This window comes from Chenopodium quinoa, unplaced genomic scaffold (assembly GCF_001683475.1).
Source record: "Chenopodium quinoa cultivar QQ74 unplaced genomic scaffold, ASM168347v1, whole genome shotgun sequence".
In the NCBI taxonomy this organism is placed as follows: domain Eukaryota; kingdom Viridiplantae; phylum Streptophyta; class Magnoliopsida; order Caryophyllales; family Amaranthaceae; genus Chenopodium; species Chenopodium quinoa.
Genome location: NW_018743892.1, coordinates 1 through 54161, shown reverse-complemented (window position 1 = coordinate 54161; position 54161 = coordinate 1). Strand labels below are relative to the sequence as shown.

Here is a 54161-nt window from a genome sequence, read left to right as displayed (position 1 = left end):
TCAACCCAAGTAATTTTTCAACCAAATACAACCCGAATATATAACATACATTTTTACTTAGTTGTGTCATTTACATTGTTAAATTTTTGTATGTGGTAATTTTGATATCCTCATGAATCGTTTGTATAATGCAAAAAAAATCGAGCATCTTAAGTTAAGTTTACAAGTAAAAACACAAGGATGTTTCTTGTAACATAACGCAAATAAACGACTAAACAATGTTAAGTGTCAACAATCCCCATATACAAAAGGCCATGCTCAATGTTAACAATTTAATCGAATTAAATTCACCAAAATGCCTCACTCTATCAGTCACACACACAAATTTACCAAACTGAATCACTAACACTCACACATCACTTTGCCACATTCACACAAGACTGAACTTGAAATCCATCCAACACTCACCTGTATATATACAAAGCAGCAACATAATTTGCTGCTTCCACACTTTTTTGGTAATAATATATGATCTAACTAAGAACTAATTAAGAATATGTCAAATTATCAATGCCATTCATATTGCACACGCTTCATTCCATACATAACTTTCAAGACATATATTACACCCAGTTGGCAGGCAGCGCGAAATCATGAAATCTGAAAGATTCTTCCCCTGCTGTATCTCTAGCCAATCCTATCTCAGTTCCACCACCATTAAGTCCAGCACCAGGGGAACCCGAGGATGTGAAGGAGGTTGGTTATGATCACCATCAGAATATCGAGGACTCTGAAGGCTGTTAGGCCAAACTGGCATAGCTAATGGAGCAGGACCACTTTGTGATCGTGCAGAATTAGAAGCAAACTGTGAGTCCTGCATCAAAACATGGAAAAGCAAGGGTGCTCGAGCATGGCGGTGTAAGGATAGCTTCTGGCTAAGGGAAACGGTATCAAAGCATTGGATAGCACTTGATGGAGAAACAATCCAAGGAAGGACTTTTTGGTTGTTTACTCGCGATATCACTAGAAGCTTAGAGTCTCTTGATGCTTCTTTATACAACTCACTCAGGCCTGATCTTGCAGAAGGGACATTTCCATCACCTTCTAGAATTGATGATATGTATATAAATCCCTACAAACATTGTCCCAAATATGTTAGCATTTAGCAACACACTACCAAAACTTTAGACAGAAACGAGTCAATAGCATGTTTATGTGTTTCTAACCTCTTCAGTGCGACTTACAGCAAAACCGAGCTTTACATCACCCTCTTCTATGTCAATCTCGATTGGATACTCTTGGATGGGAGAGTACCAGAGACGAATTGCTCTGACTACTCCAATGTCGACTCCGTGGTAGTCCTCAAATCCATACAGGCTTGCATTGGCAAGATTTGGCAAATCTGACAATGATGAAGTGCTCACTGTGGAAGAAGCTGTTTCACCAGAAATCTGTTGCAAACGAGAAACAGATGGATTAGTCATTACCTTACTGATTAGTCGCATTCATTAGTATCGAAAACCAACAAGTAGTATAGGAATAAGTACCAAGATCTTAAAACAATAAATTTGGATCACTCAAAACACCAGAAAAACATTTCAAATCTTCAATTTGAACAGCATTGCATCATGCCATATTTTACCAACTAATTGTACGTAGTACTCAAGTATGAGAACGCGAATGCCTTAAAATGACTAAAAACTCACAGAATCAAACAGAATAAAACAATTCCAATATGTCAGCTTGTTTTACTCAGACAATGTAAAAATAACATTAGACTAGCTAAACCACATAACATAACCGAGCAGTTGGCTATAATATAACATACTGAACTGCATATTCGAGTAAAAATGTACCTTCGTAAGTAATGATTCAGTCTGAATGTTTGTTAAGGTTATTGGGATCCCTGATGCCTGAGCCGCGTTAAACCATGCATTAGCTCTAGCAAGAGTATCCTCCACATCATTATAACGCCCACGTCCTGTTCTGAAGCCTTTGGCAAGAACAGGATGGAGAAAAAACTGCTTGAATTTGGGACTCGTAGCGTTGTCTGCATCTTCCGTTCCCATGGATAGGCTACATAACCATCCTCGATTTGAGTGCTGTTTAACGTGTGATGTAACCTGGAGTCCCTAGAAGCTGCGATTAGAGATCAAGATAACAAAATACCGAGGAGGAAGAAACGTGTATCAGATCATACGTACAGATGAATTGAATCTTGTTCGCATACTCAAATTAGGCCAAACATCTAAATTTGGTGTACTCGATAAAGGTCCTTTTCAATTTCATAGGAAGTACAATCGTACATAACTAACTACCTACTATATCAACATTAACGTTACCAATAATTATCAAGTGGACTTGATAAGAAGACACTCAAATTGAATGCAACATTTGACTTGTCAAAGTCGGTCTAATTTTGAACTTTTTGACCTCTATTGTGATAGAACACAGTAAGAGGAACATCTTCAAAAAATGTGATCTTGATGAAAATTTTCGGGGATATTTAACTAAGATTACATATAGTAAGACTTGCAAGTCATGCAAAGTCAAACGTTGCAATTAATTTGGAAAGGAGAAATGCAAACTCTTATGTTCCAAATACATACTCTGTACATCCTAAAAACTCACATAATTAATTTCATATAAATATATAATTCCTGTTTTATATTGTTCTGCTAATTGCCTAATTGTTATCAGTTATGAATATTGTCACTCTTACTCATCAAATTCATATATAATCAAACAAGTTGAGAATAATTAATAATTAAAATATGATCAATAATTCACAATTAAGCCTAAAATCTATGACTGACAAAAACTTTGAACATGAATTCAATTATTTAATCATAGCACCCAGCTAGACTTAAAAAACCAATTAACTACAAATCAAAATCAACCTTTCCTAAACATGTTTTCCAAGATCGTCCTTTGCAATAACTTTTCGAAAACGAGACAATCTTAAAGAGACGGAGAGAGTAAAATTATCTAGATAAAAAGAAGTCAACGCAACAAAAACAAAAATCCCTATATACATTACCTTGTAATTGTAAGCACTCAGTCTCAGAACGATCAATAAAAGCAACAGCATAATTAGGATCATCAATAGCTCTCAAAACATACTGTTGCTTCTTCTTCCTTCCTTCAGGAACAATACAACCAACCAACACAGCAGAGTCAAACTCACCGCGTCGAACTCGAACTCGAACCGCAGTTTCCTTGCTCTTAAAGCCCTTATGCAAATGTTTCTGAACACCAGAGTTACCATCCTTAAAGGGTGATCGTAGGATCAATTCACCAACTTGGATCTCTTCAACGATATCGCCGGTTTGGAGTAGTCCTCCACTCCATTCGTCGGCTCTTGAGGTACCTCTTATGCATTCGATTGCTAGTACTTTCGAGTTCGAGCCCGACCAACTACGTGATGTCGAAGTTGATGATGATATTGATGAGCTTGTTCGATCAAACAACATTTTTTTTTTTTGGGTTTGAGTTTTGAGGAGAGGATCAAAGGAGAGATAAGAGTGAATGAGTAAAAGAATGGAGGGGTTTTGTAAGAAGGAGTTGCGCGGGATTGACTTTTCAAAGTTTGGTTATTGTCATCAAGAAAGGAGTTGAAGTTTAGGTGACATCAATTAATAACATCATATTTTTCACCTTTTGTTTTTTTTTTAAGAAAATTTGTTGTAGATTCAAGGTTTTAATGCAACATTAATTACAAAATTAAGTCACATGAAGTATTCCCTCCGTCCCCGATTGATAGTTACTTTTACTATTTTTGGTAACTCAAAATGTTAGTCATATTTGCTTTTTTCAAATACCATTAATATTATTTTTTACCAAAATTCTTTAACATTTGCAAAAATATTTGTGCAAATTTAACTTTTCAATGTTAATTTTACTTTCCCATGTACTTTTTTACCTTCTCTATCTACTTTTTTGCATAACTAATGTAAATTTGCTTTTTCAATGTACTTTATTTAATTCTTCCTAATTCCCGTGATTTTTCTTCAAAAGTGACTATCAATCGGGGACGGAGAGAGTACAAAGTAAATTTAAATGGATAGATAGGTTATTAGGTTGTATGATCACTTGTATGAGCCAATTATATGCATGGTGTTTACCTTAATCATCCTTAATACGGAATAATAAAAAGTTGTAGTAGTAGATTTTTAGATTGTTGACTAGATTTCATTTTATAATAGAGTATTCATTGTAAATTACTCATACAAATTCATTTTTTTTCCCTATGTATATGAACTATTTTTAGTGTTTTAGGATCTCTCTATGCCTTTTGAAATTGCCATTAACCTAATATTTCACCTTTCTTATCGGTGAATGCCGTGAATCCTTTAAGTTCACATCATATCCGCAATTTCAAATCAATAAGTTTTATTGTAATCTTATTTAGAATATACGCATGTAACGCATCTATGCTAAATTAGCTTTGAAGGTGACATCAAAATTAGCAAATATTTTCTAGAAACTACAAAGTCTACAAGTCTATATTTTTGGAAAATGACTATTCTAACTCATATGGTAGGAATAAGATAATTCAACTACTAATTTAAAATACACAAGATGTGTATATCTAATTAAGCTTATTTGACTCAAACTTATTTTATTGAAAAGAACATGGTCTTAGATCCGTTTTCAAAATATTGCAGAAATTGTTAAAAGAACTTCACCTACAAGAAAGAGCAAACGATTGTTGAGTGTGAGAAAAGACAAAAAATATTATATATATATTATCTCTGATTTTTTAAGTTGTAACTTTGGAATATTTTATCTCTCAAATAATATCCCAAAGTTACAACTAAAAAAAAAAAATCTGGAGTAGAATATATTTTAAAATTGATAAATAAAGGGAGTGACAAGACAAAGACAAATTAAATACAAGTACAATGCAACTTACAAGTACTCCATATAAAATTCAAGAACATAAAAAAGGAAATGTGTTGAAAATTTCTATATAAACTTTTATAGTTATTGGACTTTTCTTGTCAAGTCATCTTCCATTAATATAACGAAGTTAGTTGACTAAAATATTTGTTGATGATTCCTTAGAGCTTGGAGGTCAAATACATTAGCCACCTCTTTAAACCTACACGAGTACATGACTATTCGAGGGTCAAGAAATGTCATGTTGGTACACACTTAGACTTGTATATAATTATACTTGGTGACGAGACTTCATTGTAAGCGTACCATAGTTGCAAGGAAATTTCACAAATGTTCATACATGGCATACGAATTACGTAAAATGATAAAGTATTACTCGGTATAAAAATAGGTGTATAGTGTATTGATTCTCGTATTATGTTTTTTTTAATTCTAAGTTTCACTTAAGATTCCAATTTATGTATTGAATATTGTAAAACACTAAACATTTGTTTGTAACTTTTTTTTTTTTTTTAAGATTATTATTCTATTTATCCCGGTTGGGTGATGAAGATGAACAGTATGTAGTAATATACTTCGTACATGCTAATAAGTACGCCAAAGAACAAGAATATATATATTTCTTAATAATAATATGACCTTAGTTACTCTTTTAAGTACATAATTGATAATTCTACAATAACTTGTCAAGTTATAAGAACACATTCTTCTGTGTTATAGCATAGAATTATCATTCCAAGTTACATATATATGTGCTATCACCTTGCACAGGTACCGTCGATTCTTCATCATCAGAATTTGATACTAATATTGGACATCATACCTACATAATTGGTTAAAATGAGTTAAATTTCTTATAGTGTATCAAAAAAAATTCAAACAAGTACCACCTAGTAGTCGGTAATGTTACTTGAAGCAAAGCTCGCTTATAGGGTTATATATCTTAAGGCCTCAACGTTAACCCGACAATGAGAATCGAACCCTTAACCTCCCAAGGGGGAGACCGAATCACCTCTCAAAACAGGCATGATGCTAAAAAATATATGGAGCTTTACAAAAGAAAAGATACTTACTACATCCATCGCTTCTGTGAGGCTACTGCATCTTTGGATCCACTATGAGTTCGTCTTCTGTTAGTTTTCGAACCTACACCAGCAGACACCTTGTTTGGCATTGGAGAAGCTACTGAATGATAAGTTTGATTCAACGATTTCTCCTTAAGGGGACTCACTGGTCTGGATTTCGGGACCTGAAGTGAAAGCATTGTAGAAGGCGATGGGGCTTTTGCAAGTGACAGTTTCTGGTTTATCTTTGACAGTTTCTCACTTGAAGAAGAGCTGTTTTGAAGAGGGGTGTTTGTGGAGGCCTTTACTACTACTCGAGTTTCAACAGTACAAGAGGTATTCTGCTTCTTCTCAGAGGTGCAGTCTGAATCAGAAGATAAAGGACTATCCATATCATAAAGCAGATTATCTGACATTGTAGGTAGCTGTTTCTTATCCAAGCTCGGCCCAGAGAATGACCGCCTTTTGGCTCTTGTTAAGTTCACCACCTGTAACAATGTAACGCTTTAGTATTGTTGAATGTTAATACTCCTTCCATTTGAGTTGTAGACTTAATATTGCTTGATTAAGGAAGTAGGAAATAAAAACTTATTGCAGGCAGAATTTGGCAACTTATTAGAGAAAAAAGAGTTGAAAACGATTGAAGTTGTTACAGCAAAGAGGTCTTACCTTCTGTTCCAGAACAATCAAGTCCTTTTTCAACTTAGTAATAATTGTGCATTTTCGACGAATAACCTCTTCAAGTTCTTCAATTCTCTGTCAAGAAAAGGAAAGTGTCTTTACTGAACCATCCTCGTTTCATAAATTAAAGAAAAACAGAACAAATAGTAAGGCATATCTTACTTTAGAAGTGACAACATCTTTTGAACGAATAAAGAAGAAAGCTCCTTTATAGCAGCATCCTTTTCTTCACATTCCCTCTTAAGATTATAAGTATCTTGCTCTATTGCTAAGTTATTCAGCTGAAAACCACACCCAACATCGACATTCAGTGTACGTTTTGCTCGAGGCAAAAATAAATAAACAAGTTATCCTTTGCTCAAAACAGATGCATATATATATAGCAAAAATATAGAAACTACGGTTAATTCATTACTTGTAAATCTGCCACTGAAGTGACACTTGAAGCCCAATCAGACAAATCTGACATACGACGTTCCTCCTGTTCTGCTTCATTAGAAATAGAGAGTCTATTTTTAAACATCTCGTCACAACTAGCAGCTTTCACAAGTGAATTTCCCTGGTACATTACAAGCATGTCAAATTCAGCTTCTAACATGTCTAAAGAACACAAATTTCTGTTTCCTTAACCTATCATTTTCTTTGTTTGTGTGTGTATATAGTGCATGAAGTGAATTACCACTAGGAAGTACTTTGTAACAAAACGGGCAAATAATAGAGTCTCACAGAAACATCATTCAACTCAGCTCGGCGTTGATCACAGAACCAGCAGTCTGTGCACATAGAGTCAGATTTGCTGGCCAAAGATGATCTTCTAGACGAAAATTCCATTATCTTGGATGCTGAAAGAATCAACTATTGCTTGAGGCTGATCTTTCATAGAATTCATTTGCTCACACAAATCATCAAGCTTTTGCTGCATGCTCATCAATATATCATCCTGCAAGAGAATTAAAAACACACTGATCAGTAAACTCCACATGAAATTTTCAGTAACACTCAAAAATCGAAAGAATGCACTCCCTATTCCCCTATTACTTCAATCACAGTCACATTTACTGATTCAAAATTTAAGAATGCAGCTAAAGAATTTGGCATGTCATAATAGTAAACCAAAAACTCGGGTATCACATAACACCATGCTTGATCATGTAATTCACAGACTCACAGTCACTGAATCAATTGTAAACCAAAAACTCAGGTATCACATAACACCATGCTTGATCATGTAATTCACAGACTCACAGTCACTAAATCAATTGTAAACTCAAAATTCGGGTATTAAGAGTATAAGTCAATCTCATTCGCGTAAATTGGCTCACAAACATGCTAAAAGAGATCACTTTTCACTTTCAATCTCATTTGGGTAAATTGGCTCACAATGTATAGTTTCTCCTATGACAAAAGAAGCCAACAAAGCGGGTCTACAAACAATTGTACTTGTTAAAGCTACCAACTTTTAAACATCAATATCATCATCATCATCTTTATCATCCAATTAATCACTTTTCACTTTCAATTAATTTAAAATTTACAAATTCCAAAACCCTTACATAATCTTTACAGAAGTCAATAATTATCCCTAAGACCCACCAAAATTTTTTAATTTTTTTTTTTAAAACCGAACTCAGAATTAAAAACCCCACATAAAAAACAATCATAAAATCATTACAAATTCAAAAAATCAAATGTGATTAAAAAGAAAAGGGAGAATTTTTACAAACCCTGAGTTGAACACATTTTCTGAGTTGAAAAATCTGGCGATTCTTCTCACATTTAGCAGCAGCAACAGCAACAACAGCAACAATAAGAACACGATGAATAGGGCTAAAGAGCTCCCACCCAACGGCTTCCTCTCGGCTTAAGCCGCCGCCAATGGCTTGAGCCGAGGTAGCTTCATCGGCTCCAACAAGCCGACCTTGAAGAGAAACCCAAGCCAAAGTCTTCTTCTTTGTTGAGCCGGCTCGAATTGGGCTACTCGGCTTGGAGAATTGGCTTGAGAGACGCCGATTGTTGAGTGTTGAAGAGGGTGTTGGAGAGAAAGACACCAAATGAGCCGGCTTGAAAGCCGCCTCTGTTTCGGCGGCGGCTTCCATGAATTGAAGCGAAAATGTGGTTGAATTGAATTTGAATGAAGGAATGAATTAATGTTGTTGTAATAATTGGAGGATAGGAAGAGATTTTGTAACGTTGAGTTATGGAAAGAAATTGAAAATGAGAAAGATGGCATATATTTTTGAAATGTTGATTTTTTTTTTTTGGATTTATTGGTTTGGGAGGGAAGGTTTGAAAATGTGGGCCGTGGTCCGTGGAGAAGTGGACGTTGCGGATTCATGTTGGAGGGTTAGGAACTTAGGCGGGTGAACGGTTAGACCGGATGAATGGGCGTCCAGACGAGTCTTAAAAAATCAGTCCATTTTTCGACAGGTTGTTATATACACCAGAATGGCAGAGTGTACCATACACCCATAGATATTTGTTTTCACTTTGATGATTATATTTCAATTTATCATCAAATGAAGAGCAAAAACTAAACTTAGTTTAGTTGGGTACTTTGGGTGTATGATATACTCGGATGTATACAACAAATTCTATCATTTCTCAATCTGGGCCAGGTCAGGCCTAGATTCGGCCGAAAAATTCTAGTCCAGATCCGGCTGAAAAATATGAAATCCCAAGCCCGTCCAAAAAAAAAAAAAAAAAGTCAAGCTTAGGCTGAAAAAAAAGCCGCCCAAAACCTGCCAAAATTAGAATCGGGTCAGATCAACTTTGATCTACTCTTTGAACGGGTTATCCGTGTTACCATTGTAGACTCGTAGTATAGTAGTTCGGATTGAACCGTTAATAACCCGTAATAAGTTATGACCGAACCGTTTACAACCCGTGAACCGTTTATAATCCGTAAGTCTGTAACCCGTTATGACCGTTAGAGTGGTATATTTTTATCAATAGTAAAACAAAAGGGTTTATTTTGAATTACAAAGTATTTATGTTGAAAATGTTTGAAATTTTTGATGTCATTGAAACTCTTATGTATAAAATATTATTGTACTCTAAACGAGTAATGGGCTTATGGAACACTATATTAGTGTATTAAAAAAAAATTAAAAATCTAAATTAAAAGCTCTAGATTTGTTATTATTATTTGATCCTTAAAATCATTATTACAAAAAAAGGGACATTAAAGTTAAACAAACTAATTACTACTCCGTATGATCTATTGGAATAACTAATTAAAGAATATTGAGATATACTAGACGATATACGTTAACGATACCCGTTTAAAACTGGCAAAACAGGTTGTTCAAACCGACTGATTAACAACCCTAATCGATTACAACCCGACCCCGATTAGGACTCGATATGTGTTGACCCAAAACCGCTTTAAATTGACAAACCCCGTTTTTAAACTGGACCGAATTTAACCCGAAACCGATTATGACCCGAACCAATTATAACCCGACCTGAAAAGAAACTGTAATAAAAAATAAACCAAAAACGAATCGACTCGAAATTGATTTAAGACTGACCTGAACTAACCATTAATAATTTCAACCCGTTAAAAACCGACCCGTTACAAACCGAAAATCGATAAACCAACCCAAAAACTTAACCGAAAACCCGATTGACACCATTCTTTAGAAATCAAGGTAAGATTTTAAAAGAAGTGAGTCAAGCCTTGTATGGAATTGCAACACAACATTTTTTTTATATGATGGATTACATTTTAATTTCGCTTTAACAAATCAAGTGACTAATTAATTGCAGTTTTTTTTTTTTGAAAGAATAATTAATTGCAGCTTTAGTTATATTGTTAATAAGTATCATACATATACTTTGTAAGATCACTAAGATGAACAATGTCAGATGCAAGCCTAACAAGACTGTGGTAGATGGGCCGCAATTTTGGGCTTGCCTAACAAGGTTGTGGTGGATGGGCCGCAAGATTCATGGGTTATTTGTGGAGCTACAAAGGCTATGCTTTTGAGATGAGACAATATGTGTTACGTAGCAGCAAAATTTTTTATTGACTTGAAGTCTTGAAGACTTGTGGCATAGTACTAAGTACGTAGCAGCCCACACTTTGACATATGTATTATTCTCATAATAATACAATTTATTTCACAGTAATTATAATTAGATTATTAGAGGGTGATTAAGTCGCGATTTGTCTCCTTTTTTCGATTATAGGGCATGAGCAGCATCTTAACAAGGTCCATAGTAACAGAAGCAAGCCATTTGCCATTGTAACCTCTCTTTCTTTCCATAGTAGGCATCCCAGACGTTCTTGCACTTGTAGGAGCAGTTATCCGTCCACCAAGCTTTGTATAACCATCCACAGGTTTTTTGCTTCCGCCATTTGGATTTCTAGAAAATAATACGACAACAAATAATATTTATAAGTTGAACAACGGTTGCACTAGATATCTACAACAACAAACAAGCTTATAATTTGGTTTTATTGTCGTGTTATAGGTTATGCCATATGTGTAACTTGTATAGCGGTTGTACCAGACCATGGCATATTATGTTATTTCATGTGTGTATATATATCATATCATATTTGTATTATGCTATTATACATTACTAGGATACACTTCATTTCTTGATTATTCACGGTATCCATTATTGATAAGCAAGGTTATAAACTTATAAACATTATGACATGCACTAATCACAAATTAAACTAAATTAATTAAGATAATAAAGCTAATGCTACAATACTAACAGTGATTAAGGGGGTGGATTAACTCACCAGTGCTCACTACAAGCATTGAAAATGAGAGAAAGTGCAAGGAGGCTAACGAAGTAAGTAGACTTAGCCATTTCTTCAGCCTTTGTTAGTTAATTAAGCTAGATATCGCGAAAAAATACACTTTATTTTGATTTGTGTTTTTTCGATTTTTGTGAGTTGTGATTTTTCGTCATAAATGAGATGGGTATTTATAGGATCATATTTACCATTTTTTCTTGATAAAAAAAGATCAATAATCTAATTACAAAGAGTTACAATAGAAGAAGTCAAATTACAGAAACATTCAACAATTAATTAAAGAGATAAACAAAGTTAATATTTTCTCTTTTTGATGAGTAATGCTATGTTGTCATGATCTCGGACTTTTGTTGGTTTTGAATTTTTCTCAAGGAAAACAATGATGCTAGATCTCAACTAATACATAACTACGTACATATATACTGGCATTGTGCACTAGCCATTAGGAGAATAGGAGATTTTTTGGTGCACAGGAGAATAGGAGAAAATTTGTGCTAATTATGTATTTCTGCCGAGTTTAGAGTCTAGAGTCTAGAGTTTGGGGATAAACTCACCCTAAAATTAAAAAAATATTCTTATAGTCGATTAGGCCCTAGTTCAACTCATTTTTTTTTTTAAATATGAATATATGATGCACAAACTTATTTTACTTTTAAAGAGTTTTTTTTTTTTTTTTTTTTTTTTTTTTTTTTTTTTTTTGAAGTAAACTTGTTTATGTAAGAAATTGTCTTAGGAAAAAAAAATAAATAAATTATTTTGAACTTTTCTTACCATATAGTAAATTAGACAGCAAGAACTTACATGAAGTTATTATAGAGTTGGAAACACCTTTACTATGAGAGTATGATTATACTCATTTTAAGGAAGTCAACTAATTTAAGGACATGTTTGGATTGAGAAAAATGTATATATTATCGGGGTAATAAGAGTAAAATAACTAAGCAAAAATGAAAGTGAATATAAGGCAAGAGGAAATAGTAATGGTGTGATTGTAAAGAGAATTATGTAGTGATGGTGTGGTATGAGGTGAAAAAAGAGGAGCTAAGGGTTTGTTCTCTTCCGTTTAATTTCAATTCAATTTAGTTTCGTTCAGTTCAGCTCTAATAAGTACAGTTTAGTTCAGTTCCTAATTTCATTCTCTCATAAACAATTTATTTCAACTATATCCAACTCTAATCAGTTCAGTCCAATTCAGGTCAGTTTAGTTTAGCTCAATTCAGTAAATCAAAACAAACCCTAATACCCTCATTTTGGGGTTAATAGTTATATTAGGGAAGGGTCCGGGTAATTATTATCCTCGTTATGAGGGTTCCATCTCTATCCTTTTTTCCTCATGGCACAACTATCTTATTTTATCTGTAAACACCTTGTCTCCTACAATAACACCTTTAACTACTCGTATTTTTCAAATTTGACTTTTATTACTCCCTTAATATATTACCCCAATCCGAACATGAGTGGTAAATTTTTGTACAATAAAGTTTTATTAAGTGTATAAAGTTTTCTTTGATGGTTGTTACTTGTTAACGCCTGAATAATCTCATGATCTACAACACAAAGTTTTCCTTCATACAATCATACTTATATAGTACTCAAAATATACGAAGTATATAAGGAGCTCCAAACACGCCATAAAATGGAGAACAAAGTTGATCAAAGAGAATTTTGGGCATCAAAAAATATAAAGAAAAGTTTGGAATCTTCTTTTTTCAGAGCGAACAATCACAATAGGACAAGCTGCAAAAACACTATACGAGGAAAACCAAGAGGAATAACATCTCCCTTGTCTTTTCACACTAAATGTCAAGCAATACTATCAATGCAATTTTTTAATTAAGAATTGCCACTATTTATTTTTCAGTATAAAATTACTTCTTCATATACTTTGTTGGATCCTATTATATGTCTTTGTTTTACATGTAAAAGAAATGTGGACGGCCAAATCTGAAGAAATTGAAAATGACAATTCATTTATATTCATATTTTTTGATGTGTTTTTGATCAAATATAAATAATAATACTAATAAAGTAATAATGCAGAAAAATAGCAGGATAAATCAATAGTTGAGGGAGTAAGGGCTTGTTCTTAGCTCATTGACTGAAATGAGCTGAACTTAACTGAACTAAAATGAATATTTTATAAGAGAAGGAAATTAGGAGTTGAACTTAACTGAACTAAAATGAATATTTTATAAGAGAAGGAAATTAGGAGTTGAACTGAACTGAACTTATTAGAGCTGAACTGAAAATAATCATATGAGAACATGCCCTAAATATGTGCTTTTAATTGTCATATTTCTCTTAAACGAGGATATGCATGGAGAAGAATACATGTACTCGGCATGACAAAGTGATGAAATTTCTCTTTGGTATTTGCTTAAGTTTAATTAATTACAAGGATCTCTACATTGGTATCATGTGATTATTCATTAAACTAAAGCATGATTAATTATGCCATGTATCTTCTCTAAACTCAACACCTAAATACCTAATATCTTGTTTGCATGTGGTATAGCCAAAGCGATAAATCCATCCAAAAGGGGAGTGGTTATGTCATGAGTGTTGAAATTTGAGAAGATTATGAAAGTTGTTAGTGATAATTGTTGTCATTGTCTCATACAAGTATCCTAAGTTATTTTTTTGACAAATTGACATACTACTAATTTCATAGACTTCTCGATCTTTTTTAATACTCGTATATGTTTATAGGTTAATAGTAATGTTATTGTTAATTCGGATGATATACTACAAGAGGGGGGGGTGAATTGTAGTATGTTCCTAGTGCCTACTTTTTCGCGGAATATAAAACTGATTGCTGTTAGGAACTTAGACAATGCAAAGCGGATTTTACGAGGAAACCATCCAGGGCCCAACTGGAAGTAAAACCTCGACCCTACCTTAGGGATTTCAAACACACTTCACTATAATAGGGCAAACACCAAGTTACAACCTATTAGACACGGACCTTTATTTCACAAGTTCCTCACTGGACTTGCTACTTGATAGGACCCTATCCTACCCAATCTAAGTACCACACTTAGATTCACTCGTACCACCAAAGTACTACACGTACTGCCAAAGTACAAACTACTTGTACCACCTAAGTACAAAACTACTCGTACTACCAAAGTACTACCCACTCGGCCTCACACTAGAAGCTCAATCGGCCTCACCTAGAAGCTCATACATTGCAATCTTACAAAATAATTATAACGAGAATCCTCACGAACTCTCACACCCCAATACATAAAACACTCAAAACCCTTTTTCCCAATTACAAGATCTCAAAGAATAACTCTAAATACATACCAATGAATAAAGAGATAAAACTAATATGCTGGACACTTCAAAATCTGTCTGGAACTTACTGGACGAACTGTAACCGGAACCTGACTGGAACTTCGACCTGGAGGTTTGACTTAGCTTCATGGTGAAGGATGAAACCATTAAGCACGACCACTAAGCTTCATCAGCCTCGACTTTGAATGAATACATATGAGCATATTTATAGTACACCCAAATTATTCTTTTCATAAAAGATAAGTTTTATTAAAAGATAGAAATAAAAGATATTTTCCAAAAATAAGTTTTCCAAAAATATATCTTTTGTTAAGAATATATTCTATCAATAATAATAAGATATATTTACCATAAAATCAGATTTTATCTAAATCTTATATTTTTCAAATATACTAATATATCTTTTAACAAAAGATATACTTACCATATCTTTTTACAAAAGATATAATTACCATATCTTTTAACAAAAGATATACTTGCCATAAAATTAGATTTTATTTAAAACTTATTTTACTGAAAATATTTTCCAAAAATAACTTATCTTTTTCCAAAAGGAATTTATTAGAAAATAAATATTTTTATTCTGTAAAACCAAATTCCTAAAAGATATGCACGTATTAGGTAAATATTTATATCATTAAATTCGACCTGCGACCTTTAACGACGTGCAGACCTAAGTTCTGATTAGGTTTCGGAACTCTAACAGTCTCTGAGTTCCTGACAAGTCAGTAACTCTAATCTCATTGACTATCATGAGTTCACCTTGGTTCTTTAGACTTGTTCCAGACTGACTTTTATGTCCAATATACTTACATGAATCCTAGAGCGATATACTTCGATTTCTTCGTCTTCATGTTGTTTATTTGAAACTCTTGTTCTTGAATCTTGTAGTATTGATGTATTCTAGATCTCGGGGCAAGTTCCTGTTAGGGAACTTAGATAGTTCTTGTTAGAGAACTAAGTTCCTGTTAGGGAACTCTTCATGTACCTGTTAGGGAACATGTAACTCTTCATGTACCTGTTAGGGAACATGCTCCGGCTTTCGTGGGAAAGCCTGCCAAAAGTTCCTTCTGAATCTTGTTAGAGAATACCTTCAGGTTCCTTCGTGGTTTGGTTCTCATGGGAGAACCTGCTTTAGGTTCATTCATTCTCTCTTGTTCCTCTTGAAGTCTTCTATGTTCCAACCCATTGACTTCACCTAAGTCAGTTCCTGTCTTCACATAAACACTTAAGAGAAACATTAGATTGAAGTTTTTTTTGTCATAAACAAACTTCAAGTGAGAGAACTAATTAAACTTAAAGCTTATGTAAATACTCTTACACATATACAACTCATGTATGCATAGTGTACTTACCTTATGAAGCTAACATATGCAAACACCTATTTACATAGTTACCTTCATGGTTCTTTAGCCATCATCATGTTTATCAACCATAACACTCATCATTGTTCTTGTTTCTCTATTGCTTATCATATATTGCTCAGGTTCCTTATATATATATATGTGACTACTCAGGTTCCTTGTATCCTATTCCAAGTATAACTTGTCCTTTCTATGCACAACTTAACAAACACATTAGATAGATAATCATCATTAGTTTACAATCAGCAAAACCTAATTACTCAACAGTTACGTAAAAAAAAAAAAATGGTAAGAAAAACATTTCATGATTTTAATTAGGCTATAATCTAGCTTTCACCGTATAGCTAAAAAGTCATTTATTTTAGAAAAATTAAATTTAGGGCCTATTCTCATAGACTAAACTCAACTGAATTGAACTGAACTAAATATTTTATAAGAGAAGGAAATTAGGAGCTGAACTGAACTGAAAATAAACGTCTGAGAACAGACTCTTAGTTCGTCAGTTTATTTAGGCGACGATGTTACTCGTTTCATCACTTGTGTTTTTTTTAATAATTAATCAACTTGAACATAGCTTGTGTTACTTCGTTTTGATTTGCTTCATTTTGATTGAAAAGTAAAAAGTGAATTAGTTTCACTACTAATTAAATAAAAATTCTAGTATGGTCACTCTCACTATGACCATGAATACAGTTAATTATGATTGGCTAATTTTTACTTTTCTTAAAATCTTGGTCAAACCTTATTTTTAGAATTTTCCATTTTTAATTCTTTTTCATTTTTCCAAAAAATAATTATTGATTTCCGAAATTCCTTTTTTAATTTTTGAAATTATTTACTTAAAATCAATTATTAATAAAAATAAGATTAAATTAAATAAATCAAAATAAAAAAATTATTCTTCGTAGTTCTTCATTGTTCTTCAAAGTTCTTCAAGTTTCTTCATTAATGGAAGAAATTAACAACAAATTCATGATCTATATCTCTTAAATTAACTCACGCTTCGGGCGGAAAATGAATACATGCCCCGATCTACGCACCATGTGCGATTTTTTTTTTGAAAATCGGAGTTCGTACACATTCGAATCTATGTGGGTTGTTTCTTAATCCTAGAATAATACATTTAAATTGAATAATTTCAATCAAGGGATGTGAAATTGGCGATTACATGTAGTTGAAAATTTTAAATATTCACTTTTTCGATAATCTGGGTTCATGAAACAAATCATGGAAGAAAACGTAAAATATCTTCTTCAAAACCTCGTTTGATCCAAAAAACGAAGATGCAATTTTAAATTTTGTTTTTGTATTAGGTTTTCACCAATATGCTAATAGGACATTACATCTAACAAGTAGGTTTACACTGTTTATTCGTCTACGACCATAAAGAGTGTTATAATCATATTGAATGCTATGATTATGACTTTTAATTTGTGATTATATTTATGTTATCATCAAATAAATTTCATTATATTATCAATAAAAATTGCATTAAACTATTAATAATTGTTTTGAATTACATTTAAGACTTTAACATTTTTTATTATCAAAAGAAGGTTATGACTTATAAGTCATTACAATATGAAATGATATATGTCAAACTTATGTCACGGAGTATTTATTTAGAAATGTGATTCAAATAGTTAAATAACAACGAACAACAACCTATGAATTATTCATTTAATCCAGCACACACTAGCGTCGTAAATTTTGTGAATTCAAAAAATAATACTACAATATTGTTTTTACAAAAATAGCTAATTAACAATTATATATGGTTAACTTAACAATATATTGAAGTCTATCTATATGCCTTTTTAATATTTGACAAAAGATTTTCATGTCAAACTTATGTTACAAATCCTCAAATATGTCAATTTAAAAAATCATGCCTTCAATAAAACGAGTTATTATGGTTAATTACTTATCATCATAAATTTTATTCTATATATTGATAATATCCTAATAAGTGGTAGAATAAAATATTTGGTGATCCTAAATTAGGTTCATATAAGAGGAATATTAAATAATATGATTCTATTCTACCACTTTTTAAGGATCGGATAGTATCAATATATGGAATACAATTCATGATAATAAAATTAACTATAATAACTCGATTTATTAAAGGCAAATATTTAAAATTGACATATTGTTAAATAGTTTTTTTTTTTTGAAAAACAATATTATAGTATTATTTTTTGAATTCGCAAGAATCACGACGCTAGTGTGTGCTAGATTAAATGAATAATTCATAGGTCTTTGTTGTTGATATTTAACTAGTTGAGTTACAATTCTAAATAAATAGTTCATGACATAAGCTTGACATATATCGTTTCATAATGTAATGACCTATAATGTGCACGGTCATAACATTTTGTTGATAATTAATATGTTAAAGTCTTCAATGTAATTTAAATCAGTTATTGATAGTTGAATTAAATTTGCATTGATAATCTAATGAATTTATTTGATGATAACATAAATATAATCATAAATTAAATGTCATAATCATAGCATTTAATATGATTATAATACTCTTTATGGTCGTAAACGAATAAACAGTAAAATTGTTTGTTATAGGTAATGTCCTATTAGCATATTGGTGAAAACCTAATATAAAAACAAGTGTTAAAATTTCATCTTCATTTTTTCGATCGAATAAGATTTGAAGAAAATATGTTACGGTTTCTTCTTGAATTTTCCTGACGAACCCACATTAGCGAAAAACTTAAAATTTTTAATTTCGATTACATAAGATCTCAACTTTTGCATCCTTTGATTGAGATTGTCCAATAAAAATCTATTATTCTAGGATTAAAAACAAACCCAAATTCGCTCTGCTAGAACCTCGATTTCGAAAAATTTAAAATTTTGCATATGTTGTGTAGATCAGATCATATTTTTTAATTTTTGTCGATGTGCGATTGTTTTTGCGAGACAAGATCATGAATTGGTGATAAATTTCATCCATGGATGAAGAACTTTAAAGAATGTTGAAGAATAACGAAGAACAATGAGTTTTTTTTTTTTGATTATTGTATTTTAATCTTATTTTCAGATTTTATAATAAAACTGATTTTAATAAAATAATTACAATTTTTTTTTTAAATAAAAAAATTATTTTTTGGAAAAAGAAAATGGTTTTAAAATATAAAAAAGAAGTTTGACCAAGCATTTATAAAAAAGAAAAAATCAACCAATAGGATTCAAGAATAGTAATGATCATAATAAAAGAGACCTTAGTAGAAACATCCCTAATTAAAAGTGATTTTTGCAGTTAACGTGGTCATTTTCTAAACAAGATTAGTTAAAAAAGAAAGAAAGGCCTTTTGCATGTGGAGGTTGACAAACAGATCTGAAGCTTTTTATGGGGTGGTTGATTCACAAACTTGATTAACATTTTTAATAATTAATAAATGAACTCTTTTTAATTAACAAAAGTAGCTATGTATTAGAGGCAACTAAACAACAAATTATATAAACAAACCTATTTAACCCTACACGTAATTCCATTAAACATTATATAAACATAACCACTATCTTATACACAAGTAACACAATTACACAACCATATTATATGTCCATATCTCACATGATCTGTTCTTTGGACAAATTACAAAGGGTCCATTTTTTTTATATATAAATATATAATATCTTCTTTTATTTTTTTATTTTTTTTTTGTATTTTTTAAGGATTGAATAATAGAAATTTTATTTCTCAATTGTACATTTATTCTCCGTATTATCGAAAGTACTTTGACAACTCGACCATGTCAGACCACACTAAGATCTTAGGATTAAGCAAATTACTGAGATATATATGAGAGATAAAATATATATTTATGTTAATTGTCCAACTTTGATTTGACATTAAACTACCGTACCAACTTCCTTCTATTTCATCCTAAAGTCTTCATAGAAAAATTAATTCAACTATTTCCAATGTCTTTTCATACTGTATTTGTTGTTAAAATTAACTACAGTAAAAAATAGACATTCTAGTAAATTACTGAATAAAAAAACCAAGTTGTTACCAATGATTTTATCGGCTAAAATATAAGCTAATTTATTTTATGATTTTATCAATAAATCAATCAAAAACTGTCCCCTACAAATCTACATTGTATCATAATGTTTGTGTACAATGGCAATTTGGAATTTCTGAGCTCCACCCGTGAATCATGTACTTCTTTGTTCTTTCTCAATGATCAACTATATGGCATATGCCTTTGATTTTGGACCTAGAGGGCTACCATCATGTCTACATCTTAGGTTGTACGAGTATTTCATAACCGCAACCTTTTTTCTTAAGTACATATAGATACATATCAAATACCTGTATAAGTATAAAATACTTGATCGTTCAATATGAACTACTTATACTCCATATCATTTAAGACTATGCATAGGTTCGAACTACAAAATAATAGTTTACACAAATTTTATGAATCCATGCATAGACTATCTACTCTGGTGCTCTGCACATTAGTGCATCAAGTACAAAACGAGAAATATTAGTTAATTGATTACTATAGACAATATCATTAAAAGATTAGAGGTTTTATAACTTAATAATTTACAATATGAGGTGGCATAATTATACAAATAAGCATGATAAAGTGTTACAATGAAGCAATCATAACAAAAGTAGTGCCATCTCCATGTTTTGTGGTCACACATTCTCAATAATAAATAATTATACTATACCCTTATACAGTATACACCATTACATATTTAGTTATTTACAGCCTCTTCAATAAAATAAAAATTAAAAAATAATAAGAATATTCAAAGTCTAATTACTTAAAAGAACCAAGGGCATTTTAGTAAAAATAAACCTTATCTTCCTCAAATGGAGTAAATTCCACTCTTCAACCTTCTTTCCTTCACATGCACACCCTTTTAAGTGAAACATATACTACAAAGTACAAACACACAATTTCACTCCTCAAAACCTCAAATACTTCTCTCACTTTCTCTCCATGTTTCTTCTTCACTAGCTTTATAATCTTTCCATCCCAAAAACCCACCAAAAAAAAACTTTAAATTTTTATCTTCCAATTCCAAATCCCAAAAAAAGTTCCTTACAAAAACAGGGGACTCTGTTTCAGATTCAGGGTACCCCTGTTTTTATGTCAATTTAATTGCTATTTATATGCAAGAATTAATTTTTTTTGGGATTATTCATAATTCATATGAATGGCAGAAGTAAAAACAGGAGTAAATAATAATGGTGATATTAGTAGGGAAGAAATACAAGCCGCCATTGCTAAAGCTGTAGAACTGAGAGCATTACATGCTGCTTTAATGCAGGGGAATAGTCCTTCTCATCTCAGATATCGTTCTTCTACTTCTCCTCATCATCTTCATCATCCTTCTCATTCTCGTCCTTCTTCTCAGTTTTCTGGTCATGATTACCCTGTTTTTACTCCTGTAAGTCTTCTTTTACTCCTCGGAAATTTACGCGTTTTGTTATCTTATTAATAGTCGTGTTGATAGTGTAATTTGAACTAGTTATGCGACAACTATTACTTGAGAGTGATGGTGAAGGTGAAGTAATTTTTTTTTGAGGGGTGAATTGATTGTTTGGTATAGCATCATTATCTTATTAAATTTTAGAATATACTCTTTACTTTTCTTGTTTAGATGAAAATTATTTGTGGTTCTTGTTTTGAGAGGGACTTCCTTGAATTTGTTTCTAGCAATAATTGTTTACCATGTCTTGGCAATTTTGTTATTTATTTAATTATTTTATTTTTATTACATTATATTTATATAAATGAATTTTTTAAAAAATAAAAAATCTATGTGCTACTACTACAAGTGATCTAGTATAATCAATTTGACTTTTTCCAATAATGGGGTTGCCTACTAATATGACTATGACAATTCTATTGATTATTTGTTGGCAATTGATTGCTTACATTCCCTTTCTTTTTCTAGCATTACGCTTTAAAAAAAATAAATAATAATAAATAAAAAATAATAATTTAAGGGGTTGGTGATTTTCATTATTTATGTCAACATTCTTTCCACAAGTACCAAATCCTAAATGAAATAAAATCAAACTTGTACATTTGAATTACTTAACATGAATTTTTATTTTTATTTTCAACTTCGATTTTAACCAATATTTGACTTTTTCATAATTAAAGCACTCGTGAATGCACTTCAACCAAATTTGTTTGACTAAAAGTAAGTATACATAGATTATTGATCAAAGCAAATCAATAATCCCAATAGTAATTACTACTCAATTGGTCGGTAAAAAGATTTTTCACTCCCCTAACCATAAAAAGACTTCACATATTGATTTACGTAATAATACGTGAATAGGTGCCCGTGGTACAAACTATTCTTCTTACGGAGTATGATGTACATCATGTAACACGTTAAATTTCACTTTTACGGCCATAAATTTATCATAAAATATATTACTCCTTACATTTTTACATTTGTCTTAGATAGTTTTACTTGGCTATAGGACTAGAAGAGTGAAAATTCTGGTGGACAGTTAGACAAGGTTAATGTGGCATATTAATTTAGAGTTAAGAGAGTTAAATTTATAAACCTTTCTATTAGTATTATAGTCATAGAAATTAGTGATGCTTAGAGTAAAATCCAAGTTATGCTTCACTTCCTTTTAATTCAAGGAAAAGATTATTTGATGCTGAATTATATACATTATACCATGTTGATTAGAATAAACATTAAGATGCTTATAATATTTATGATATCTTGACAGAGTTATGAAGATGAAAATTTACCAGGGTATGGTCATGTGCAAATAGCAAGCCAAACAATTATCGAAAATTGGGATGAAATTAGAGATAATCAAAACGCGCTCCCTCCTGGATTAGTAAACTTGGACAACAACAACAACAACCACATTTGCCCTGCAGATGATTGTAAATCGGTGGCTAGCTCGTGCACGAATAACCTTAACTTCCTGCAGAACTCACCAGGGACTGAAGTCCTGAAGTCGAGGAGAAGAAACAGTTTAGGAGACCTGAAATCAGTATCTTCCTGCAACAACTGTAAGCCTGCAACTATTAGCAGCATTGATTATAATGATAACAAGAGTAGCAAGTACTCTAACATGGTGGTGCCACTAACAGATTCTCATGCTACTATGACTGCTGCTCCACATAAGAAGTCGCGAGGTATGATCCTGTCTTGGCTGTTCAAGAGGAAGCAAAAGAACGAAAACAGTTCACCAGTACGGACAGATGATCAGTCTGAAGAAGTCTCCCAAGTTCTTAAGGATTTCGGAAGTGGTGCATCAATTGAAACTTTGAAAAAGGAGCTGATTGATGCAAACCAGAAGAAGGAAGCGGCTTTAATGGAAGTGTCAGAGATGAGATCTTCATTTGGAGAATTGAGAAAGAAGCTCGAGAACTTGGAGTCTTACTGTGAGGAGCTGAAGAAGGCTCTTAGACAGGCAGTGTCGAAAAGAGAGAAAACGAGTGATGGGAGGAGTAATGAGGACAGTGAGATGCCTGTGAGCGAGGAAGTTATGGTGGAAGGATTTTTACAGATTGTTTCAGAAGCAAGATTATCAGTAAAACAGTTCTGCAAGACTCTGATTGAGCAAATAGACGAGACTGATGAACAACTTACTGAGAATTTGAACGTGATCCTAAAACCATATAAACTATCAGTAAATTCAAGGTACTCAAAGGCGGTTTTCTATCATCTAGAGGCGATTATAAATCAAGCATTCTATCAGGATTTTGAGAACTGTGTGTTTCAGAAAAATGGCATGCCGAAACTGCTGGATCCTCAGCAGCAACGGCAAGCACAGTTTCAATCGTTTGCTTCTTTAAGAAACCTGAGTTGGAACGAGGTCTTAAAGAAAGGAACCAAGTATTACAGTGAAGAATTTAGTAAGTTCTGTGACCAGAAAATGAGCTGCATAATTATGACCCTGAATTGGACTAGACCTTGGTCTGAAACATTGCTGCAGTCATTTTTCGTAGCAGCAAAATGTATATGGTTGCTTCATTTGCTCGCGTTCTCCTTCTCTCCACCTTTAACTATCTTAAGGGTGGAAGAAAATAGATCGTTCGATCCTCACTATATGGAAGATATCGTAACTGATAAACAGAAGGGACACGGTCCAAGTCGAGTTAAGATAATGGTGATGCCAGGGTTTTATGTCCAAGATAAGATTCTTAGATGTAAGGTTCTTTGCAGGTATAAATCTGTAGTATAATGTTAGCATTTTTTTTTTTTGTTAATTTGGTTGTTCTAAATATTTTGGTTGAGTAATTTGATTGAGTAGACTAGAGGGTTTGATTGTAATGCAAGTAACAAGTAGCATACAGTGTTTAATTTGGTTAAATATTCTTCTGTAATTTTGTCAGATTATCTGACTTGTGATTTTAAAAGGCTTTCAGTAGTTGTAAAGTAAATGAAGATTGATTCTTTCTTGCATTCTAAGTTGTCCGTACTTTGGTTACACATCATAAAAATGATAAATTTCTCTTTTTTCATTTTCACTGTTATTTTGAAAACGAACTCAATCCATTATCCAAAATTAGAACGAATCACTAAATCAATACTCTCACCACCCCACAAAAATCGACATATATTTGCTGAAACTTCTCTAGCTTGTTACTTCGTAAGCGTATGTAACATGAATCATCGATTCTCTCTTTTCTGCCTTTACATTAGATTTGGGTGATTATGTTAAGTATATATAACTACTAAGGTATAAACACCAAATATGATAACAAGGAAGTTGTACAAACTTTAGTCTATTCAATATAGCACTCAAAGGTATGTATGTATGTAATCATGTTGACAACCTATCCTTATATCATGGCTTTTAATTTGCATTATTATTAACCTCTTTACTTTTTCATTCGTGGGTGTAGCACTATATAATTTGAATTGTTCATATTTTAGACATTATAGTGCTACTTTTATAATTACTCTTTTTCCTCTATAATAGAGATTTTGATGTTAACAGTTCAAATTGATTTTAATTTAAAGAATTACTGTTTTCAGCCCAGTCTACAGTTATATGGACTGGGCTAATGATGTCCTTAAGTAGTTAAGTGATTCAATATTCTGGGCCCAACAGGACAATCTTGATCCAATGAAATTAAGTGGTATGGTCTCTTGATAACTGGGCCTCCATTTCGATATCTCAAAGCAACTAATGACCCAAAATATATTTGAATATTCGATATCGCGTTTTATATACTACCTCCGTTATAGGTTATGTGCAACGATTTGACATAAAGCAGAGAGGAGAAATGTCTAATCGTTCCACATAACTTGTAACGGATGTATTATATCTCCACAACTCCCAATACTTTACCAGCTAAAATTAATGGAAATCGCAATGACAATATGATGAGGTACAGAACTACAGACTCAATATTTGAATTCCACGAAAAAAAAAAAAATTGATTTTCATGCTTCAGCTTTCTAACATATACAAGTATACTTAATACTTTTGTATGGCTTATTTTTGCTAGCCAATTATTCATTTACTTGAAACTAGAATAATAGTTTAGCACATTGACGTGGCTTAATAATTTACGAATTATAAATTAATGTTTGTTTTATCTAGATTTTCTCAAAATCGAGATAAAAAAAATTACTGATTGATAAGTTAATAACAAATCTAAGAAATATGAAATATAATACAAGTATATAATTCAAAGATTTCAAAGTTCAAACCCTCTTTATTCATGCAAGTTATACTTATATTACATATAGTAACTTATAGGCTTATTTCAATTCTACTAAGTACGTAGCAGCCCACACTTTGACATATGTATTATTCTCATAATAATACAATTTATTTCACAGTAATTATAATTAGATTATTAGAGGGTAATTAAGTCGCGATTTTTCTCCTTTTTATCGATTATAGGGCATGAGCAGTATCTTAACAAGGTCCATAGTAACAGAAGCAAGCCCATTTGCCATTGTACCACTCTTTCTTTCCATAGTAGGCATCCCAGACGTTCTTGCACTTGTAGGAGCAGTTATCTGTCCACCAAGCTTTGTATAACCATCCACAGGTTTTTGCTTCCGCCATTTGAATTTCTAGAAAATACGACAACAAATAATATTTATAAGTTGAATAACGGTTGCACTAGATATCTTGAACAACAAACACTAACAGGCTTATAATTTGGTTTTATTGTCGTGTTATAGGTTATGCCATATGTGTAACTTGTATAGCGGTTGTACCAGACCATGGCATATTATGTTATTTCCCGTGTGTATATATATATCATATCATATTTGTATTATGCTATTATACATTACTAGGATACACTTCATTTCTTGATCATTCAAAAGCAAGGTTATAAACATTATGACATGCATTAATAACAAAATAAACTAAATTAATTAAGATAATAAAGCTAATGCTAGAATACTAACAGTGATTAATGGGGTGGATTAACTCACCAGTGTTCACTACAAGCATGAAAATGAGAGAAAGTGCAAGGAGGCTAACGAAGTAAGTAGACTTAGCCATTTCTTCAGCCTTTGCTAGTTAGTTAAGCTAGATATCGCGAAAAATACACTTTACTTTGATTTGTGTTTTTTCGATTTTGTGAGTTGTGATTTTTCGTTGTAAATGAGATGGGTATTTATAGGATCATATTTACTATTTTTTCTTGATAAAAAAAGATCAATAATCTTACAAAGAGTTACAATAGAAGAAGTCAAATTACAGAAACATTCAACAATTAATTAAAGAGATAAACAAAGTTAATATTTTCTCTTTTTGATGAGTAATGCTATGTTGTCATGATCTCGGACTTTTGTTGGTTTTGAATTTTTCTCAAGGAAAACAATGATGCTAGATCTCAACTAATACATAACTACGTACATATATTTGACTTTTTTTTTTGCTGAAAACAATTTCAACCTACGTATAATATGCAAATGGGTTAGATCGTAAGGTTTGAAAGATAAAGTTAAGAAAAGTAGAGCCTTGACAAAATATTACACGAAGGCTCTAAGGCGCCGAATAAGTAGTTTAAGTCAAGAGCGCAAGATGTTTGAATATCTAATAGGTTAAGTAGTTCACGTGTCTTAATTACCATCCGTGGTATTGGTTATGAGATGGAACCTCATCAATGCGAGTACATATTTGAATAAAGGTTTGATATTAGTAATTTAGTATATGTTGTATAGGGGCTATGCGTTAGATCTTTAGAAAGGGGTATCCACACAATTCAAGTTATTACAAACATCCAAAAAATATGTATGTACCTTAGGGACGGTGTTAATGAGTGTAGCTAGTTGGTAAACTATAGCTTGGGTTAATATTTTTTCAAAACTATTTTATTCTACTTTGTATGTACCTTAATACGTACGGTTGCTTGTTGTATGGATATATTGGGTCATATTTACCGATTTTACTTGATCTAATTACTTGAATTGTATAACATGTGCTAGTGAATTCGTGATGTTTGTGCATACTAGTACAATCTACCTTGATCATTCTCGTTTTCAATCCCATTTAACATACATCATCAAGTAGAACATTTCAAGCAAAGATTGGTTGATGTGTCTACTTAGCGAGTTGCAACCAATCAAGTCTCTAGTGTAGGTTAATTTTATTCGAGTTGCAACCAATCAAGTCTTCTAGTGTAGATTAATTTTATTTACTACTTGTTTAAATGAATAATATTTATGCATGACTAGTTCTTCTGAGTTAATAAGTTCATATTGCAATTCAAAACTCACAAATACATGTCACTAAAACAACTAGTGAAGGTGAAAATTGGCCAAGTCTATATACTTCGTTAGCATTCTCACTATCTCCTTCATTTTCATCTACCCGTCCATAATAAAATAGTACTCATACAGTCCTACTTTTGATGGTAGTGTTATTTATATACTACGTATATATTTGAGGGAATGGTAGTGTTATTTTAATGTTGTATGATATTGTATTACTCTTCAACAATCAATTTCCGTCATTTCATTGAATAGACAAACCAAAATGTCCAACAATTAGATTTAGAAAATCCTTTTTTTGAAAGGAATTCTTAAGACAAGTTGTGTGTACAAGCTTGGCGTGATGCCCGCCATGTTGATAAGCCAGGGCCAACCCTAGGCATGACATGATTGAGTATTGTCATGCATAGTCATCTGTTATTTACGTTTACGAGTGTAAAATTATTTCTTATTATCTTAGAAAAAGTCAAATATCAAAATAATAAGACGAATATTTCCTAACCACTCTTAATTTTATGGTTCAACTTCCGTTGATATGTAGTTGAAGACAAGGGGCCATACTCGTTTAATATCCTGATGCATTATGTAATGACCCTAACGAGTACATTAAAGGTACAAATTATTGTCATACAAAATTAGGGTCATCTAATAATTGAATAAATTGTGACAAAACGACCAAGATAATTATTGTGTCGCATAAAAAATGAGGCTGAATTTTCACTATCCTAAACCATAAACAGTAACACAGATATTTCCTGATATTATCAAACCTTCATTCAATCGACCATTCTTCTTCCACATCTTTCTTAGACAAATACTTTAAGGGGCCATATAAATTGATGGTTCAAAATTTCTACTGGTAGTTTAGTAATCATTTTCTTGATGCATTATTATTATTATGTAAAGACTAACAAGTACATTTGAAGGTACATACATCATATACTACAAAACCAGGGCACACTGTCCTGATTACACAAAGTTTCGAAACGATACGTCCAAGAAAAAATTATTGTCTAGGATGAAATGAGGCTGAATTTCATCTTCCCAGTGTATGCAGAAGATATTTGTTGATATTATTGAACCTATATCCGCCCAAGGCTCTTCCACGTCTTCGTCCCTCAGATCATTCTTGTGGCAGTCTCAGCTTTCATCGCTTCTAGGGTCCCATGTAGATGTTACATGAGCATATTTGTGGGAATGGTGATATGATCACTATAATGCAAGCAAATTATCAATGATTGACTTGAAATAACGACCACTCGAACAAAAAAACGGATTCAGATGCTTAATCTGTGCGGATGGCCAGAGGCTGAAAATGACTCATCATATGCCATTCTCTCATGCACCCCTAACCTTTACAAAACCGCCTTCGTTTGAACGTATTGGTTAAGACATTGACGTCAAATGGAAGGTTTCTGTCATGAAATAGGTACAGTTTCTGAGACTAGACTCAAAATTTTACTGTAAATCTCTAATATCTTCTTATGAAAATAAGATATAATTTTACTAAACACAGAACATAAGAGCAGGACTGACTAATGAAGTTTATTTGACAAAATATCTAGGAGATGCTTGAAAGCATTCAATTACATTTCACAATGCACGAGTTCAGAGGTTCGGACTGACCAAACGCTTCAATCATTCATCATTTGAATGTCTATATACATCAAAATGGCATCGTAGCAAATGCGAGTGTCTATGTTATCACCCTAATTCTATCAATTTTTTGAAATAAAATTTCCGCGATCTAAGCAAATAGGATACTGCCAACTCAGGGTGAACCTTCAGGGTTGCTCCACCAAAAACTAACTGATAAGCTGGGTGTGAGAGATCGCACGTAGTGCCACCACTTAGGAGGAATGTATAGCATATCACCTTCATCTAAAATGCAGTCCATGAACTCCAAGTCCCTCACTTTCGGAAATGCATTGTCATCTATGTCATCTAAATCAATCTACAAACAAAATTTTTACCACCTCATCAGAGTGATCTCAGATGAAAGAATGTAGATGATAAGATACAAGTCTGAACAGGTATTAACAGCATTCAAACACCAGAAATTAGTGTGAAGTTGTAATGTTCTATATGCAATATACATTTCCATTTATCATACAGGAAACAAAATAGAACCTATTGAGAAAGGAACAAAGGCCTACCTGGCTGGAATTGCGTAGCATGGTTTCAGAATGCGGATAAAGTTCCTCGGACAGAGAGGCTGCATAGAGTCTTACATACTTCTTGCCAACAACCTGGTAGAGGAGAAGTCACAAGCCTTCAGAAGATAAGATCACGATAGAATTGATTGAGATAACAACTGACCATTGAACCAAATGGAATCTAAAGTTGACATAGGATGCAAAATAAAAAAATTAAAAAACAATCAGAATCATAATTTTGTCATGGTTTTATCATACCTGAGCAAGTAAATTATGGTGTGGATCATGGTGCAACGGAGTTACAGTTCCAGCAGGACCAAACCAAGCATTAATTGACCTCAGCTCGCCGCCACCAGCATAACAATAGTCCGGAACAAGAATGTCCTTCCTAAGCTCTTTTATCTGTCACTAGAACCAACAAGTAATTGCATGAACATAATGTATCAATAGCTAAACACACAAAAATCTTGCATGTTAGCTTACATGCCTGCTCAAACAAAGGATGCTGCGCTAGGTATGTAGGAGCTGCACAAGTGCTGCCAGATTGAATTCGTTCCAGAAATTGGGAAAACGTGATAAGCTCTTGCTTCCACTCGGAACATAGGTAGTTCTTTCCAACCTGAAAAAATTTAACTAAAAGCATTTATGTAGATAGCTTTTCCAAAGAACCCTAGAGTGGAGGATAGGAGATTCAGGTAAATTACAAATCAGCAGTGGTTGAAAAACAGGACATGGCGACAAATTTGTTGCAATGATATCATGTTCAGTGCAACAATCCTTTAGGTGCAGAAACCCACTATGGAAAGTGCTGATGCCTACAATATGTATACTACAATCACATACTTCCATGACTGGTAAGTTGGTAACTGATTGCTGATAGTGGAATGAAAAATGGGAAAGTTTAGAATATAGAGGCAAAATTAAAAACAACAGATCCATTGTCCAAGTTACTATATAATGATTTAGTGCTATGAAGGTGTAATGTAATTACCATGTAAAACAAGAAAAACATTACTCAACATTATTTTTGCCAAAAGTGATTTCAGTTCAGCAAAAATAAAAACGTCAGAGAAAAAAAAAAGCCTTTTTCAAGGTTCACAAATTTCAAACAAGCTTCTCCACTACCCCCCAACATTCCCAAGAATCAGAATCAAATACCCTTTTCAATGTTCCCAATTTTCATACAAGCGTATGCAAACTGTATGTAACCTCCTTTACATCTTTTCTTGTTTCACTTAGACATAACAAGTATCAGAGCACAACAAAGTGAACATAGTTCATCAAATCCTTTGCTAGCATAGCTGAATAGATTCAAAGGTCAAAGTCCTAATTATAAGAATAGTCCAACAAAATTGACGATGAAGCCAGAGGTATTGCCTAAAACAGGACGGGGCTAGGGGGAATGGTGATTATGTCTGCAAATTTACAGCATCATTTAGCCAAAGTCACAGCAAACAACGATTAAATGCCTGCTTTTGATTAACACACCATCTTAAAGCAAAAAAGTATATTTAAAATAAGAAACAGTCAAAAGAAATAATATTATCAAGAGGTATACTTGCCCATAAGTAGAGTTGAGAGGAAATAGTCATCAGCTAATCACCTCAACAGGTACTGTTCGGCCACCGGCCACTCTTTTCAAATATTCCATGTTGTTCCACCTAGCTCTAGCGGGCCAATGGGACATCGAGTCACTGATTATAACAGGCAAACCCATTAGAAAATAGTCACGAAGGAACCCTTCCAATGACAACCCAGAGCGTCTTGCAACAAGCTTCGAAGACAGTGAATTTGCAGGCAATGACCTGAGAACCTACCAGTCCAATTATAATCAACAATCAAGTTCAGTCATTTTTTAAGCAACACTCCACTAATTAACAAATTATAACAAGATCTAAAGTTACAAACATTTAATAACTTAGCAATACAAAGAAAATGCATCATAACTCCCACAATCTTGTTGAGTTTGATAATTTTCATAACCAAACAATACAACATCATCATGGAAACCTTAAACACACTTATGGACTGACCAAGATTTCATCTTTTAGTGATCATCTTATCATAAATAACCCACCAAATAAAAAATCCAACAAATGGCATCATAACTCTCACAGACTAGTTGAGTTTGACAATTTTCATGACCAATCAATACAAAAACATTATCAAAGACAAAATCCCAATGACAATTCATCTCTAGTTATCATCTGATCATAATAACCCACCAAATATAATATCCCAGAAAATGCATCATAACTTACACAGACTTGTTGAATTTGACAATTTTCATGACAAATCAATACAACAACATCATCAAATCCAAAATCCCAATGATGATTTCATCTCCAGTGATCATACAACAACAACATCAAATCACACATAAATTGATTTAACTACACAAATCAGCCCAATATATTATAAACAAAATTTCCCAAATTAATCCCAAAACCCTTTAAAAAAGCTGAAAAACATATCAATACAGCTCACTAAAACACATTGCTAATAGCAATTCAATTTTACAAAATCCCAACTCAAATTTCCCAAACAACATGAAATCAACCATCAAAACTGAATCAAAATTAGATCATCATCCAAAAAATACTAAATTAAAAAAAGAAAACGAACCTTACCTCAGCTTCATTAAAATCAGCAGAAGAAAACAACAACCCACCACCATTATCACTCCCTTCACCATTGTTACTCCCATTCTCTCTCTCCTCCAAAACCGCCATAACTTTATCAACAGCATTTTCCAAGTCAACCCTCAAAAGGGTCCCACCCATAATCAACCCCAAATCCAAAACCCTAATCGTCTCCGAGAAGTCACCTCCGGCGAAATGGTGTTTCGCCACGTGTAAGCACGCCATTGAATAAGCATCCCTCCAAATGGGCAACACAGAGTGCCATGGTCCACAGTGAAGCTGCTCCCACGCCATCTCACGCGCCACCTCCGCTGCACGTGCGTCTCCGTCACGTGCCGCCGCCGCCATGCGTGCGAAGGTGTAACCGCCGCCTTCCTCGGACACGCGCTGGAGGATTCCGGGGGTTTCGATATCGAGTGTCGGTGTTTCGACGATTCCGCCATTTGTGGGACCCATTATTTGCCGGAAAAGTAAGTATATGACGAAGAAGAAGAGTTGGATGAGAAAGACGGAAAAGTGCAGGAATTTTTGTATTTGTTGTCTTGTTGATGGTCTAAAAGAGTAAGCTAAAATGAAGTATTTATAGTTCTATTAATAGAAGTTTGAAAAAGTGATGGTGAAAATATCTAGGGCTCTTGATATTTTGGGAAATATCTTCTACTTTGTGGGTCATACGTCTCATTCATATACTATTAATTTTAGCTAATCTCTTTACTAATTACCCCCGCTTGCATTTCGAAGCTAGATGATTGGATATTAATCTTGTATGAGCGGAAGAATGAACCGACGATGTGAGTTCAGTCTTAAACTGATGAACAAATTTGGATCTCAACTACACTCGAAACCAGATAATTGGATGTTAATCTCACCTAACATGAGTTGAGTACAAATTTGACATTGGATTTTAGTGATAGAGGTTTCCTACTATCTTGTAGAATCATGAATTAGTTGATTTTTTTTTGTAAAATAAAACTTAAAATCTGGTTAATCAAACTAAGATCCATAACAAGGATTCCGTAACACATTATTATGGATTTATGGTGTATAGTGAAATGAAAATAGTACTCGTATACACTAGTATACCTTATTATTAATAGAAAAATTAAAAAGTGTACATAGGTTTGACTCTACTTAATTATTAAGTAATAAGTGGGAAATATCTCTAAAAACAAGTATTAGTGGTGAGTGAAGAGTAAACGTTAGCATGTTTGATTCACTTTTTCTAGATGCTTCGGGAGAGAAGGGAGGTGGGGGTGTTAGTTAAGATATTAGCATCATAAGAGCACCATTATTGGTGAACAAAAAAAAATGGTTCATGGGTCACTATCACCATTTCTCTCTCATCCACATCAACCCAACAAACCATTTACAATATTCACTCTTAACAATAAACACTAAACAATGGTTCATCATCAATACTCCCTACCCCACCTTATTTTATTTTTGTAAATATAATCTTTTTGTTTCATAATTATAATTTATTAACCGATGTCAATGTAATTAATTGACGTATTTAATATTTTAATCGTGATTACTAATTAAGAAATTATCGCGTTTTTTTATCAGCTTTTTAAAAAATTAATTCTTGTGATTAATATTTTTTAAACAACAACGCAGCTAATTTTAATTAACATAAAAAAAAGGAGGTACAAATCGTGATTACAGTTCTACAACTATAATCTAGTACATTTTATTTAAAAAAAAAAAACACAACTACACATCGTTTTGTAAGATGTCCTTAGGGATAACCATTTGTTGTAAACCTAGTTGCCTAAGTTTTCGTTGTTACCAAATTTATTCCATATATGTTCGACCAAGTCGTTTTTTAGCTGCAAATGAGTCTGTTGATCCTCAATCTCTGTTCTACGAGACAAGTATAAGCCGATATCCACAATACGATCAGTACGGTACTCGGTAGTGTCCTCATTAGCGTTCCCTCCAGCATTCATAAACTCATTGGTATTAACGTTATTTTGATACGTCTCTCGTTCATCTTCAACGATCATATTATGTATTATGATGCAGGCGAGCATGATATTGTGGAGTATGTCGGTATCCCAAATATTGGGATTCGGTTGTTGTGACGGAAAATAACCAGATGCAGCACCATATTCACCGTAACCCATTGGTATCATGGATGGATGTGGGAAATTTGAACTGCTTTGAGAAAAATTAAAATTTTGAGGGAAATTTGGTGGATTATATGGGAAACTTGACTGGGGTATTTGAGGATAAACTCCAGAAAAATTATGGGGAATATTTGTGGATGTTTGTGAAAAATTTGGGTGAATTGGAGGAAAATTAGCTTGATTCGGGATCATATTTTGACCCAAATTTTTTTTTTGCTTTCTATTTGTTTTGGGGTTGGTATTAGCATCCATAATTATAATTTATATTTGGAAAAAATAAAAATTTAATAATAATAATAATAATAACAATAATAATAATAGAAATAATAATAATAACGATAATAATAACGATAATAATAACGATAATAATAATAATAATAATAATAATAATAATAATAATAATAACAACGATGATAATAATAATAATAATAACAACGATGATAATAATAATAATAATAACAACGATAATAATAATAATAATAATAACGATAATAATAAAAATAATAATAATAATAACGATAATAATAAAAACAATAATAATAATAATAATATTAATGATAATAATTAAAAATAATAATAACAATAATAATATTAATATTGGTATAAATAATAATAATAATATTGGTAATTATAGAGGGGATTTTTGAAGAGAAAAATATAGTAGAAAAAAATGAATTTTGGAAGTTGAAAAAAATATATCAATATGGGTGTCTATTTATAGAGGGGGAAAAAATAGAGTCGTTGGTAATTTTTTTTTTTTTTTTTGATTTGTATTTTGTAAAATATATCCGTTGCAAAATTACAACGGATATATTTAAAATATTGGTGGGGCCCACAGCGAATTAATTCATGGAAATGCTTGCTCCTGCAATCGAACCCATGACCACTCAACATGAACCATTAAAGGTTTGCCATTAAGCCACCACTTTATTTGTTTATTCATTGTGAACAATTAAATAGTTTACCCTTAAAGATGCCCTAAGAACCAAAGACCTTGTTCTATTGGATGGTGACTAATTAATTATTTTTTTGAAAACGACCAGTGCACACTTCCATGCTAAAGAGTAGTAGCATAACACGTGGCATTGCATTGCTTAGATATTTTCTGTATACTTATTACTCCATTACCACCAATTTTTTGTGCTCACTTATGGTTTTCTATGTTTGATAAATGACTTTCTTATTGGTTTTTTATATGTCGACATTTTCGCCAAAAATAAAAGTAATCACTACAGTAGCATTTTAATGTTGAATATATGAGAGAATGAGGGGTAACTTGGTTGGTTAAATCTTTCCTTTAGATTATAAGAAATTTTAAAATTGACTTTTCTTACTTGTTTTTATGGCTCTCTAAATAGTATTTAAAAAAATGCTTGTTTGACATCGATTTTTGTTTTTAGCTGTTCGATTACTACAAAATTCTACCACACTTCGAAATAATTTCCCAACAAATATCTATTTAAGTTACAGTGTATAGATCAAAGTGTTCGTTACAATTCCAAATTCCACTCCAACAAAAAATAGTCTAGAACAAATAACTGCATGCATATGAACATAAGCAGCAGTAAATTGTTGCAAACACGAGTTGAAGCTTCATTAAATCTCTGGCATATCCCATGATCCAGTATCCAGCCCAATGGTGTATCTTAAATTGGGCTTATTACCATCTCAAAGAATAATACTACCCATTTATGATGACCCAAAAACAAAGTAAATTAAACGGGCCTTTCTGTAGTGTGTAATGATGAGTATGCAAATGGAAATTTCCACAGGACAGGTGGCACGACCTGAGTTGTGCAGGTGTCGGTGTTTAAGGAGAGAAGCATCATTTGATTGACATTGATCTTACATGCTTATACTCCATATAAGAATGTGATGTAAATGAAATTAACATTTTAAAACTTAAACAATTAGCTCGATAACAGCTACTAATCCATAACTAAAACAATACGTATCGAATAAGACTTTTGTTGAAGACTTCACCATATTGGTCACATACTGGCTTTCAATGGTACTCGCATCGTTATACAGGATATCTTTACTCTTTAGATAGGTTTATTGATAAAGTATTGACTTCTTAACCACAATGTTGAACACACTGTTTTCTTTTCCTCCTTAAACCGCGTTGTTAGCCTGTTACAATACCTACTCATAATAAGAAGATTAAAATCAACCAAACCAAATATCTACAATCCATAGGATCCAAATATATCAATAACACAATGTCAAATTCCGGCTTTCTGCATCATCTATAGCTCAACTAGATCCTGCATTTGCTTGGAGAAGATAACATCTCGTGTTTCCTGTTCAAATATATGACTAAACACACATATCTTAATACACATTCAAGAAAACATCATTCCAATATATGAATGACTAGTAAAATCATTTACACATCTCGTGTTGCCCGATCAAATACATCACTTCAGTTATCTAGTAAATCAAGTCATGCTGGGAGGCATTCGTGAGTGATCCATAGAGGAAGATTCGTACTTATGGACCTAAACAAGTTGAACCCTTGAACCGAACCTCTAAAAAGCAACTTTCTAAGCTGGGAGGCATTCATGAATGATTTGGTAACTTAAAACTTGCTAAAGAGGCATATTAGCATATATGTCTAGAAATACAGACCTTACAAGTAAAAGCATAAACGTTTATTTCTAAAAGCGTCCACCAAAAGCATAGACGTTTATTTCTAAAAGCCTCATTTGAAAGGGATTCACAAAAGGAAATGTAAATATAGCAGCCAACTAGCCATGGAATATTGGAACACTTAGAGTGAAGTTCCTCCTCCAAGAACTGTTCATTGATCCTTCCACAATAGCTTGGACACTAATCATATCTCCTATTTCTTCGACTAGCCGCCTGCCCTGTTCATCCAATAGGTATTTTAACCGAGGAGAAACTCCAAAAAAGGCAGATAGATTACAGGCAAAAGCACAGTAGAATACCATATACCTCAATGAAACCAGGCTCAAATCTGTAATATTCTGCAACAGCCCAGATTGGTTTACTAGAAATTTCAGGGGATACCTGCACAAACAGATGTATAAAAATATGTAAGAGCCAAAATCTAACAGACATTAATCCAAGAATGCAACCTAACGGCCACCTCATCAGCCTCATTGATTCCAGATTTATTAGATAAATGTCAATAAAAGAGTAACTAGCATGATGAACCCATCTAGTAAGCCATTGAAATTTTGACAGGATGTTTTAAACTGCTGTTATCACTACAGTAATCTATATACTACATAGTCTTTAGCATACATAATCCGAAAGAACAATGCAGATTAAGATAATCGGTTAAGAGGTAGAGATGATAAATGACGAAAAATGGATGTCTTCTTCTGCTTCCTTGATCCCATAAGTAGGGTCGGCTATATGAACCAACATGAGGACTTCCCAGGAAGTCGCCCATCCTAGTATTAGTCTCAATCATTGTGGCTTATGTCAAGCAATGTGAAAGTTTTACACTGGATATCACTGGCCTACCGTAACCCTCCTCCTTTATCCAGGCTTTGGACTGTCAGTGGGTTCCCACTGGCAGAGGCCACCCAGCCCCATCGGTCCATAGAGACTAGAAATCAGAAAATCATACACAATCCACTCAACTTTAAGAATTAGGATTAGGATGTAATAATCAAGAGCAAACTAAGTCCTAATCAAGTAAACAACTAACTTAATAAGCAGATCAAACCATTATTGTGGCCTTAACAAGTTTGAAAGCTACAATCATTATCAACAGAAACTACTTTTGAATTTTTGAGCACCCCGGTCCAGTGGAAGATAGAGGGAGTAAACAAGATTGGGAAAAAAAAGATAGAGCAAGTACATCCACACCCAAAAGAGAAATATAAAGTATTACACCAATCACCATATTCAGCAAGACACACATTCACTAGTCTACCACAAAACTAACTATTCATATGTGAAACTAAAGCAGAGTAGTTCAAAAGCAGACCTTCCATGCTTCTGAAGCAAATATCTACGGACTGATTGAGTAAGATGAGCCGTAAGAATCAATAGTGTTCCTTAAGCTTTCTGTTCAATAATCTACTACTTGCTCAATGGTTGAATTGAAATGTTGAATATCACTCACTTCCAGCAGCTGCTTTTTTGTTGAACCAAGGTCCATTTCTGCGCTTATTGGACTGAAACCTTCTCATCACCAACAATTCCACGATTACAAGCATTGATGGCCATTGTTGAAGAAAAAGAGAGGGGGGGGGGGGTTATCTTGGATCACATGCTTGCCTTCCTTGAGCAGTCTCAGAGTCATATCTACCTAAGCAATGAACGTCAAGATGCAAATAAATTGTCCATAGCTTCTTGAGATGAGTAGAAATTATGGATCTCATATTATAGATTCAATTAATACACCAGAATTTGGGTACACAATCATAAGGATAACCATCCCAACAGCAGCAGAAGACTAACCAATGTCTTTCCTTAGTCCTTAATCTAAAGAATTTAAAACAAGTTGGCAAAAAAATTATATTGTTTGTATCTATTACACTCTTAAGCATATAAACAAACTCCGCCACCCAACTCCCCCCAACAGAAAAAAAATTCCCCTCGCGCAAGAAATAGTGAAAGCTGTGTGAAGCTAATAAACTAACTGATACAAAATACGTAGTACTATGCAATCAAACCTAATTAAAACAAAAAATTTCAGTGTTGTCATGTTGTTTACTACATTAATGGCATAGCCTAAACACAACCAGAATACACAAACTTATTTCTTAGCATATATAGTATGACTGAAGTTAGAAAGTATATGATCTCTTTACATGCTGAATTAATTTCATCAAGGCATTATAACAACATAAAAGTTCACAAATAAAAATAAATAAATAAACAAAAAAAGGAGAGAGAAAGAGACCTGAATTGGCCAGCAAGAACAACAGCAACTCCAACAACTGAGGATTCCTTACTACAAAGACCAGCATCTCCCCCACTTACATTTGGAAATACTAGCTCTTTGTGTTTATCAATATTTCATAAGTAAAAGAGTAATGCTTACCTGAGAACGACTCCAAATATAATTGACAGAAACAAGATCAGAAATTTCAGATAATCTGGGGATATTGATTCTTTACAAATGTTCCTGCTCCAATTATGGCAATATGTTTTGCCATAGGTATTAAAGGTTCTGAAACAATATAATGCCTCATTCATTGTATAAAGATTAAATTTCTATTGGAAAAAAACAGCGAAATAAATCATGAAGCAGATTCTTGGTGATATTCTAGTCTAGCCTATCCTTTACTAATCACAATGTTGAACATAACGTTTTATTTTCCACCTTAAACAGAACTGTTACAATCATTATCAAACCTGAAGAATTTCAATGCCTAGCAATGAGAAGATTAAGATCAACCAACCAAATATACAAAATTTATTTAATCCAAACATATCAATATCATAATGTCAAATCCCGAACTTTCTATGTCAACTAAAGAACAGATCATTGTACTGTTGTTTGGATAAATGAATTAAACTAATCTAGTAACTTGAAACTTTAAGGACTATTCAAGCTGACAACTATACAGGCCACAAGCTCAAACTTCATCATTAATTCAGCTTGCCTGGAGCGTTGCCTGAAAAAGAAAATTAAGCTAAATTAAATTGTTGTCACAGCATGAAAGTCTGAAGATATCAGCAAGAAAATCACAATCACGACTCACAGTTTTAGCTGCAAAAAAACCACTCCGCCATTCTAAGCTCCACAGTATTGCAAGATGTCAAGGTCATCACCAGCTAAGTAATCCTCGTCTAAACCAAAGCCCTCAATTTCAGGGAAAGTAGTATCAAATTGATCAAAATCTATAGAAAGACCATTAAAGGGAGATCCAAGATGACTATCAAAGGGTCGATTCTTTTCCTGGAATGCATCAACACCATAATGGTGCAAGTGGCCTCCAGTGATATCATTCTCGGTTGTATTAAGGGATGGAAGATGCATTCCAACAGCTTCTTGCCTAGTTTGGGGTTCACTAATGGTATGCTGCAAACGCTGCTCATCAAGTCTTTGCCCATATTGAATTGATGGATAATAAGGATCACCGTGTTGCAACTCAGCACCTTGTACCGTTGGATGGTGGAACGATTGGCCTCCAACAAACATGTTATGTCCAGACATCAAATGGGGAGGACGGACATTAGAAAAGTGACTAAACTGACTATAATCAGAGGCTGGAGGATGAAATTGCCCCATTATATCACTGTCCATAGAAACCAAGGGTTCGATAAATATCGAGCCATTCTCCGGCTGGTTATCATGCATCTGGAAATCATTATGGTCCAAGTCAGACACAAGACCAGGTCTTGCAGGTTCACCCACCAAATTCTCTTTTGTAGATGGTGCAGCTTGCTGATCGCTAGGTGCCAATTGCGGAACACTAGCTGCCAACTGCTGATCATCCATAGAAGGGGTGGTTTGCTGATCAATTGAGCTCGCTTTTCCACGTGATCTTTTTCTCTTATTTTGTTTCTCAATAGGGTTCTTACTCCGGGAAGAAGAACGATTATTGATCACAGGTTCACCCATTGTTTCTGCATCACTTAGTTGATTTTTCCTTTCATCTTTAGAAGAAACAGAACCTGCACCTTCATCAATGCCATCAACGTCATAATCACTATCACTACTAGCAGCAGGTTTTCTCTTTTCACCACGCGGGCCTGGTGGACTTCCAGTAATACCTGACGTTCCATTATCACTGCTAGGCTGCCTGATAAGGGATTCCTCCCGACCTAAAACCCCTAGCCAAATTGAACTCTCCTTAGCAGTCATCTTGTCTTGTAAGCATTTAGATTGCCGCACAAGCCTTCTTATCTTTGCAATATCAGGAGACATGTGCTTGATCACAGCAGTTAAAACCCCAACTTTCCACATCTTCTTCAGATCATGTGGTTTCTTATACGGAGGGCTCTGACCCTTCGGCAAACTCAGCTTAGACCACCATTCTTCATCTCCTGAAGGCCACCATGGTGGAGGCACACCTTTCTCTAGAGGAAATTTCCTCTGAGGAGGATTACAATGCTGCATCAACGACGACAACAGCGATCCTAAAGTAGCGTCTTGCAATTCCTGCAAAGTGTTTTGACCATTTCCATTACTAGCTCCTTCACTCATTGCCAAACAGTCAGCTTCATACTTGTTTATTGCAGCAGGACCATTCTTATCAAATTTGACCTTCTCCTTCCACCAAGCCCTTAAATTATCAGACGCGCCACTAACCGGCTTTCCCTTCTCCGGAATTATTCCATACACAAATCCTCGCGCTTTGCAGACCTCCATCAACTTCAACATATACTTCAAAATCCCATCTTGTGCTCTTGACATTTTCTTCCTCCTAGCTTGATCACTCGTCTGCTTAGGCTTTTGCTTCTCAGCAGCCTGCTGGGCCTCTACTTTCTCCCTCTCCTTCATTCGCTTGAGCTTGATTCGATCCTTCCACATTCGCCTTTCGAGTTCTTCCGGATCAATTTCTTCATCACTAACATCCTTTTCCGCAATGTTCCCGCACCTTAAGTCATCAACCTCTATATCCGACCTACAATCATTCCAAATAAACAAGCAAATCAAATAAACCCAAATCAAATTTTCACCTTTTAAGAAAATCCCAACAAATTCAATAATTCTTCTTGTTTTTAAATATTCCACATTTACCCTAAATAATGCATACTTTTAAGTGCTAACCCTAAACAAAATCAGAAATTCAGTACACTTAGCACTTACATATAATTCAATTAAATTGTTTTGTTTATACACAAATTCAATCATTGATCAAAATCTAAGCTTCAACCAACGATAATTCAGCAAATAAATCACACCAATTCCAATAAAAAATCAATCTTTATAATACTCAAGCCCTAATTATATATCCAACAAAAACCCCCAATTGAAAAAAAAAAAAATTAACAAGATAATAATAAAATTAGAGCACTTACCCATAATCATGACCAATCTCCTCGAGCTCTCCCATAATAACCCAGATTGAAATTCTTGATACTCAATATAAAAATTGATAAATTACTACCACAAAATATGCCTAAAAAACATTCCACTGAAAATTGGCATCAATCTCTGATTATTTGAGGTGGGGTTGTTGCGCCGACGAAGGGACGACGGCCGGAGTATAAAGTTACGCAATTTTTAGGTAGGGATTGTAAAAGGGAATCAGGGATTAAAGTTTAAAAAGTTTTTTTTTTTAATTGTAAAAACAAAAAAAAACCATATAAAAATTAAAAGAAAAAAAAATGTAGAAATGTAAAGAGAAAATTGAGTGGTTTTTGGGAAGACACAAAAAGACAAGAAAAGGAATAGAGTCAGCTTTGGTGGATTCAGAATTTCAGATCATCTGTATTGCAATGCATCATACTTTGCCTACACCCTCCTTTGAACCTAGACATGTTTTTTTGGTGAAATCTTTGATTACAATTATGAAAATTATAATCTTATAAAAATGGAAGGATATAATAATTTTGATATATTTCCCTTATTTTATTTTTTGGGTTTTTTTAAGGTTTTTTTTAACGGTGGTGCATCTACAAACCAATTATATCAAAATACTACTTCAAAGTTCAAAGCAATGCATTATTTGTTTTCCTAAATTGTACTTTCATAATATTTCTTAAAAGGAAAGAGATAGACATTCATGTGGAAATAATCAATATTTGAGTTGATACTAAAGTTAACATTTGTGTTTAAAAATATAAATACCTAAAATAATAATTAGTAATTGACATTTTAATAAGGTACTTTGTATTGAACTTAGAGTATGAATTGAGATCAATGTTCTATCTCATGAGATAGTCTAAGCCTATCCACATATGTAAGCACATAATGATCAATATTAGAATTGATACTAAAGTTAACACTTGTGTTTAAAAATATAAATATTCAAATAGTAAGTGACATTTTGATAAGGTACTTTGTATTTAAATTAGAGTATGGATTGAGAGCAAATGTTCAATCTCTTGAGATAGCCTAAGCGGCTAAGCCTATCCATCATACATAAGCACTTAATTAATGATGAAAGTGATGATATATAGATATTATCCTCAAATTCCCGTCAAACTCTATATACTACGACAATTTACGCTTGGTTATTAGGTTTTATTCTGCTCTTAAGTCTTGAAGTAAAGCCATAGAAGTATAAAGTCTAAAATAGTAACGAAGTAATAATTTTTTTCTACAATTATATAGAATAATACGTACTTAACTTTACAAGTTAGACACTTTGAAAGTTGAGAAAAAAAGGGTTAGTAACAACCAAATTAATATTATGTGTGTAAAGAAAGACTAAAAAACCTATTGTACACTCAATTAAATAACTTACACTTTTCGATTTCTTTTTAACTACGTTTTTCTTTCTAAATATACATGTTACGTATATATTGTAAGTTAACACAGATACACTCTAGTCTTCGTAACCTTTTGGAGGGTCATAGGGGGGGGATTAGAGAAATGGAAGAAGATTGGAAGGAAGGTGTGAGAAAAGGAGGATGTGAGAGACTACAAAACGCTCTTTTCGACTGCCATCGCCGTATTCCGGCGGGTCCGGCGAGAAAATCAGCTTGCCGCCACCTTAACCGCGCTTTTTCCGACTGTCTTGTCGCCGTTATTTGCCCATCTCAATTGGAAGCCGTTAAATCGCTCTGTTCTAGCGGTGGCACCGCCTTGAAACGCTCGCAATGTCAAGAAGCTCGTCTTAATCTCTCTGTTTGCCTATCTCTACACCAAGATCAAGATTAAGATTACCCTTAATCTTTTTTAGCATAATCTCGAAGAAAGTTATGATATTTTTCATGGTAAGTTTCTTGATTTTGTTTTAATTTGTTGATAAAGTTTGGATTTTTTTTTGCAGTTGTTGTGGTATTAATCTTTTTGGATGATTTGGGTTTTTGGGTAATTGGCATATGCAACGATTTTTGTTGGGTAATAACACCAAAATTCAGTCAAAGTTTTTTTTTTTTTTTGTTTGATCAAATGTTGATTAGTAGTATACATTAGGGTTTGGTGTGATTGAGATGGATGTTGGCCTAGAAGTTTGATTAATTTTGCAATTTTCTTTAATGCATTACTGATTCGACCATGTATATGCTCATAGTTGATACCACTCGATACATATTAACAATGGTGAGCTTGAATTTGGTTCATCAGACAAATTATAATCTTGTCAATGTCAAAATTTTGCCTTTTCTTACTGTATAAGAGCAAGTCAAAGTTGCTTTGTTGATGTTCTCTTGTATAAGAGCATGATCATATTGAGGGTGAATGGATGTGTGAGGAGATTATCTTTGATTTTCAGAGTGATTGCCCTGCTGTAATTTGAACTTTGAAATTGAAGTTGTGTGAATTTTAGAATATTTGAAGGTTATCTTATTGGAAGTTAACAACACTTATCATTAGAGAACATTAGGAAGCTATGAAAGCATCTGATGTTACACTATTCAAGGTGTTAGATGGATACTAATCGTGCGGTATAGTGTTATTCTTTAAGGAAATCATTGATAGAGCCCGATGGGTGTGAGTTCTAGTTTCCTCCTTTTGGGAAGATCAAAAGTGCATGTGGCTCGAGCCTATGACGATCCTGGAGTGCTTAAAATCATCCTTACTTAGCTACTTCTAGTATTTTAGCTTGTAGACTACATATATAGCTCAGTCAGAAGTGCCAACCTCATACTTAAGTTTTTGTAGATAATTTGATTTATTGGCTGTGCCATAAGTTGTGAATGAATAATTGATTTTTCTAAGTAGCTCGCCGAGAGTAAAGGAATATCTTTAGTTGTTTCTAGAGCCACCTAGCCTTAATTGTATCAATTTTCTAGGTACATTAATATATTTGGGGTCTTAAACATGTAAATCTAGTTAAAAGATAGCCTTATATATTCATAATTGAATTTAGCATGAAGAATCTGATGGCAAAAAACCTATTTCTCACTGTTGATTCATATTATTACTGGATCAAACTCAATAAAGATAGAGTGGCTTGATGCCAAGCATTGGTCCAATTAGTACACACTTAACTTATCAAACAAAGACAGACGTGACCCAATACAAGTCTGCTATTTCCTGTTTCATTTGATGTTGATGTTTAGAGGTGAAGATAGATAAGGGAGAAAAGTCATGCTGATTACTTTTTAAGCAATTTGTTTAGGAGTGATTCAAGCTAAGGGTTGCTCCACTTGGCCCGTAACATTTACATCTGTCATCTGAGCTTGAGTGAAGTCTTAAGGTTTATCAAACTATTTTAAGCTATTTAATTTGTGATGCATTTAGTAGCATTTAGGACTAAATGGATAGTGTGTAAAAAGTTAATTGATGGAATTCAACTTTTAAGTAAAGATTTTGATGAGGTAGTTATGAAACATTCAAGCTTTCTTGTTTAACATATTTCTGTTCTTTTAACTGCAGCCATGGAAAATTGGAAGTAGAAAAACATCCCAAATTCCCAAGGGTATATAATGTCAAATGTTCAGCTAACAAGATTTGGTGCCTCTGCAAGCAATTAGGCTAAGCTGGACTGCGAAAGAAATGGCTTACATCAACTTGGGTGTAGGATAAGAATTAGGCATAAATGATACGGAGTATATCAGAAGCGGTTGGTGAAGAGCACAATCAAGTCCCCCATGTTCAAGTCTTCCCTGTTTTTCCATGCTAGTGATTGAAATGAAGAAAACTGTAAGAAATACAAGGTCAAAAATTGAGCATGCTAGTTTTCGAATTTGATTACCCGTTGTATGCTTTTACCCTTGCTTAAGGGAAGTTAAATTTCGTAAATAAGTGGATACCAATTCTCAGTACATGGTGTTTGAGAAGCTTGTTTTAAATTTAATCCATAAGATGTTCATTTTTGTAATTAATAGCTTACTGTTATCGTTGCTTGTAAAACTAGGAGCTACGTACTCCTACCTAGTATATGCATTCGCAAAAGGGCATCAAAGACCAGGTAGCACAATAACAACAAAGCAGTGAAGATGCTTTGGCTTTTACAGATAAATGGAGCTTTTTTCAGATGTTGAAATAAGTAGTACTGTTAGTTAGTGCAAGATTAATTGCATAAAGTTCAACAAAAAGCAAAAGCAAGTAAACAATCATGACATTTCAATGGAAAAATGGCCCTTCAAAGCTGCCTGTTGGGTAGAAAGTTGAATAGGGACCATATATCCTTCGAAAATTCTTAACATCATCGTCGCATCAATCCTCATCATAGTTATATATTTCATGCTTAATGATGTTGATCAGAAAGTTATATAATACATGTAGACATGTCAAATATTACATTTTCAGATTAGTTAAGTGAATACAGCAGAAGACTGTCAAAATAATTCAAAATCATGATCTTCTACTAAAAAATTACCACATTCAAACAGCAAACCTTAGGACAATTTTAAAAGAAAACTAATAAATCTGTTGAATTGAACATTAATTAACCACATTATATCAGATTACATATGAATGAACAAAGTGCAGTAAATAGCTTTTCTCACAGCATGCTGTCAGTTCTTGCAGGTAGCCTTCTGAAGAAGTTGATTGGAACTGACGGAAGCTTCTTCCGGAATCTAGGGTGCCTCAGCACGTAGATGCCATAGATAAGGATGACGACTTTGAAAGGAGTTATATACAACACAATTGCAGCTACCAAACAGAATGTAACAAACAATGCAGTAGCTCTTGGATCTCTCCAGCTGAGCAGTGACTGAAATCTCTCACCTTGAGTTGCCAAGTCTCCCACAACGGTCTGAATTCTCCCTGCTATACTTCTTAGCCGATCATACCTCATCCTAATGAGTTCATTCCCCGAGAAGTAGGGAAAGTGTCAAACTCCTCATCGAGCTCATCAGGGTGTGCCACATCAGCATGTGAGAGCCGAGTATCCATATGAGGTGGGTGCCTAGGCTTCCATCGGTAGTTCCAAATGCCAATCAAGAAAAGATAGAGAAACATAGTGGGCAAAATCAGTTCAGGATAAAACAATAAGGATTATGAAGAGAATGTGAATAAGAACAGTGGTGATTGGGTTTTTCCAGTTGCAGATTTGATCAAACCATCTGCCAACTGCAATCATCCCACTTAGAACATTCATGATTCTGAAGAAGTTTGCTTTGCTCCTTCGCATACTCCACATATGAGAATCGATATCCAACATATACTCCACAACCTCTTTTCTCAAAGGAGGTTCTGCTCTACTGAGTCTCATTGAGACAATTTGTGTAGCCTGGTGTCTCAAGCTGTCGAGCTGTATGACAGATAATGGATGAACATAATGCATTTTGGGTAGCAGTGGATGAGAATACATATGCAACATGTTGATCCATGATGAGCAAGAAAACCTCACTGCCAATTGAACTTCACCCATCTTTTTAACTCCTGAAGGATGTAAGACTATAAGAGGGTATGAATGTGTATAAACTCGATCTGTTTCAAGGGTTGAAAGCCTCACCCTCACCTTCCCAATTCTTGAATCTCTCGTTCCATTATTTCCATGCAGATGGCAATTATCGAACACCCCAATTGTAATAACAGTACAAGGATCAAAAACCTCCCAAGTGTATTGCTCATTCCATCTGGGATGAAAGCTGTCAATGATGGTTCTTGTTCGAACCCATTTCTGGCCATACTTAGCCACGCAGTAGGCATCAGTTGCCCCTCTTCCATCCTTGTTTTTCATTGGCATAAGTCCATGAGCACTTAGAATCCGAGCTCCAGAATTCCAATGCTCGGCCTCCACAATTGCTTGGCAGTTGGCCTTAGATCACTACTATAATGAGTAGATTCATCCAACACATGATAACCGCCATCCAAACAGATCCGCAGATGAATCCTGCTAGCAAACTTACTTTCCTTCTTTTCCCCATTGACAATAATGTGCTTTTCAAGGTTGTACCACTGAGTGTTCACCGGCTTATGATCCAATCTCCTTTGTAAAGTATGCAACGGAATAAAACATCTTCCTAATGTTTCGTCCTTCCCTGGTCCAACCCTATCTTCCACACTCAAGAACAAGGGTTTCTTCAAATGGCTCAGCAGCTACAAACAACAGGTCCTCGTTCCACACAGGGTTCAGGGTCTTAGCTAGACTCGGTTTGGTCTTAAAACCCTGATTTCCAACCATTGCCTTAACATAGACATCTGGGAAACCGGGTTTTGTCATTAGGCACCAAATCCTGAGCTTCAATGACATTAAACCCTCACATACCAAAGCTTAGGCGAAAGGTAAACTTTGGACCGGATTTTCCCTACAGCATCACCACCAACAGAAGCAGCATCAGAATGCCAAGCCTCAGGAAATGCCTCATCACCTTGAGTCCCCATCCAAACAGCCAACATGAGCTCCCCTTTCGCCTTATCCCCTTTTCGACCCTCAAGCCTATACCACTGAGGTGCAAGAGGACTATCAGGTGGAACCCTCTTCGGCACCTCATTAAGGTCAAATATAACCCTCCCAATGTAATCATCCTTAACAAAATCTTTATCCTTCACCACAATCTCCACAATAGAGGATTGAATCCGTTCCTTTGAGAAAGCAAACACTTGGTTCCACTCAGGCTTTGTGTTTTTCTCAAAATGCCTAGTAGCCCCTTTATAGTTCCCTAGCTTAACCTCTACATAAGGGTCACAGCTGCCAGTTACATCCTTCCCAGGTAGCTCCTTAGCTTTAACTACGCGAACATAAAGATACTGCATTTGCTCCACCAGGTCATAGGTAGAGGTTAGCTTATCCCCTGCTAACCCTGCCATACCTATCGCCGGAGAAGTCTCCTTCAGAGCAAACTCCTCCAGGGGGAGGAGCCGGCTTCATTTTTAAAAACTTACAAAAACGCGTTCACAATTCACAAAATTTAATGTATGATCTCTTGTTTATGGAAGTATTGAGTTGAAATAATGGGGTTTAGTCTATTAAGAACCAAGAAGGCAAGAACATGGTATCTTAAGGGAAGTCATTAGAGTAATCAGCAAGTAAACTGAAAAAAATTGGCAACAGTCAAAAGCAAAAAAAAATGGCAGACAATTCAAAGGGATTAAAGAAGAAAGTAACTGAATAAAATTTAGCAAAAGTGAAGTGTTTCAGTGAAGCAAACTCTTAAAAATAGTACTTACAGTCTGATTCAGACAGCAAGAACACCTGCATTATTATACAGAAAAAATGAAACAAAGTTACATTACAGTATTACTAAGCTAAAAAGACTGAAAGTCTGAAACATGTGTTATTGCAGAAAGAAGCATACAAGAGAAAAATAACCATGATGACAAGTCTATGTATGTCTATCCAGTGGCGGATTCAGGATTTTCATACAGGGTATGCAAATACGTGCATACTCTGATCTCATATTTATTTAGTTTCAGCAAATGGTAATTGTTAAAAACACAAACTTTGCATGAAATAAGATAAACTTACAGAAGCAAAAAGAAGAGGCAGATCTGCATTTCATTTTACTTGTAAAATTAAAAGCTAAAGTAGTGTTTGGTTTAACAAAAATAACAAAAAATTCTCAACAAAAAAAAAGGGAAATAAATATGATTTTGTTGAAGTAAAAAAGTGGGGTTGATGGGAAGAAGCAAAGTTGCTTACCAACTCAAAACAAACAGGAAATTTGTTGAAGACTGAAGTCAGGTAACTGTAAATATGGTTTTGCATTTATTTGAGAAAATATTTGTTTATTGTTTTCTATGATAACAATTCTTTCCCCCAAAAAATAAAAACAAATAAATAAAATAAAAGATTATAGAAAATATATTAATGGAATTTGGGAAACTAAATTTTGTTGGACTGGCAAAAGTGTAAGACTATATAGAAAAGAACGCTTTATATTAAGATATGTAAAACTGTAAATTTGGAAAAATGCAGTTACAATGTCCATAAAAAGCAGTAAAAAAAAAATTAAAAGTAAATTTTTTTTACCTGGGTACCCGAGGTACACACGTGGAGGTTGTTGGTCGGCTTTGGCACGTGCGAATATGTGTGGATAGTAATTTGGTCGGATTAATAAAGAGTAATAACTACAATTATTACCTTTATTAATCTTCTGATTATATTATGTGGTTTTTTTTTTTGAGGTAATATTATGTGATTGGCTTAACAATTTATGAAGGCTTTTTTGTACTTTATTATTAGATGGTCCAGAAAATAGTAATGCAATGCAAAAGAAGAAAGCTTGGTTAACTCAATCGGGTAATTATCCGACCCTAATCAAGATTGGTTATAGTGGAATCCAATTGTAATCAATTAAGTTTTTGATGGTTTATTAGTTTTGGAATACAATTATTTATTCAACGGGTAAATGTAGCAATGTTTGTTGCTTTAAGTTTCGGGTTTTTAAGGTAGAATTGGGCATGTTGATAATATCCCAAATCTGTTAGAAGACAATGTGAATGCCAATCATTGATTTGATGTTGCAATGCACATATAAGTCCAACCCTTGTGAACTTATATGGCAATATATGAGCATGATTGAATTGTACTTTTAGTATAGAAGTATTAGCTATATATATAGGGTGTCATATGAGGCAATAATAATAACATACTACAATTTCACTGATCCTCTTTACTTCTTCTCCTTCACTTTCTCCTTTCACTGATTAAAGACTTTCTATCGGTAAACATTTAACACGTTATCAGCACCAGTTTTCAGTCAGGTATATAGTAGCTTTGCATGCATATTATTATTAACTAGATTAACAAAAAGATGCAGCCTTTTATACTTATTATTTTTCTTACTTTTACATACTTTTTGTGTTTCTTTCCGTTTTCGAACCCATGATCTTTTATAGATATTAGGGCTCTCGGACCACTATGACTTGCATTCCCAGTGTGATAACCTTTTACAATTATAAATATATATATATGGACCATAATTTTATGCCAGTACGTTAGACTATTATATGATATTTTTACAGTTGTACAGAACAGTAACGGATAAACCTACCTCTATAAAAGACGGATTTTTCCCCCAATTTCACCACAAATCCCTTATCCCTTCCCACTTTTTATCCAAAAATCACCTAAAAAAAAATAAAAAAAAATTTCACCCCCTTCTTCTCCGATATGTTCCCCGACGACGGCAACCAAAACACCCAAAACACCCACAACTTCACTTTTGAGGAATATTTAATGAAGATAAAACAATATTTCCTTCTAATTACGGCACTTGTAATTTTATTAGTAGCAATATTAATTTTTGTCATTATGTATAAGTAAAACTCACTTATTTTGTCGTTTTAGTATATTAAAAGCTTGTTTTTTGTTTTATTATGTATGTTTGTTGTTATTAATCATCATTGTATAATATTACCGTTATCATTATAATTATTGTTACTACTGTCATTGTTGTCGTTTTGCTGTTTTTTTTTTGCAACTAACATGATTAATTTTTGCCTAATCACATAATTACTCACAATAATAAACCAAGGGGGAGAAAAGACTACATTATTTATGGTTTATTATTATTAAATTTAATTATCACGTGTCTTATTAACTTAATTATAAATATGGAAGAACTAAACATGTGAGTTGTACATATAATTTGTTATTATAAACTAATTATCACGAAATTTGTTGTAGCTAAAATGGGAGACCTTATGAAAAGACAGTTCAGCATCTTAGATTTATCTGGAAAGAAATTTCTGGAATGGAAAGTGGACGCAATGATGAATTTGAAAGCTCAAGGCTTGGAGCACACTGTTAAAGAAAATAAAAGTCCCTCTGGTCAAACAACTGATGCTACCTCTTCTGCAATGACGGTTGAAAAACCTATCATTGAACAAGATAAGGCAAAAGCCTTAGTGTTGTTAAGGCATCATTTACATGAAGGCCTTAAAACTGAGTACATGATGGTTGAAGATCCCAAAGAATTATGGGACCGCCTTAATGAAAGTTTTGGACACCACAAAAGGGTGCTCCTTCCTAAGGCATTATTTGACTGGACAAATTTACGGTTCCAGGATTTCAAATCTGTAATAGATTACAATTCAACCATACATGAGATAGTATCTATATTGAGATACTGTGATCATCCAGTCACCGATGAACAAATGATTGAAAAAACACTCACTACCTTTCATGCAAGCAACATACTGTTGCAAGAACAATATCGTGAAAGAGGTTTTAAGAAGTTTAATGAATTAATGAGTGTATTGCTTGTTGCGGAACAAAATAGCGATCTTTTGTTGAAAAATCATAATCTCAGACCAACTGGGTCTTTGCCACTCATCATGAGGCAATGCAACAAGTTCTTATCCACTCGAGGCAAATGCTGCACGAAGAGGTGGACGTGGAAATTACAATGGCCGTGGAAAAGGCCGTGGAAATTATCGCGGACGAGGCCGAGGACGTGGTAGAAACAATTTTCAAAGAAACAGTAATTTCAAAAATTTTGAAAAACAGAAGGGACAATCATCTGGAAGCCACAAACAAACTCTTTCAAAAGGAAAAGACACATGTTACAGATGTGGCATGACAGGACATTGGGGACGTACTTGTCGTACGGCCAAACATTTGGTAGACCTTTACCAGGCTTCTGTAAAAGGTAAAGAGAAAAATGCAGAAGCAAATTATGTTAATGAAGAAAATGCTTGATGTCCTACCCTTGATGTGTCCGATTTCTTCATGGACAATGCTGAAACTGGGAATGATTTCATTCTTGGAGAAAACAACAATGCTTAGGTTCCCCATCTACTAATGTAACATATGCTATGTTTTAATGTATTTTCTTAGTTCCCTGTATTTTAAATTTCTAGTCATGTACTTTAAATCTTTATCATCAATAAAAGTTTGTATGATATTATTCTAAACTAATATTAAATTTATTTTATGAAGATATGGATCTACCTGAAGTTAGTTCCGAATATCAATGCCTTTTGGACAGTGGAACAACACATACTATCTTAAAAGATAGAAAATATTTTTCACAACTAAAGTTGTTTCAAGCAAATGTAAACACCATTTCCGGGTCAGCTAAATTAATTGAAGGATCTGGAAATGCTTGTATAATGCTTCCAAATGGAACAAAATTAATAATCAATAATGCTTTATATTCGAGTAAATCTCGAAGAAATCTCATAAGCTTTAAAGATGTACGCCAAAATGGCTATCATCTAGAAACAATGACGACAGATCAAAAAGAGTATATATGCCTCACGGCAGAAAAACATGGCAAGAAACATATATATGAGAAATTGCCAGCATACTCTTCGGGTTATACCGTATAAACATACGACCCGTGGAAATCAATATGATATCTAACCAGAAGTTAGATGACAAACATTTGATTATTTTATGGCATGATCGTTTGGGACATCCAACAACTGGGATGATGCAAAGAATAATAGCACATTCAGTTGGACATTCAATAAGAATGTCAAAATTCCCGATCAGATGAATTAACATGCTCTGCATGTTCACTTGGCAAATTAATAATAAGGCCATCTATGAACAAATTGCTACTGAATCTCCAAAATTCTTGGAAAGAATTCAGGGA

At 33.6% G+C, this 54161-nt stretch overlaps 7 protein-coding genes, 2 long non-coding RNA genes and 2 pseudogenes across 10 annotated transcripts; 2 read left to right on the top strand and 9 right to left on the bottom strand.

Annotated features, from left to right (window-relative positions):
• Positions 1 to 637: 637 nt before the first annotated feature.
• LOC110686602 lies at positions 638 to 3509 on the bottom strand (annotated as a pseudogene).
• Positions 3510 to 5613: 2104 nt separating this feature from the next.
• Positions 5614 to 7370, bottom strand: LOC110686601. The gene is made up of 6 exons (XM_021863203.1): positions 7314 to 7370; positions 7029 to 7146; positions 6750 to 6808; positions 6576 to 6662; positions 5916 to 6394; positions 5614 to 5665 (listed from the first exon to the last, which is right to left on the bottom strand). Coding segments are annotated over exons 1-6 (801 nt in total). The 3' UTR covers positions 5614 to 5664.
• A 31-nt stretch (positions 7371 to 7401) lies between these two features.
• LOC110686600 lies at positions 7402 to 8870 on the bottom strand. The gene is made up of 2 exons (XM_021863202.1): positions 8312 to 8870; positions 7402 to 7527 (listed from the first exon to the last, which is right to left on the bottom strand). Exons 1-2 carry the CDS (start codon positions 8681 to 8683, stop codon positions 7402 to 7404), a joined length of 498 nt encoding a protein of 165 aa, XP_021718894.1. The 5' UTR covers positions 8684 to 8870.
• An 11720-nt stretch (positions 8871 to 20590) lies between these two features.
• On the top strand, positions 20591 to 24464 carry LOC110686608 (IRK-interacting protein-like). 2 transcript variants are annotated; one of them, XM_021863208.1, is made up of 3 exons: positions 20591 to 21461; positions 22774 to 23065; positions 23147 to 24464. In XM_021863208.1, the coding sequence occupies exons 1-3, from the start codon at positions 21228 to 21230 to the stop codon at positions 24241 to 24243; spliced, it is 1623 nt and encodes a 540-aa protein (XP_021718900.1). In that variant the 5' UTR covers positions 20591 to 21227; the 3' UTR covers positions 24244 to 24464. The 2 variants fall into 2 exon arrangements, with proteins under 2 accessions (XP_021718900.1, XP_021718899.1); XM_021863207.1 differs by having other exon boundaries at positions 20592 to 21461; positions 22774 to 24464.
• Positions 24465 to 25698: 1234 nt separating this feature from the next.
• LOC110686598 lies at positions 25699 to 26635 on the bottom strand. The gene is made up of 2 exons (XR_002504263.1): positions 26463 to 26635; positions 25699 to 26093 (listed from the first exon to the last, which is right to left on the bottom strand). It is a non-coding gene; the product is annotated as an uncharacterized LOC110686598 (long non-coding RNA).
• A 2631-nt stretch (positions 26636 to 29266) lies between these two features.
• Positions 29267 to 33110, bottom strand: LOC110686607 (lysine-specific demethylase JMJ30-like). Its single transcript, XM_021863206.1, has 6 exons — positions 32533 to 33110; positions 31506 to 31715; positions 30390 to 30521; positions 30161 to 30304; positions 29903 to 29995; positions 29267 to 29700 (listed from the first exon to the last, which is right to left on the bottom strand). Exons 1-6 carry the CDS (start codon positions 32998 to 33000, stop codon positions 29518 to 29520), a joined length of 1230 nt encoding a protein of 409 aa, XP_021718898.1. The 5' UTR covers positions 33001 to 33110; the 3' UTR covers positions 29267 to 29517.
• Positions 33111 to 34307: 1197 nt separating this feature from the next.
• Positions 34308 to 34670, bottom strand: LOC110686599. Its single transcript, XM_021863201.1, has one exon. It carries the CDS (start codon positions 34668 to 34670, stop codon positions 34308 to 34310), a length of 363 nt encoding a protein of 120 aa, XP_021718893.1.
• Positions 34671 to 37031: 2361 nt separating this feature from the next.
• On the bottom strand, positions 37032 to 39217 carry LOC110686606. The gene is made up of 2 exons (XR_002504264.1): positions 38638 to 39217; positions 37032 to 37706 (listed from the first exon to the last, which is right to left on the bottom strand). It is a non-coding gene; the product is annotated as an uncharacterized LOC110686606 (long non-coding RNA).
• A 737-nt stretch (positions 39218 to 39954) lies between these two features.
• LOC110686605 (ETHYLENE INSENSITIVE 3-like 3 protein) lies at positions 39955 to 42984 on the bottom strand. Its single transcript, XM_021863204.1, has 3 exons — positions 42630 to 42984; positions 40364 to 42232; positions 39955 to 40276 (listed from the first exon to the last, which is right to left on the bottom strand). The coding sequence occupies exons 1-2, from the start codon at positions 42662 to 42664 to the stop codon at positions 40396 to 40398; spliced, it is 1872 nt and encodes a 623-aa protein (XP_021718896.1). The 5' UTR covers positions 42665 to 42984; the 3' UTR covers positions 39955 to 40276; positions 40364 to 40395.
• A 4064-nt stretch (positions 42985 to 47048) lies between these two features.
• Positions 47049 to 49456, bottom strand: LOC110686604 (annotated as a pseudogene).
• Positions 49457 to 52251: 2795 nt separating this feature from the next.
• On the top strand, positions 52252 to 53260 carry LOC110686609. Its single transcript, XM_021863209.1, has 2 exons — positions 52252 to 52786; positions 52902 to 53260. Exons 1-2 carry the CDS (start codon positions 52252 to 52254, stop codon positions 53258 to 53260), a joined length of 894 nt encoding a protein of 297 aa, XP_021718901.1.
• The last annotated feature ends 901 nt before the right edge of the window (positions 53261 to 54161 follow it).

Excerpts from the sequence above, each read along its gene's own strand:
- LOC110686601 (XM_021863203.1), bottom strand. The coding sequence starts at position 7,370 with ATGTGCACAGACTGCTGGTTCTGTGATCAACGCCGAGCTGAGTTGAAT. Across the intron at positions 6,809-7,028 it reads TTTGTCTGATTGGGCTTCAA|GATGCTGCTATAAAGGAGCT; the intron begins GTGTCACTTCAG and ends TGTGAAGAAAAG. Across the intron at positions 6,663-6,749 it reads AAGATGTTGTCACTTCTAAA|AGAATTGAAGAACTTGAAGA; the intron begins GTAAGATATGCC and ends TTTTCTTGACAG.
- LOC110686600 (XM_021863202.1), bottom strand. The coding sequence starts at position 8,683 with ATGGAAGCCGCCGCCGAAACAGAGGCGGCTTTCAAGCCGGCTCATTTG. Across the intron at positions 7,528-8,311 it reads GAAAATGTGTTCAACTCAGG|GATGATATATTGATGAGCAT; the intron begins GTTTGTAAAAAT and ends ATTCTCTTGCAG.
- LOC110686608 (XM_021863207.1), top strand. The coding sequence starts at position 21,228 with ATGGCAGAAGTAAAAACAGGAGTAAATAATAATGGTGATATTAGTAGG. Across the intron at positions 21,462-22,773 it reads ATTACCCTGTTTTTACTCCT|AGTTATGAAGATGAAAATTT; the intron begins GTAAGTCTTCTT and ends ATATCTTGACAG.
- LOC110686607 (XM_021863206.1), bottom strand. The coding sequence starts at position 33,000 with ATGGGTCCCACAAATGGCGGAATCGTCGAAACACCGACACTCGATATC. Across the intron at positions 30,522-31,505 it reads GCCGAACAGTACCTGTTGAG|GTTGGAAAGAACTACCTATG; the intron begins GTGATTAGCTGA and ends AAATTTTTTCAG. Across the intron at positions 29,996-30,160 it reads ACCATAATTTACTTGCTCAG|GTTGTTGGCAAGAAGTATGT; the intron begins GTATGATAAAAC and ends CTCCTCTACCAG.
- LOC110686599 (XM_021863201.1), bottom strand. The coding sequence starts at position 34,670 with ATGGGTTACGGTGAATATGGTGCTGCATCTGGTTATTTTCCGTCACAA.
- LOC110686605 (XM_021863204.1), bottom strand. The coding sequence starts at position 42,664 with ATGGGAGAGCTCGAGGAGATTGGTCATGATTATGG. Across the intron at positions 42,233-42,629 it reads GAGATTGGTCATGATTATGG|GTCGGATATAGAGGTTGATG; the intron begins GTAAGTGCTCTA and ends GAATGATTGTAG.
- LOC110686609 (XM_021863209.1), top strand. The coding sequence starts at position 52,252 with ATGGGAGACCTTATGAAAAGACAGTTCAGCATCTTAGATTTATCTGGA. Across the intron at positions 52,787-52,901 it reads AGAACAATATCGTGAAAGAG|GCAATGCAACAAGTTCTTAT; the intron begins GTTTTAAGAAGT and ends ACTCATCATGAG.